General features: G+C 45.4%; 5 protein-coding genes across 5 annotated transcripts; 2 read left to right on the forward strand and 3 right to left on the reverse strand.

Annotated features, from left to right (window-relative positions):
- The first annotated feature begins 1,246 nt into the window (after positions 1-1,246).
- On the forward strand, positions 1,247-11,980 carry FZR1 (fizzy and cell division cycle 20 related 1). The gene is made up of 14 exons (XM_042478194.1): positions 1,247-1,332; positions 2,690-2,867; positions 3,651-3,776; positions 4,788-4,851; positions 5,006-5,133; positions 5,744-5,826; positions 6,007-6,190; positions 6,349-6,414; positions 6,899-7,001; positions 7,704-7,888; positions 8,126-8,359; positions 8,829-8,933; positions 9,222-9,314; positions 9,928-11,980. Exons 2-14 carry the CDS (start codon positions 2,799-2,801, stop codon positions 9,967-9,969), a joined length of 1,482 nt encoding a protein of 493 aa, XP_042334128.1. The 5' UTR covers positions 1,247-1,332; positions 2,690-2,798; the 3' UTR covers positions 9,970-11,980.
- A 1,801-nt stretch (positions 11,981-13,781) lies between these two features.
- Positions 13,782-19,753, forward strand: C7H19orf71 (chromosome 7 C19orf71 homolog). Its single transcript, XM_042478198.1, has 4 exons — positions 13,782-14,592; positions 14,994-15,223; positions 16,450-16,575; positions 17,256-19,753. The coding sequence occupies exons 1-4, from the start codon at positions 14,495-14,497 to the stop codon at positions 17,399-17,401; spliced, it is 600 nt and encodes a 199-aa protein (XP_042334132.1). The 5' UTR covers positions 13,782-14,494; the 3' UTR covers positions 17,402-19,753.
- On the reverse strand, positions 19,257-36,165 carry LOC121936223 (GRAM domain-containing protein 2A-like). The gene is made up of 13 exons (XM_042478195.1): positions 35,756-36,165; positions 28,760-28,888; positions 28,322-28,412; positions 27,772-27,841; positions 27,469-27,572; positions 26,068-26,166; positions 25,479-25,550; positions 24,501-24,569; positions 24,228-24,291; positions 23,727-23,798; positions 23,374-23,458; positions 22,480-22,587; positions 19,257-19,341 (listed from the first exon to the last, which is right to left on the reverse strand). Exons 1-13 carry the CDS (start codon positions 35,794-35,796, stop codon positions 19,326-19,328), a joined length of 1,020 nt encoding a protein of 339 aa, XP_042334129.1. The 5' UTR covers positions 35,797-36,165; the 3' UTR covers positions 19,257-19,325.
- A 5,114-nt stretch (positions 36,166-41,279) lies between these two features.
- On the reverse strand, positions 41,280-55,813 carry MFSD12 (major facilitator superfamily domain containing 12). The gene is made up of 10 exons (XM_042479713.1): positions 55,223-55,813; positions 49,004-49,214; positions 47,617-47,749; positions 45,830-46,027; positions 45,093-45,185; positions 44,192-44,284; positions 43,847-44,017; positions 43,123-43,217; positions 42,560-42,690; positions 41,280-41,749 (listed from the first exon to the last, which is right to left on the reverse strand). The coding sequence occupies exons 1-10, from the start codon at positions 55,584-55,586 to the stop codon at positions 41,661-41,663; spliced, it is 1,578 nt and encodes a 525-aa protein (XP_042335647.1). The 5' UTR covers positions 55,587-55,813; the 3' UTR covers positions 41,280-41,660.
- Positions 55,814-56,565: 752 nt separating this feature from the next.
- Positions 56,566-59,655, reverse strand: SMIM24 (small integral membrane protein 24). Its single transcript, XM_042479715.1, has 4 exons — positions 59,385-59,655; positions 58,340-58,472; positions 57,771-57,809; positions 56,566-57,035 (listed from the first exon to the last, which is right to left on the reverse strand). Exons 1-4 carry the CDS (start codon positions 59,449-59,451, stop codon positions 56,915-56,917), a joined length of 360 nt encoding a protein of 119 aa, XP_042335649.1. The 5' UTR covers positions 59,452-59,655; the 3' UTR covers positions 56,566-56,914.
- Positions 59,656-63,741: the final 4,086 nt, after the last annotated feature.

Consider the following 63,741-nt stretch of genomic DNA (forward strand, 5'->3'; position numbering starts at 1 on the left):
AACCACCTATCTTCCCACAGCCCAAAGTGACCTGCGTATTTATTTCTTATTTGTGTTTACGCATTACCCATGTTTATATAACAAGGTTGGGCTTCCAAGGAAGGAGGGAGGGGAGGCTAACAGAAGGAGACCATTAAATCCACATCCACAACTTTTGTCTTTTCCTGCATATTGTTGTTGTTGTTGTTAATGCTACATGATCCCATAGTGTACTGATTTTCCAGACTACCATGCCCATGTCTCTGAATAAATTATTATTATTATTATTATTATTTGAAGACATAGCTGTGTTAGTCTAGAAAATCAGTGCATGCCAAGGGATTTTGTACCACCCTTTGCATAATAATTTATTATATTATATTTTGTCATATTGATTGGTGTAGTGGTTTGATGGTTGGATAATGACTCTGGAGGCCAGGGTTCGAATCCCGTTGGGCCATGATGAAACCTACGGAATGAGTTTGGTAAAGTCACACTCTTTCAGCCTCCTCTGAATATATCTGGCCAAGAGATATATTGCCATGGTAGTTGCCACATATCGCATATGTGACTTTGGCTAAGTCCCTTTGGCCATATGTGACTTTGGCCAAATCACACTCTCTCAGCCTCAGACAAAGGCAATAGCAAACCTCTGAATATTATCTTTCCAAGAAAACCCCATGATAGTCACCCTATAAATGACATTGGCCAAGTCACACTCTCTCAGCCTCAGAGGAAGGCAATAATAGCAAACCACCTCTGATCAAATCTTTCCAAGAAAACCCTAGAATAGGGTCGCCATAAGTTGGAAACGGTTTGGAGGCACACAAGAACAACAGCAACATACATACATACATACATATATATATATATATATATGATTTTATTGTAGCACTTATTATTGCCATTCCTTTACAAGTAGAAGAACCACACATGAATTCCTTCCCTTCAAGCTTACAATTTAATTAAGACAGGGACACAATAGGAAAAAAAGATATTTTTTTCGTTTATTTAGGGATTTATTTATTAATTTCACTGTGTTTTGTCAGGTTTGTTTATTTGGCCCACACTCCCACACAGGCTTCGCCAGGTTCGACTAGGCCGCGTTGCTAGGGGCAACGGCCACGCTCCCCCTCCTCGCCCCCGCCCCCCCCCTCCGTGTTTTGTTGTATTGATTCGAACGGGGCGAATCAGAGAGCGAGGGCGGCCCCTCTCCCGTGATGCCCCGCGCGCACAGGGGGCGCTGCGGCTGAGGGAGTGGGCGGGGCGACGGGGTGGGAGTGGGCGTGGCCTGGCGGAGGAGGCTGGCAGAAGGAGAAGAAGGCCGCCGCCATCTTGGATGGCTCCAGACAGGTGAGAATAGAGGAGGCGCTTTCTTACCTTCCTTGCTCTTTTCCTTTTGGGTTTTCCCCCCCCATTTTGACTCAGGCGAAGGGCTTCTTGGGAAAAAGGGGTGGAGAAAACCCCTCTTTCCTTTTTTCTCTCTGACCAGGGGAGGACAAGGTGTTGTTGTTGCAGGGGATGATGGGAGCTGTCATTGGGATGCTAATAGGAATAGAAGAGGATGATGGGATACCCAGTTGGGAGGCCCTTCCTCCTCTCCAAAGGATTCTTCTCTCCTTCTCCTTAGTCTCTAAGGCTTAGAGGATCTGCCTTGGCTCAAGGGGAGAATGTATTGCAGGGGATGATGGGACCTGTTATTAGGATGCTTTTGGGACTGGAAGAGGATGATGGGATATCCAGTTGGGAGGCTTTTCCTCCTCTCCAAGGGATTCCTTTCTTCTTCTTAAAGGATCTGATTTGGTGCAAAGGGGGAATGTAGGCCTTTATTGTAGGGGATGATGGGACCTGTCATTAGGGTGCTCATGGGAATACAAGAGGATGATGGGATAATCAGTTAAGAGACCGTCCCCTTCCCCAAGAGACTCTTCTCTCCCTCTTCTTAAAGAATCCCATTTGAAAAATGTAGGCCTTTATTGTAGGGGATGATGGGACCTGTTATGAATAGAAGAGGGTGATGGGATGCCCAGTTGGGAGACCTTTCCTCCTCTCCAAGGGATTCTCCTCTCCCTCTTCTTAAAGAATCTGATTTGATGCAAGGGGAGAATGAAGGCTTTTATTGTAGGGGATGATGGGAGCTGTCATTGGGGTGCTGATAGGAATAAAAGGGGATGATGGGATGCCCAGTTGGGAGGCCTTTCCCAGGATATTCTTCTCTCCCTCGCTTCAAGGATCTGCTTTGGTGTCAGGGGAGGGTGGAGGAAGGTCAATTGAAAGGGATGATGGGGTCTGTCATTGGGGTGATCATAGGAATAAAAGAAGGTGATGGGATACCCAGTTGAGTTGAGACCTTCTCCTCTCTCAAAGGGATTCTTCTGCCTTCTTAGAGGATCTGTTTTGGTACAATGAAGGAGTGGGGGGTTATTATAGGGGATGATGGGACCTGTCATGGGCATACTTGCAGGAAAAAAGAGGGTGATGGGAGACACTCCCCTCTGTCTCTCCCTCCTCTCAGATCAGCTTTATTGTAAGGGAGAGGTGCTTTATTACAGGGCATGACGGGACCTGCAGTCGGGATGCTTAGAGTGTTTCCCACCTCGTTCCACTCCTGGTTCCTTCTGGTTGAGGGTCAAAGGGAGATAGAGGCCACGCAGCTGAAGTCTTTCCTAGGCAGATGCCCAGTTCTCAATTTTGTCTTCTTTCCTATTAGAAAGCCGATCGTATCCTGGTCTCTATGAACCAAAGAAAGGTTGTGAGGCTGTTGTGAAGTTGTGAGACGCCTTGGCTCTTCCCTCTGCCCCTCTCCCGACCCTCCCGCCATGGATCAAGACTACGAAAGGCGCCTTCTCCGCCAGATCAACATCCAGAATGAAAACATGATGCCTTCCGTACGTTACCCTTTTTCTTTGTCGCTGTGACCTCCTTGAAATCTTACGACGCTCTCTTTACCTGTTTTTAAAATGGAACCTCACACGGAAAGAAGGGACAAGAGGGCAGGCTTGGGGCGTGCATGTCTTTATATACAGTCGTCTCTCCACATTTGTGGCTTTGACTTTTGCACGTTAGATTACCTGTGGTTTTGATCAAAAGTCCTCTGCTGGAAATTGACCATAGAGTTGTGATGGAGGACCTAGAAGTTCCTAGAAAAAACACTTATCTAGGCATTTGCAGCCATTTGCGCATGATTCTGTGATCAACCTCTGACAGATGCTGACCACAGAGTTGCTTTGGAGGACTTGGAAATTCCTAGAGAGGTAAAAAGAATAGTGTTTTTTAACTTGCGGTTTTTCCACATTCACGGGGGTCTCTCACCGCTAACTCCAGTGAATGTGGGGGGACCACTGTAATCGTTTTTAAGGATGGCTAGAAGGAATGGACAGTCTTCTAGTTCCCTGTTCAAAAAAAGGAGGAACAGTAGAACAGATGGGATATAAATTATTATTATTATTATTATTATTATTATTGGGTCCATTTTTGGGGAGAAAGGCAGCGTAGAATAAATAAATAAGTAAATAAATAAATAAAATTAAAACAGCCTGAGCTGAAAAAGAGAGAGAGATAAACACAAGTCATACCTCAGTGGATGTAGAAATAATGACGTTTGACACCTCTTTAACTGCCATGGCTCCATCTTACAGAATCTTCCTTCTCTTCCCTGTTCCTAACTCCAGGTTGTGGACATGAGGAGGACTCTGACGCCTTCGAATTCCCCCGTCTCCTCCCCCAGTAAACACGGCGACAGGTTCATTCCCTCCCGAGCTGGGGCGAATTGGAGCATCAGCTTCCACCGAATAAATGTGAGCATTGCTTTGGGGGCCCTTGTTTCGTGGGAGAGTCCGGCTTGCACATATAATCCAAATATCCTGCTGCGTGCTGCTTTCTCATTCCCATTTGGTGCTTGCTGGTAGTGAGAACGGCTTGTTCTAATAAGCCAGAGTCAGAAGCCAGCAAGCCAGGGATCCTTACTCAGTTCAGAAGTAACGCTAAACAAACAATGGCTGGAAGGATCCTGGTTTGCTTAACCGTTGCCTCACAGTGCCTTCAGGCTTGAGGGAAAGTGCCAATAAAACTCTAGGGCAGTGTTTCCCAAACATTGGTTCTCCAGGTTTGGGACTTTAAAACTCCCAGAAACCAGTTGGACCAGTGATTAGGAATACTGGGAGCTGAAGTCTAAAACATCTGGAGGACCAAAATTTGAGAAACTGGGAAAACTGGAGAAATAGTTCCCAGCTTTTAATATTTGGACTTCAGCTCCCACAATCTCTGACCATTAGCCAGGTTGGCTGGGGCTTCTGGGAGCTGAAGTCCAAAATATCTGGAGGACTAGATATTGCAAACCATTGGCTTATAGTCCAGAGCTTGGAGGACTACACTACCTGATTTTCAGCTCCACCAGAAGCTTGTCGTATATTATTACAAGCACTATTGTGGGTGACCAGTTGTGAGATCATGTTCCTTCCTGTCATCTTTGGGGCTGCTTGAAAATGCTGTTTGTGGGTGGGGAACTCCACAGAACAGCATCTTAAAGCATTTTAGTGTCAAGTATGTTGAAAAATGGAGGTTATTTGACTGGGGAAGATAGCTTCCTTTGCAGAGAGGAGGATGTTTGCTAAGGCGAGCTCTTTTATGGTTGGAGACTTGACAATAAGTACCTACTGTAGAAAGTGGCCCAGAATGTTTTTATACTGGGTGGCAAAGGCAGAGAGATTCCCTTCAGCTGGTGAACTGAAAGCAGAGAAGGTGCTCAGAAGAATAACAGATGGGAATCTGAAAACCATGGCTTGCTAACCTTTTTATCTGCCCTCCAGGAAAACGAAAAGTCTCCGAGTCAAAACAGAAAAGCAAAAGATGCCACCTCTGACAATGGCAAAGGTAGCCATGAGTGCCTTTTCTCTTGTTTGCCTGCGTGTCTTATGTGTCCTAAGGGTAAATGTTGTTGAGTTGCGCCAGAGCCTCGGATGCATGTGTGAGATTTAATTGTAGCCTTTTAAATATTATTGTTAACAACACACACATGTCACTGCAGATGGCCTCGCGTATTCAGCCTTGCTGAAGAATGAACTGCTGGGAGCCGGTATAGAGAAAGTACAAGACCCCCAGACAGAAGACAGGCGGCTGCAACCCTCCACGCCTGAGAAGAAAAGCCTCTTTACGGTAGTATTTAATTTTGAGACTAATTTCCTTTCTGTACAACTATATCCCAGATGTACAGGAAACAAAATAAGAATTGAAGATGACACAACTCAAATATTTATTGTGCTGGGTCAAAGGCCTTTGTGTAGAAAATAACATCTTTAGACAGTAAATTTACCACCTGCTGAATGCTTTTCTGTCTCCCTTGTCTCCAACTTGAAAGAAGAAGACAATCTTCCCCACTCACTTTAGTTGTATCTGCACTGCAGAATTAATGCAGTTTCACACCGCTTTAACTGCCATGGCTCAATGCTGTGGATTTTTGAGATTTGTTGTTTTGTGAGATATTTAACCTTCTTTGTCAAAGAGCTCTGATGCCGCAATGACAAATCACAGCATTCCATAGAATGGAGCAATGGCAGTTAAAGTGGTGTTAAACTACATTAATTCCGCAGTGTGGCAGCAGCCCTAGTCTCATGATAAAGGGGGAACAAGCACCATGAGGGCCTTGTTGGAAGGTGCCATGAATTTTACCCCTGGCCTGGTGCAGGAAGAGTAGGAGGTTTAATCCATGATTTCTGAACTGTTGCTGACTTTGGGACCCGTTCTTTCCCCCATGTTATCTTTTCAGTATTCCCTCACCACAAAGCGCTCCAGCCCAGATGACGGAAACGAAGTCTCTCCGTATTCTCTCTCCCCTGTCAGCAACAAAAGGTGAACTATTTTCCAGTGGTTGGGTTGAGGGAAGATGGTTAATATGGGGTTCAAGGAACTATTTTCACCCCCCAAATTTAGGAACTAGGAGGCTATTTCTAATAAAGAACAGCTTCTTTCTCTCTCTGCAGCTCAGTCTCCTTTTCCCCCCTCTCTCCTCCCCGCATCCTATTCCAACAGCCAGAAATTGCTACGATCTCCTCGAAAACCAACAAGAAAGATTTCCAAGATCCCCTTTAAAGTCCTGGATGCTCCAGAACTCCAGGACGACTTCTACTTAAACCTGGTGGACTGGTCGTCTCTCAACGTTCTCAGTGTCGGTCTTGGGACCTGCGTCTACCTCTGGAGTGCCTGCACTAGCCAGGTAAAGCTGGGGGACTGCAGTGGGAAGAAAAAGAGTTTGGGGTTTTGGAGTATTTCAGAATTTCAGTTAAGGGAGACTCAACCTGTACTATTGTAAACTCATCTTTGTTGATTCCAATTCCTCTGATCTCTCTCTTTAAAACATTTTGTTCTCTCAAGGTGACCCGGCTGTGTGATCTCTCAGTGGAAGGTGATTCGGTCACTTCTGTGGGATGGTCAGAGCGGGTGAGCATACTGTTCTTTTGAGGAGCAAAGCTAGAAAACTCAGGGTAAAGTCATTAGTAGCCAAATCTGCTATTTTTATAACACAAGAGAGCCAGGGGCCCAGGGCTGTCCTAGCAGAGCAAAGATGCAAAATGGTGGGTGCCATCGAACAAAGTTTTGCGTCCTTCACTTGACAAGGACCAGACCAGCAATTCCACTGGGTGACTTTAGCCAAGTCATACTCTCTCAATCTCAGAGGAAGGCAACAGCAAACCCCCTCTGGAGTAATCTTGCCAACAAAATCCTTTGATAAGTTTGCCTTAGGGGTGCCAAAGAACAGGAACAATTTGAAAGCACACAAGAACAACAGGTTCGCTGAGAGTGAAAAAAGAAACATTTAATTCAGTGTTGATCCAGAGTTGAAACAGACCCCAAAGGGAAAGCTTCTTTCTGGGTTCTGCAGCTCTCACTCCCTTTTTGATTTGTGAACTCTGCTTTGCTACAGGGCAACTTGGTGGCAGTCGGGACCCACAAAGGTTTCGTACAGATATGGGATGCAGCGGCAGGAAAGAAGTTGTCTATGCTGGAAGGACACACAGCCCGAGTGGGTAAGGAAAATGGTGGCAGGTGGACCATGGGCTATTCACCATGAGACACTTCTGTATGAGAGAAGATGGTGAAGCTTAAACCATAGTTCGGGAGCCTTGACCCCACCAGATGTTTTAGCCTAAAACTCTTAGCAACAGCACCTATTAGTAATCTGGTGGGTGGCAAAGGTTCGTGTAAACTGTAACTATGAACAAATGTGGATCTGAATACTTCTTGAGTCACCTTTCACCATTAATGCAAATTTTCCTCCCACACAGTCATGAGAGTATTTGTAGTAAATGTGCAGGGGCTTAATGGTCAGTGTCTGTGCCATCCAGTCACATCATCTTTTAAACCACTGCCCACATCTGGTTCTCCCCAAACCCAGTAATACCCTCAAAAACCTCTGTTTTCCTCTCCAGTCTCTCTCAAAATGGAGACAGAAAGTGGGCTTGGTGGGTTTGTGTGTGGAGAGGGAGGCTGCTGCTCGTAATGAAGGGGCCTGAAGAAAATTGGCCTCTTTAACCACTAGTCTATCTTAGTGTGCAAGACAGGACCAGGTAGATGGACAAACAAAATAGCCTTTCTATCAATGCAGCATGGGGCTACAGTCCCATACAACAGGGGTATTTCTACACACGCACACATGCACCCCATGCTGCAGGTTGGCACCATGTGCCTGTCTTTCCTTTTTGCATCCTTCCTTGCTCCCAATTTCTCAGGTGCCTTGGCATGGAATGCGGACCAGCTATCCTCCGGCAGTCGGGACCGGATGATCCTGCAGCGAGACATCCGAACCCCTCCCTTGCAGTCGGAGCGGCGCCTCCAGGGTCACCGCCAGGAGGTCTGTGGTCTGAAGTGGTCCACGGATCACCAGCTCCTGGCATCTGGCGGGAACGACAACAAGGTAGAGTGGCCAATGTAGGTACTGGGAGATTCTTAGTCCAGAACATAAAATTTAAATTCCATTAGCAACACAAAAAGATACTTGAAATCCAGTTTGTCTCCATCCAGTGCAGCCTAGAATTGTAATGGTTTTGGTTTGGTTTGGTTTAGTTGCCATATCACAGAAAGATCTTCCCATGAGTCCACTGCTCCAGAAAGTTGGCACTTTTAATATGTTCCTTGCCTCTCTTTACCCCAGCTTCTCGTCTGGAACCATTCCAGCCTTAGCCCTGTCCAGCAGTACACAGAGCACCTTGCAGCTGTCAAAGCCATTGCCTGGTCCCCCCACCAGCATGGACTGCTGGCTTCTGGGGGTGGGACGGCAGACCGATGCATCCGTTTCTGGAACACACTCACTGGGCAGCCCCTGCAGTGCATCGACACTGGGTCACAAGTGTGCAACCTGGCATGGTCGAAGCACGCCAACGAACTGGTAAGGACTTCTGGATGGGGGTGTGTGGGCGAGGGAGGTAGCAAATGAGGCTCTCCTTCTTCAAGATAATAGGACAGAGGATACTGGGATGGCTTCTACTTGTCCCCACCACCATTGCCGAGCAGGAAGACCTCCTGTTCCTTCACCATCAAATCTGGAGGCCTTCTATATACCTTCTTTGTGTGAACCCACCACTGGACACCACCCACCCTTAAACAATCATTGCCACCATAGACAACATGTATGTGAACTAGAGCATTGCAATAATCCCTAGGTGGCATTCTCAGAGGCACAAGTGCATACAGGGTGAGTCTCCCAAAATCCGAAATATTCCACACTTTGTCCACCCGTAGGTTAGGTCTTGCATTTCGTCCACCAATTGCCAACCCCAACCTCACCCTCTCTGCCAAGCCTGTTTTCCTCCCTACTTCTTTTCTTAGCAATGACCTAAAGGGCCTTCTCTTGACAGGTGAGCACTCATGGATACTCACAGAACCAGATCCTCGTCTGGAAGTACCCGTCCTTGACTCAGGTGGCAAAGCTGACTGGACATTCCTACAGAGTCCTATACCTGGTGAGCATGGGCAGTGCAGTCCTTTCTGTCCTCTGCTTCCCCCCATCTTGTACACTGTGTGGGTCAGGGAGAAAGAATGAGAGAGAAAAGAAGCATATACAGGTGGCCCTCAGCTTTTGCAAGAGTCGGGGTACAGGGTCCCTGCGAAAATGGGGAAAATGGGAATATAGGCTCCACCATCCTCCGAAGCAGTCAGTATTCCATTGTCAAACAGCTCTTACCATCAGTAAGTTCTTCCTAATATTTAGGTGGAATCTCTTTTCCTGTTCACATCTTCCCTTTCTCCAGGCAATGTCACCTGACGGAGAGGCCATCGTCACAGGAGCAGGGGATGAGACACTGAGGTTTTGGAATGTCTTCAGCAAAACTCGCTCCACCAAGGTAATGCAAAGGGATACTCAGGCACCTTTGAGACCAACTGAATGGTGGAAGGAGTTTTTGGAATGTAGTAGAAGTTGAGTCTCCCTTATCCAAAACACTCCAAAATCCAAAATTGTCCACATGGGTGGCTGAAACAGTGACACCTCTGCTTTCTGATGGTTCCCAGTGTGCATAAACTTGGTTTCGTGGACAAAATGATTAAAAACACTGTGTATAAAATTACCGTTAGGCTGTATGTATAAGGAGGTATGGAACATTAATGAATATCATATTTAGATTTGGGCCACCAAGATATCTCATTACGTATAGGCAAATATTCCACAATCCGAAACTCTTCTGGTCTGAGGCATTTTGGATAAGAGAGATGCACACTATAGTTGGAATCCAGAGGGAGAACTTATCTCCAGCTGCTGGGCCAGGTCAATAAATAAAGAAATACAAACAAGATAGGTGAAATTGGTCAAAACCATTGAAAACCATTATGGAGATGCAGATTTGAATGATAACCATTACTCTCAAAACTGGAGGCATGCTCCATTATACAGTCAAATCATTAGCAAGGTGGGAAAGGTATAAGAGTAACTGATTCTTTTCTCTCTCTCTTCAATCCTAGGAGTCTGTTTCAGTCCTCAACCTCTTCACTAGGATACGGTAAAAAAAAAAAAGCAACAACAACACATACACGGAACAAACTGTGTTTTGGGGTCAAGAACCACTATCCGGCGTGCATGGAAACTGAGGCCGAGATTTGGGGAACAAGGGGTGGGTGGGGGGCGTTGTGTCCGTCACAGGACCTCCAGAGGATGCATATTAAATATCAGAGAGTGAATACTATTGGACTTTATTTGGGGGGGGGGGGTGCCGAACTATTTTCAGGACAAGGGGATTCAAGAGAGCAGGGTGTCTCGTATTACGAATGAATGTATGTGCGCGTGTGTGTGACAGCAAATGTGATGTATGCAGGCATCGATGTTGGACTGTCAAAAAAGAAAAACCACCTGAACTGGGGTTGCGATCAGAAGAATTGTATTTATTGTGGGACACTTGCCTGTACTTTGTAGGTTGAAGGATTGGGTTCAAACATTATAATTCCACTAAGGGATGAGGAAATGAAGATACACTCTGGGGAAGGATGGTCCACATATATGTGAATATGATGGAAAGAGTTAATTTCTCTTTGGCGCCAAGATCTCAAGCCAGCCATGCTTGCAAAGAGGGAAGGAGTCAATTCTTATTTAAACTCGCCTGCTCCAACCTAGCACCCTCTGGATGGGCTGTACTACACCTCCCATCTCCATGCTGGCTGAGGATGATGGGGGTTGTGGCTATAGCAGATCTAAAGCGCCAGATTGGGACAGGTGGAAGCCTTATTGGAAAGCAAGAGAGAAAAGAGGGAAATTGTTTGGATCTAAAGGACAAGGCACTCAGCATGTTGTTGTTTTTTAAACAAAATAATAATCCTGTGCTTGCTTTTGGTGGAAGGACGAAATCCTTTCCCCAAAAAGGAGAATGAATTTTGGTGGAAATTTCATATCAAAAAGCTCACGGCTGTAGTTTGGAAAAACAGGATTAGAAGGAATAAAAAATGGGAGGGGATGTTATAAGGTTTATAATGTTTATAGCCGTCTCCAAATCATGGCTGGAAATTCGGGGTTGGGAACTTGGAAGCAAAGGTTGATGGATTTTGTGGTGGGGGAGATAGGTTTTAAGAATCTGGACGGGGGGGAAGAGTAGGTTTGGCCATTGGCCTTGTGGGTGAATGGGTGGGCTCCTGTGCAGCATTGAGCCATTTAAAATTGCAGCCTGAATGTGCAAATCAGGTGCATTACTTTGGTTGCCTCTGTATCAGATCTTGCAGGTTTTCTTCCTGTCGCTGAAGAGCTTCAGTCCAATCCAATGTGTATTTTTAAAAAGTGTTTTAATCTGTGGAAATGGAGGTGCCCAGTGAAGAATATTACATGGGTGTGTGTGTGTATGTGTGTGAGAGAGAACCAAGCACTTTTATTTTGTGTTGTTTTTTAAAAGCTCAGTTCTTCGTCTTTCAGCAGCCTTTGGTGCCACCTGTTTTGGACACATGCAGACCTGATACATTCCCTTTTTGCTTGCAGCTTCTTTGTTCTTGGTACCATGTTCAGAGGCTTTGAGCAGGGGCAGACTGTGCGCCAGCATACGTTTGGATCAGCGCTAACCTCTCCCATGCTGGTACCTTCTGGGACACCTTGATTTATAACTCCCAGACTCTGGGAGGACACCCGCTTTGGTTAGGCTAGTGTAGAGCCACAAACTCCTGGCACTATAGACTGTGTACAATGAGTGGGCAAAGTATGGCCCATGGGAGCAATTGACCCTTGGGACTGTTTTTGTGTCCCCAAGGGTTAACTCTTTGACCCCAAAATGCCTTCTTGAAGGTATTTAGCCATGTTCTTGCTCCCTGAATCATTTTAAGCCAAGAGGAATCCACTTCTGGTCATTTCTTCTTACTCCAAAAAGGCCTCCTCTAGGGGTTGGGATCCCAGAAACATGATGAAAATACCCCTAGAGTACATTGAGGCCTCACCATCCACACAGCAACGTATATGTACATGTATATATGTATATTGCAGTGTGGGTATGGTGAAAACGTGCCCCTCTAGGGTTTCTGGGAGTCTAAATCACCCCCCCCCCCCCTTCCCCCCCTTTCCCCCCTCTCAGACATAAAAAGCCCCACGTAGTTCTGTGGTTGAATCCTTCTCTTGAACTTTCCATCTCTGCAGACAAGGGAGTGCATTGTCAGAAGAAGGCCGCTTCCATCACAGAGCGTTCCTGCAAAGGGCTTCTTCAGCTCCCACCAATTCCCCATTATATTGTTAAAAGATACCCGCACTATTCAGTCGTATGCCTTTTCTTTTTGGGACACAGTTGGGCATCTCCCTGAGCTGCGAGTGTACTGCCAGGGTTCAGCTCTAGGGTCAACCATGTTGCTCAGACCTGTAACAGATGCCCACAGACTGCCTTCTGTGCCAGCCTCCCATGGATGCATGTACTCTTTCTTTTCTCTTGTCTGTTTTTGACAAGGATGTGCCATCGGGAAATCATGTCCTCTGCACAAAAGAATTGATTCCCGCTTCTGCCTTCAGTGGAACAGTTGCTGAGATGGGATGTGTGTGTGTGTGTGTGTGTGTGATAGAAAGTGATGCGTGGCTGTCTCCAAATAAGTACTCTGTGTGTGTTTGGATGTGTGTGTTTTCGTTTCGGTCCTCTGATGGATGGCAAAGAGGTTGCCATCGTACAGCATATTGGCCCAGCTTTCTGTAAAATACGTTGCCTTGCGAGTGGGTAATGGTGGTGGGATGGATGTGGGTAAACCTTTGTGGGTTTGTGTTTTCAGTATGTGTTTCTTTCGGGCCAGACGTTCAAAGCAATTCCATAAATTTGCTTGCGTTGGGGTGGGGAGGGGAGGGAGGATTGCTCTTCTCCGGTGTTTTCTTGACGCAATACGCTTTGCAAGGGGCTGGAGGGAAGGGCGAGATGGCAGAGTGATACAGAAACCCTTGTTAACTTGATGTGTAAAGTGAAATGTATCTGGCATTAAAAAGGCCTTGTGAATTTGACATTGACTTTGGTGAGCGTGTGGTGTGTTCAGCGCTCGGATGTAAATGCTTTAACTATTTCCTTCTCGTATGTTAGGATTGAATACTGGGGTAAATGGCACAAAATTCTCACTGCTCCTCCTTATCCACGGATTTTTTTATCCACGGATTCAAGCATCCACGGGTTGAAAATATTCAAAAAATGTATAAATTCCAAATAGCAAACCTTGATTTTTCATTTTATATAAGGGATGCCATTTTGCTGTGCCATTGTATTTAATGGGACTTGAGCATCCATGGATTTTGTTATCCACAAGGGGTCCTGGAACCAAACTCCAGAGGATAACAAGGACCCACTGTACTTATTTTTTACTAGTAAAACTTACTCATTCTCACAGAAGAATCTGCTCTCCACTTTATCCTACCAACAGCCCTGTGAGGCTGGCAAAGAACGTCTCAGCCCCCATCCAGAGAGTCCTACAGATTTGTAGGACTTTTGACCCAGGAACCTTTGAATGTTGTGCAGTTGGTAGCCAAATCTTTTCAGCTAGTTATGAAAATGTGACTTGATTTTATCAGTCTATATTGTTGACTGCCACAACCTGCACATGCCATGTCCCAGTGACCTGATCTCCAGTGCTCTGGAAACACTTCACTAGGGGCATTGCCCATAATAGGGGTTTCATTTCCCTAAATGTGGATTCCCTGTAGTTGCAATATCCTAAGTCTGTCTTAGGATCTTGTAACAGTGAACATGACGGCAGCCTTGTGTGCCTTCAGGTCATATCATGGGGTTTTCTTGGCAAGATTTGTTCAGGAGGGATTTGCCTTTGCCTTCCTCTAAGGCTAAGAGAGTGGAACTTGCCCAAGGTCACCCAGTGGGTTTTCTTGGCCGTGCGAGGATTCGAACCCTGGTCTCCAGACCTGTAGCCCAACACTGCACCATGCTGGTTCATGATAGACAGACAGATAGAATAGTTTAGAGAGAGATGAGAGGATGGATGGATGGATGGATGAGACATAAAATAGATTAGAGACAAAACAAATTACTGTAGATAGATTAGGTAGGTAGGTAGATGAAAGACAGAATAGATTGACAGATTAGAGAAATGAGAGGGAGGATGGATGGATGGATGGATAATATAGATTAGATATACAGATTAGATAATAGAACATTGTACCTATCTTCAAGATGGCTTCCAAAATCCCATCAAACTACTTGTTAAGGGTGGCAGGTTTTCAAATTATAAATTTTTAAAATGATTTCTGCAAGCAATGAGCAGCTGGAGTGCACCCCCTTTCCATCCCTCCCTCCCTCCCTCCTTCCTTCCTTCCTTCCTTCCTTCTCCACTGTTTGCAGGTTTTTGGAGGGACCCAGGAGGAGTGCCTTCTCACTGCCTTCTGCAAAACCCCATCATCCCCAAGCCCTCAGCAGCCTGCCTCCCAGCCCAGCTGGCCTGCTTTGGGTTGCTAGGGGGATGGTTGCCAAGAGGTGTGTATGTCAAACAATGATGCCACAAGCCCATCTCCTCTTACTTACCTGCCAGCGGGAGGGTGAGTCTCTCTTTCTTCCCCAAGCTGGCCTTGGGTGGGAAGAACTACAGCCCCGCGATGGAGTTCCACGGGTTGAACTACCGGGATTTGGTGTTAAATCGGCCGTATGTCCCTCAGAGCATCTTAGAGACCGACTTCCCCACTCCACTTTACAGGTGAGTTGCTTTCCTTTGTTTTTATGCTGTGGGTTTATCCAAGGAAGACCTAGTTGTTGATCAGATCTAATTTCTGCAGAATTTTTTTCCAGAGGGTAGTTCCTTTCTCTTCTCCCTATTTTCTCAACTGACCTATTAAACCAAGTTTGAATTTTCTGGAGATCTTATCCCAAATTACTCCGGCTTGTATTCTACTTCAGCTGTCCAATTTGTTGTTTGTTTGTTTATTGGATTTATATCCTGCCTTTCTCCTGAAATGGGATTCAAGGCGGTTAAGTATAAACAGCAGGCCTGTGGTATCTGCTGGGGTTTGGTTGCAGGACTTCGTCAGGTATCAAGAACACTAACCACTACATCATATTGCCTCTTGGGTTGGTAACAGTTGTTTCCTTTTCCTGCAGTGATGAGTACATTTCACTGAGGGGCCCGCGAAATGCCCCCATCATAAAGGAGGCTGTTCGCTGGAAATGTACCCCCATGGGGAGGGATGCCATCCCTCAGACTTGGTATACGGGCCTGACCAACAGTCACAACCGCGATGCCTGGTACACTCTCACCAACGACATCGGCCGGGAGACTTACCACCGCTGGCAGAAGTCCCACGCTGAACGGGAGAAGACCTTACCACCTGGTAAGGTTAAATGCACCTTTGTTCAAAGCTCTGGCATTGATAAAGCCCTAGAGGGCTATTACACAACATCCCTTCGATATCTGAACACGGAGGTAACACAATGCCAGAACTATGCAGTCCAGTTGCAGAATACCAATATTAGGTGACACATGTCAACAACTGGATGTGATGTACAATGTGTGATGGGCAACTGCAATGACCAACCAGCTCTAGCAGTAAATAAATATTCCAGGGTTGTAATCTAGTGTAGCAGAAATGTTACAGCACCGCTAAGCAAACGGCACTGCTAAGCAAACACTACACAAGATGTCAATGACTGGGTGATAGCTGGTGCCACTATGCAATGGAGCTGCTACATAGAACAATATTACACAAGACATATCCATGGTTGGGTAATAATGCTATGGTGCCACTACATAGAATAACAGTATACCAGGCATGTACATAACGCTATGATAACGCTATGGCTTCATTGCGTAGAACAACATTACACATGGCATGTCCATGGCTGGGTGATAACGCTATGGCACCATTGCGTAGAACAACATTACACAAGACGTCAGTGACTGGGTGCTGGTGCACAATGGACAACTATGATGCACGACTGCATAGCACAATGTGCAACCAGCATGTGTGACTGCAGTATGCCATGTACAGCCGCAATGTGCGATCTTACTACTTCCGCAACCCTACTTACGTTGCTGTAAGTAGGATTTGCTGTGCTATGGCAAATGATTTGCTCCACATGCATTGTGTGACTTGTGCATGTGTGTGTCTCCAGGAGGTTGTCATCTAAGGATTCCTTGGGATCAGGTCATTGTGATGTTAGAAAATGCTAACCCATTCTTTTGGTGTGTTAAAAAACACACATATAAAATAAAATACAGGAATAGCAAAAAGAAAGGATGGGTGATTTCTGATTTGAAATCAGGAGGTTTTTCGTAGACCCCAAGTGAAACATGAGTCAACTGGGAGATGTGGTGGCCAACAAAGTCAATGCAGATAAAATTAATCAGATACCAAGATGGAGCATGGAGAGGTGACATGTTAGCCATGCCTTTAAGCAGATGTTGAATGGGCATCTTTCAGGCATGCTTTGGCATTAGATGGCCTTTGTGGTCCCTTCCAACTCCTATAAACAAAACTGAGGATGGTATTAGATTTTTTGGCTGCTGCAGAACCAAGTTGGCTCGCAGGCACGTCATCCTCTCACCTTTTCCCCACAGCTTATAGGCAGCGTTTACGAGACAGCAGCTGGTATGATCCAATTGTTCCTGCCCAGTACTCGGATCCGACTACACGATGGGGTGCCTTTCTGTGGAAGGACAAGTCAGTCCTTGGGAAAGAATATGGTAAGGAGCAAGGCTGATGGCAGGGGGAAGAGGAAGGAGGAAAGGAGGTGAAATGGGCTTTTGAGGATGGTGGGGATTGAACCAGGGATGCTGTTCCTGCACAGCAGACACTATGCTCTTGTTTTGGCCTTTCCAGTAAACTTCTAGCCCTCATGATTATGAATAAGAGGCCCAGTTTAAATAGGAGGATAGGAAGTAAGAGGCCAGTGTGGTGTAGTGGTTTGAATACTTTGGAAGGACTTTGGTTCAAATCCCCTCTCAGCCATGGAAGCCCACCTTGAGCAAGCCCCACTCTCTCAGCCTCAGAGGAAGGCAATGGCAAACCTCCTCTGAACAAATCTGGCCAAGAAAACCCTAGTATAGGGTTGCTTGAAGACACACAACAGCAACAGCAACCTACACTGGTGCCTTCTAGATGCAAGAGAGTTGGGCTGGTGTATGCCTTGAGTATTTGGCTAGGAATCTGGGAGACCAGGGCTCGAATCCCCGCTCAACCATGGAATCTGGGTGGTGTTGGGCAAGTCCCACTCTCTCAGCTTCAAAGGAAGGGAGCAGCAAACTACCTCTGAAGGCATCTGGCCACGAAAACCCTAGGGGAGGGTCACCATAAGTCACTTTGAGACAGAGATACCACGAAGCCCCTTGCGTCTAACGCTTCCTCCCTCTTCTTCCTTTTGCAGTTGTCAACCGCAACCGCTGTGCCGAAGAGTTGCATGGAAAGCCCGGCTACGTCCCTCACTTGTCTCTCCACACCCCTGAGTTCACCCGAAAGGACTATCGCACTTGGAGGATGTTTCGTCACCAACCGTCCACCAACAACCAGTAAAACCTCTTTCCGCTGCTTGGCATATGAGAATCCTCCTTCTCACTGCAAGGCGGGAGGAGTGAGTTTCCTCCAAGACATGGGGTCCATCCCTCTTGCCATACAGGGGCCCACCAAATATTTGGGGGCCCTGCGGCCGTCACATAGCCCTCTTGCCATGAAATGGGAGACGGGAAGAGAGAGCCAGCCTTTTTGGCTGTGTGTACATTGTCAGGTGGGACTCCCTGCCACTGGATGAAACCATGGCATTTGAATGTGGTTTAGTGTGTGTTTGTGTGCTAGAGACCTTCCTGGAGCAGAAGCAAGCCTCCTCTTAAACTTGCACCCTGGAAGGTTTAATAAAGAAAAGGTGCTACCTCCAAGGGAAAATAGCCAAATTTTGATCTGCCCCAAAATCGCCTTTATTTATTTATTTGTTTTTAAAACAACACATGGAGAAAGTAAAGAGGGAATCCCCCTCATTTCTCAACACCATTTGCTCCTTTCTTTGATAGATTTTCAGAGTGTTTCAGAACTAAGAAGCTGATCAGTATGTTTGCTCTCCCCAAGATGTACCCTTCCAATTTCTTCTTCTCAGACATCTCACATGAAGTCTGGAGGATCCAGCCCTCCCCGTTTATCCCTGACACCCCGGACTCAGCGGTAAACTACTTGTGAACAGTGGTGGCTTATGGTGCCCATGTCAGTGGAGCAATGATTCCAATGCCAGATTTTCATCTTGGTTTTAAGGGTGCTCTCCAAGGTGTTGAAATGGGAGAGCTCCATTGAGGATCCCTCTTGGGTTCTTGGAGAGCTCCATTGTGGGTCCTTCTTGAATTCTCATCTTGGAGAGTTCCATTGAAGGTCTCTCTCTTGAGCCAGAAACTTGGAGAGCTCCATTGAAGGTCTCTCTCTCTTAGACCAGTGCCTGGGAGAGCTCCATTGAGAGTCCCTCTTGGGTTGTCATCTTGAAGAGCTCCATTGAGGGTCTTTCTTGAGTCATTATCTTGGAGAGTTCCATTGAAGGTCCCTCTTGGGTCCTCACCTTAGAAAGCTCCATTGAAAGTCTCACCTTGGAGAACTCCTTTAAAGCCAGCACAAGCATGGGATGGATTTACAGCCCCACCAACATGAGATCCACTAGCCTCTGAATATGAAGCCCCAATTGTGGCATTACCTTTGTAAAAGAACACTGCCCCACATGCCATCCGAAATCTGGTCGCAGAGGTGCTTTACATATCATAATCACACCTTAAAAACATTTAATTATATATTAATACTTTCTGCAAGATGGTACATTTGATTTAAACACACAAACAGAGAAACACCGTTGGGACCAAAGAGCGCTTTTGCTCTTGAAATCCCTTTAAATATAGGGTGGAGGACCTTCTGAACTTCCAGGTCCTTTGTACTGCTTATACCTAGTGGTTAGGGTTGGAAACGTTGGCATAGCCTGTATTTAAAATACTTCTGCATTTTCTTTTAAAGACCGTTTATAAGCAAGAACAATTAGTATTATAAATATATATATCTTCGTGGTCTCTGCGAATCACACAAATGGGTTATACTGCACTTGGGCAGAGCTGTATAGCTCATTTGTGTGAATATATATATAGGCCCACTCTCCTTGCTTCCTCCATGGCTGTGCAGAAAAAATACACCTGATAAGTTGTCCCGACAAAAGAAGTCTACCTTGAAGGCAGGATATCCTGGACCCTTTTTGAATGACTCTGTATTCAATGTTCTTTAGAAGAAAAAGGAAATTCTTTTGTTTTTGCAAGGCTGCTTAACAAATATTGGCCTCTTGTAGTCCTTGAGAAGCTTTGTCACACAGAGTTTAGGGTCAGAGGGCCACAGGAACCTTCTCTCTTTCCAACTTCTGACCAGCAGAAAGGTGGACGGACGTGGGAGGACAGGCCGTGTCTCTGGATCAGTCCTGGATCCTACCTCAGGTTGCTTTATACCTGCCAGGAAAGAAAATTAGAAAGTTTTATGCCTAGAGATGGATGAGTGAAGGTCAGAGAGGGCTTACAAGTTGAGTTGGTGGGACCTGGTAGACTAAGGCAAAGGGAAATGTAGTGCTCTGAGCAACCTGTCTCCAAGCTCGGGCCTTGCAGTTGTGTTTAACTTGGAGTAATATTGGCTGGGGATTTGGGGAGTTGTAAGCCAACACATCTGGAAGGCTTCCAGGTGGACAAGTCAGGCATAAGGGCTGAGAATAGTAGAACCACTGTAAGCCTGACTTCCAAGTACATTTGTCCCTCCCTATTTGCTAGGGTTAGGGGCACAAGACCCCCGTGAATATGGAAAAACTGCAAATAACAAAAACACCATGTTTTTACCTGGGAGGACACCTCTCTAGGAATCTCTAGGTCCTCCAGTGCAACTCTGTGGTCAACGTCCAACAGACCCTGACCATAGAAATTGTGCTGGAGGAGCTACAAAGGCCTAATAGAGTATCCTCTCTAGGAATCTAGGTCTTTCAGTGCAACTTTTAGTTAAAGTTGACCATAGAGTCACACTGGGGTACCTAGATATTCTTAGAGAGAACATATTAATCAAATCCACAAATATCAAATCCGCAAACTGTACTTTCTTGCCTTGTTCTCATTGCCTATTATCCTGTTTTGACTCTTCATGCAATAAACAGACAACCTGGACTTTTGCAAGCTGAGGTTTGTTGGCATCACAACTGTGTGTCGTTGTGCTTTTATTTTTACTATGGTTGGTTTTTCAACATGCAAGGTCTACAAGGGAAGACCTTTCAATGTAGTTATCACTAGAGAGAGTCAGGGCGGTGCAATGGTTTGAGCGTTGGACTACGATTCTGGAGATCGGACATCGATTCCCCGCTCGCCCATGGAAACCCACTTGGGTGAGTCACACACTCTAGACCCTGCAAAACCCTGCGATTTTGGGTTGCTATAAGTCGGAAATGACTCAAAGGCACACGACAACTAACTGCTTTTGTACTTCCAACTCAGTTTGCAGCAATTCAAGGAAGCTGGGGAGGAAAGTGAGAGGAAGAGAGAAAAACCAGGAGATTTTCAAAGCAGCTGGGAAAGTGGGATGGCGAAGGATTACTGTGTGTGTGTGTGTGTGTGTGTGTGTGTGTGTGTGTGTATACACATGTATAAGTCTAGAAGTTTTAGTCAAAAATGCACCCCAAAAAACCAAGTCAACTTATCCACAGGTCAATGTGAGTATTGCACCTTAAGTCTTATTTAAAAAAGAACCATCTCCTGGAGAATGGAAAGAGCGTAATCTGACCTGAAAGTACTGACTCCCTTCTGCATTCTCATCCCTCTTGCCTTTAGTGTTCGTACAAACAGTTATTTTGCATCCTGGAATTTTATAAGCTATTTGGCATAGTTTTTCTTTGCTATATCCTTTGCTTCATCCTTTACATTCTTTGTTACAGGCCCCTAAATCTTATCCTCGACTTACCCATGAGTCATATTAAAATCCATACTTTTGGCCCCAAAACCTGCCCTCGACTTATGCATGAGGTTTGACTTATACTGGAGTATATATGGGTAAGCAAGTTTGTAAAGGGCAACTCCATACCTTGTAAATGGTATGGAGTTGCAGTCCCACAACATCTGGGCTTCCAAAGGTTAAACGCTACTGGTAAAAGGGCACAGCTGCAATAGTTTGGAAAGGCGGCATGAGGCCAGCAACAACAAGAAAGTATCAGGAGCATGTGTGTTAAGAGGCACATGAATGTGGCACATGTGCCAACAGATACGTTTGAAGAAAACACGCCAGTCTTGTTTGCGCAAGACCTGCCTCCGACATTCTTTTCTTATCCGTGAGAAACTATTTTCAGGACAGCAGTGCGCAGGCCATGCTCTGAATCAAAAGTCTCTTTTCCAATTCTGCCGGGCTAAGGATGATAGCAATGATACTTCTATTGACTTCTATCCCACTTTCCTCCCAAAATTGGGTCTCAAAGCACCTTGCGGTTAAAAAGCACGACACAATTGGAAACATAAAACACGTGAACATTAAAATGGAATGATACAATTCACGGTGTTAAAACTATGAGATTCATAGAGTTGGAAGCAAGCAGAAGGGTCATCCTATGGGATCATGGGATTTATAGTGTGTTGAGGCACCAGCGCTGTCTGACAGAGAAGACACAATAGCTCAAGAAACAACAAATCCCAAAGCATGGAGCCAGGTGTCGCACTGTGTTAATGCTGCGGTGCAGATGCTGTCTACATCTCAGGTTTTGGACAACAAACCTCAGGACCTGGAGTGACCATAAAGCGACAACCCTAGTATGGGATAACACCCCAGCTCTCTGGAAAAGACAGGGTTCAAGATACACATCCCTTCCTCCTCCACAGCAGATAAAATAAGAATGCCACCATATGCATGTCTGCTGACTTGGGAGAAGATCCCATAGATCACAAAGGTGATCACTGATCCCATTGATCACACCTGAGTAGACCCCATCCACAGGCATGCATAGGGCTCCTATGAAGTGGAGTAGCGGCAAGTGAGTTAAATCCTTGACCTAAAAGTAAGCACGTTGCGTCTGTATTTCCATCCATGTGAGACAGGGATGTTGGCACAGAGAGAGAGAGAGGACATGGGTGAAGATGTTTGGGGCGCACCGTGCCAAGCTGATATGGCATGCCAATAAAATTCTCATCCTTGCGCCACTTAACCTACCTATGGCATGAAAGCCAGGAGGAGAGTCAGATTCTTTTAAGCAGAGGTTGCACAAGGATGGAAGAAGCAGGCAAAGAGCATGAAGATGGCGTGGAAGGGGGCAGAAAGGATGGCAAGAATATTAAGAACAGCCTGAACAAATCCCAGAGAGGGTGGGTCTGGACTTTGAGAGAGCGGTGGGTCGAATGTGTTTGTCTTGCCCAAGAGCAACACCCCTGGCCTGAGATCGGAGAGGGAACTGAATCTGGCTTTGCATGCACTAATTCCACCAAAATGCTTGCATCTCTGTTATTTGTGTCTCCTGATGCTGGGGAAATGCCATGGGTTTGGTGGGTCTGCTCTAGCTGAGCTTCGAAGAGGGTTCAAGCTGTGGTTTGTCCATAAATGAGAAAAGCGGAGTGGGGTAAATCTGAATTACTCACCGATCGTGGAGATCGAGTTCAGGCCAGGCCCCCATGGAGGTGAGCTGTTCCTCCAGCTGGACGATACGGAGGCCGATGTATCCCGAGGACAGGAGCAAGACAACCACTCTGCAGTGTAAAGGAACACGTAAAATGTTTGTTTTCAAAATCCTAATGCTAGAAGAGACTGCCAAGGGTCATCCAGTTCAACCCCCTTCTGCCATGCAGGAAGTCCCTATCAAAACACTCCCTAGAGATGGCCATGTACAGAGGTGATGGGTAAGAAATAAATACACATGTCCCCCATATTCACTAGGGTTAGGGGCACAAGATCGCCATCAATATGAAAATAAACACGCAAATAGTAAAAACACCATGTGTTTTACCTGAGTGGACACCTCTCTAGGAATCTCTAGGTCCTCCAGCGCAACTCTATGGTCAACGTCTGACAGACACTGACCATAGAACTGCGCTGGAGGAGCTACAAATGCCTAGTAGAGTGTCCTCTCTAGGAATCTCTAGGTCTTTCAGTGAGACATTTAGTTAAAGTTGACCATAGAGTTGCACTGGAGGACCTAGATGTTCCTAGAGAGAACATATTAATCAAAGCTGCAAATAGCAAAGCCGCAAATATGGAGGGATGAGTGTATTGTCATTGCCTTCCATTCATCTCTATTCTATCCTATCCTATTCTAGTTTTGCTCCATTCCCTTCTATTCTGTTCCAGTCTCTTCTCTTCTCTTCTCTTTCTCACTCTTCCATTCTATCCATGTTTATTTCTATTCCTATTTAATTCTACGTCTCTTGGCTTGTTTTATTTTGAGTTTTGTGGCTTGGGTAGATTCGAACCCTGAATCCTCGGCAACCACCGCTGTTTGGGTATGTATATGTGTGTGTGTTTTGTGATGGACTCACAAGATGAGGTAGATGAGGATGACTGTGTTGAGGGGGTTTAAGGGTGACGTTGACCGCCGCGGCGTCTTGGCACTTTGCTCTCGTCCTGCAGGGAGAAAAGGAAAGTCCTTCAGGTATTGTGGGAAAGGCGGAAGATAGAGGTTAAAGCTTTGCTCTTGCGTGTCGTGAAGTCATTTCGGACTTATGGCAACCCTAAAGTGAGCTTATCCAGAGTTGTTGGGAAGGGGTTTCCCATTGCAGTTGTCTGAGGCTGAGAGAGTGTGACTTGCCCAATCTCACCCATGGGTTTCACGGCTGAGCCAGGAATCGAATCCTGGTCTCTGGGGGCATCGTCCATCCCTCAAACCACTCACCTCCACCGGTTGCCATCTCCTTTTGAGGGTCATTTGGCGCACAAAGTGGCGCCTCCATCCCGTCTGGCTCATCTGCAGAACGATATATGTATAAACCCCAATCAGCACCATTGAAGGAATGATAGTCTATAAGAGATTCTGCGGATGCACAGTTTGATGCCACTTTTGCTGCCATGGCTCAAAGCTATAGAATCCTGGAAATGGTAGTTTGGAGAGATATTTTGTCCTCTTTGTCTGGCGCCACAACAAACTACAGTTCCCAGACTTCCGTAGCATGGTGCTATGACTGTCAAAGTGGAGTCAAACTGGATTATTGCTGCAGTGCAGATGGTGCCATTTCTCTTACTTTATATACTTTACTATACCATATATACACTGTACTATACTTTTTACTAAAGCATACTTTATATACTTTACTATATATACTATATATACTTCACTACATATGTGTGTGTGTGGATCTCAGTCAAAGAAAAGATAAACATAATATCTAGCTCTCACCAGACTCCTCTGGAAGGATTTCATACTCTGGCGAATGGTGATTCGAATCCAACTCCTTGGACATCTGCAAGAAAGAGGAGGGTCAAGATGAGCGTAATGCTTTGCATGGCCATAGAAACCTATTGGATTACCTTGGGCGAGTCACATATTCCCAGCCGCTAAATGGAATGGGGAGGCTTTTTTTTTTTTGCAATCTGTTTCCCGATCCCAAAGATGTATGGGAAGGCAAAGACACACACCCATGTGTGTCTCACAACACACAAACAGACTTACCAAAGATATCTTCAGAAGGTTTTCAGTGCTGGCGTAAGGGGTGGAGAGGCTATGATTCCTGGCACCATCCTAAAAGGAAGAGAAAGAAACCTCAGCATCCAAGAAACTGGAGAACCCAAGATGTGAAGTCGAAGGCTTTCATTTCTGGCATCCATAGATTTTTGTGGGTTTGTGGCCATGTCCTAGAAGAGTTTATTCCTGGTGTTTCACCTGCATCTGTGATTGTGGCATCTTCAGAGAATGCTGGCATGGAAGTATATATGCCCCACTCTCTTCCATGCCAGCATTCTCTGAAGATGCCAGCCACAGATGCAGGTGAAACACCAGGAATAAACTTTTCCAGAACATGGCCACATAGCCACCCAAAACCCACAAAAAGCTATTGGGAGGAGATGTCGGAACGGAGACAGGTGGCCAAAATGAAAGCTTGGCCTCCTCCAAATAAAAAAATCCTGCCCCCTTCCAAATGCAATTTTCTTGCAATGCCCACCTTTCTAGCATTGAAAGGTTTTAAAAAGGCATCAAGCAAAAGGGCAGGCCAGGTTCCAAGTGCCAGCGTGGTGCAATGGTTCGAGCGTTGGACTCCGGAGACCAGCGTTCGATTCCTCGCTCGACCGTAGAGGTGACTTTTGGGGAAGCCACACTCTCTCAGCCGCATTGGAAGGCAAGGGCAAAACTCCTCCGAACAAACCTTGCCGCAGGATTATAATAATAATTATTTATATATCCCGCCTCTCCAGATGGATCAAGGCGGCTTACAATATGTATAAATACATATATCCCCTTTGGTTTGTAATCCATGACAAATCAACAGAGCTGGATGGTGTCCCTTTGTTGGACTCCAGTTCCCGGAATCCCCAGGTCATGGGGGGATTCTGGGCATTGTAGTCCCCCCCCCCAAAAAAAGGAACCTTTTTTGCGTTCTGGGAAATTAAAACAGCCAAAATTTTGTCCACATCCAAAGATGGACTTTGTTACCTGGAGGTGTTTGCAAATGGAACGGAGTAACCGATAGGCGCTTTCCCGCGACCGGAGAGACGAGAAAAGGAACTGGAGGAGAGAACAAAGGATATGAATTATATCATGGATGTATTATATATTAACCAGGAAGACACTGTCCTATATATATATATATATATATAGTCCCTCCCTATTTGCTAGGGTTAGGGGCACAAGTCCCCCCGAATATGGGAAAACCGCAAATAACAAAAAACACCCTGTTTTTACCTGAGCGGACACCTCTCTAGGAATCTCTAGGTCCTCCAGGGCAACTCTGTGGTCAATGTCTGACAGACACTGACCATAGAAACTGCGTCGGAGGAGCTACAAAGGCCTAGTAGAGTGTCCTCTCTAGGAATCTCTAGGTCTTTCAGTGCAACCTTTAGTTAAAGTTGACCATAGAGTTTGTGCTGGAGGACCTAGAGATTCCTAGAGAGAACATATCAATCAAATCCGAGAATAATCAAATCCGCAAATATCAAAGCCGCAAATATGGAGGGATGAGTGTAGACTAATGCTGGATCTTTCCTACCATCTTCTCTCCTCCCTGCCTTTCTTTTTCTCTCACCTTTTCTCCTTCCTCGGTTCGGATGCAGATGGCGTTGGGTACCAAGAGGGCCGTGTTGGCTTTCTTGAGGACGCTGATGGTTGGCACCGGGATGATGACCTGAACCAGAAAAACATAATGGTAACCCCCGCCCTCTGAATAAATTTTGCCAAGAAAACTTCATGCATTGTTGTCCCTAAGTTGGAAATGGCTGGACACTTATTTAATATATTGATTGTTTGATTAATAATACAGTGGACCCTTGTTATACGCTGGGGTTTGGTTCCAAGATCTCCCATGTATAACAAAATCCATGTATGCTCAATTCCCATTACATATAATGACATGGACAGTGATTCCGCTGGGGTTTGGTCCCAGGACTCCCCTGTGGATACCAAAATCCAGGGATGCACAAGTCCTATTAAACTGAATGGCATATTAAAATGGTGTCCCTTTTATCAAATGGCAAAATCAAGGGATACTTTTGGGACTGAAATTCATATTTTCAAGCCACTGACATTGCAATCCGTGGATGAGGAATCCACAGATACACGAGGTCAACTGAATTTATTACTGAGTCTCATTTGTAAATCCTATTAAAAATATATTATATTATATAAATAAATACATATTATATTACATTATATTATATTACATGGCATTGTCTTGTCTTTATTATTATTTCTCCGATGGTTGAATCCATGGATACAGACGGTCGACTGAATTTATTATTTAGTCTCATTTTGGCAGAAAGGTGGGATATAAACCCCATAAATAAATCAATAAATATTATATTACAGGATATTATTATATTGTGTTGTATTGTATTGAATTGTATCGTATTTCTCCAATGGTGGGATCCATGGATAAGAAATCTATGGATACAGATGGTCGACTGAATTTATTATTCAGTCTCATTTTGGGAGAAAGGCGGGATATAAATCCCGTAAATCAATCAATAAATATTATATTGTATTATATTACAGGATATTATTAATTGTGTTGTGTTGTATTGTATTGTATCTATTAGTATTTCTCCGATGGTGGGATCCGTGGATAAGGAATCCATGGATACAGATGGTCAATTGAATATATTATTCTGTCCCATTTTGGGAGAAAGGCGGGATATAAATCCCAGAATAAATTAAATAAATAAATGTTATATTACATTATATTAATTTATCTATTATCCTTTCTCCCACAATTCTGGAAAAGGGGAACATAGCAGAGCACAAAGCAATCCCTTTGTGAGACTACAACTCACAAAGCATTGCAGCATTGCAGTAAAAAGGAAGAGGAAGAGCCAAGCTCCAAGACAAGAGAAAGGGTTGAAAAACCGACGGATCTGTTCATCCTTTTGTTGCAGGGCTTTTCCCAAAAGAGATTCCCCCACTTCAACTTCAATAGGAAGGAGCAGTCTACCTTAACCTCGCGCCGGATCATACTGCAATAGAAGCAGACGTGATTTTGGGAGACGTAGAGGCGGCCGTGGTAAGGGACCTCTCTTTGCCAGGCGCATGAAAATGCTGCAGGAAAAGATGTAGAGGTTAATCAAAAAGATGGAGAAATGCAGCAACAAAGGCCAATACCATACACTAAAGGTTGTGTCCACACTGCCAAATTTATACCAGTTTGATCCCACATCCCAGTAAGCAAGGGGAGTGATTTTGCTTCAAAGGTTTACTGGACTAAATTTGACGATAAGAAGAAGAGTAAATCACTCACTTTCTAGCAACTCCTCTTCTTCAGGGAGATCTTTAAAAACCCGGCGGAAATTGATGGTATGTTTCATCAGCTGGGGAAAAGGAGAGATGGATTAGGCATCAATCAATCAGTCAATCAGTCGATCAATCAGTCAAATGAATCAGGCACTTAATTAATTCTTTTGAGATTTGACATAGAGATATTTCATATATTTGATATAATGTAGGGAAGCCAGCATGGCATAGTGGTTTGAGTTTTGGACTATGTATGGCTCTAGAGACCTGAGTTAGAATCACTGCTTGGCTACGGAAACCCATTGGGTGGCCTTGGACAATGTAATCATCATCATCATCATCATCATCATATAGTATATAGAACCGTATGTTTCATGGACGATGCAAAGTTCAAAAGCAAACAAACCGTGGTGCAAAGAGACCTTTTAGCATCATTAATCCTGATCAATGCTATTGATTACTTCCTTTCCCAGCTGCATTTAATATGGAGACCCCATACATTTCATTGATGTAAGTGTGCTTTTTTTAAACATAGGCCATCTCACTTCCAAACGTACATTGGAGATGCTGGGTTCCGAGTTCCGATGCTGGACAAAGCCGGCTTCTTTCTCTCCCTCTTTGCAAAAAGACGGATCGTACGTTTTAGATCTGGGGGGGAAAAGAGATAACCGGAAAAGAAATAGGATTTATATCCTGCAAGATGGATCATACATCTTAGATCCGGAAAGAAAGAGATAACCAGACAAGAAATAGGATTTATAACCTGCCTTCCTCCCCAAACAAGACTCAATAATAAATTCAAGTCAACCTTCTGTACCCATGGATTCCTTATACATGGATTCCACCATCATAGAAATACTAATAGACATCATACAATACAATACAATGCAATATAATATAATAATATCCCATAATATCCCAACATATTTATTTACTTGATTCAGGGATTTATATGCCACCTTCCTCTCCAAATGGCACTGAATAATAAGACTCACCGGGACAAAGGCGGATTGTGTCCGTTGCGAAACCCTTCCCCAACTGGCTCCTCCAAACTCTGGGATTTCTTGTGTTCCGACATTTTCCTTTTGCTCTTCTTCGGTTTCCCGGAGATCTCTGATCCGTTGCTGGAGAGGAACAAGGCTTGGTTATTAATTGTGTCACGGTGCCCTCCTTCACCCCATGCCTTCGGGCAAATGCCAGCCTTCCTTGAGATACCATCATCCTTGCAAGTACCTACCTGCCATCCCAATAAATAGCGGGAATTGTTGGCCAGAATCCTGTATACTTCACTAAGTAACTTCCCTTGTGAAACCCTACACACCTGACAAAAAGTCCTATCAATGGCAGAAAGGATTGCCTTCTGCCCAAGTGGCTCTGGAAGGAGATTATATGAATTTTACGAGACTTTTCAACCTTTCTGCCAAAGTATGCTGGTGCCTAACCAAACTACAGATCCCAGGACCCTGGGAGATGGAGCGGTGGCAGTAAAAGTGGCCTCAGATGGCATGATTTCTACATAGATGCACTCCAAGGTTCTTCGCCGGAAAGGTTCGAAAGGCAATGAAACAATCTTGCATCCAAGAAAACTGGGGCCTCATCCCCACTACCTTTTAAACTGGATCGCAAATCATTTTGAACCGGTTTAAATGACCCTGGTTCACACTTGAAACAAATCGCCGAAACAATTCGGAGAGGAGAAACCATGCACCAGAACCATTTAACCCACATCTTTTTGATGCTGATTTTCCCCATGTCTTTTTGGATAAATCGATTCCGCGCAAGTGTGAACCAGATGCGGATCGGAATTGATTTCAATTTGCCCTTCGGCCGGCTGGAGCGGGTCCATTTTGAATTGATTCGTTTGTCAATGTGAACCACAAGTGGGTTGATTTATTTTATTCTGCAGCAAGAAAATGTGATCGGGGCAAATGTGGTGTGAACCACGCTCCGCTGCTGAACCACTTCCGTCGATTTGGATCGCAAAGTGATTTATTTGTAAGTGGGAATACAGCCCCGGTGTTGCAAAAGAAGTAACACCCTTCTTTGCTTTCAAAGCAACCTCTTCCCGGTTTGCCATGAGCAAAGGTCGAAAGCACCTTGTGCCACATTGCGATGTGTGTTAGTAAGCAGCCCTGAAAGGCTGAACCAAATCTCCCTGCAATTAGCCGCTTCATCCGCAATCTTGCCCTCAATGCAAACCCCAAGATTGCTTTTGGTTGATGCAAGAAGAGGAAACCAGTCCTGGACCCATCAAATGTGCCTTTTCACCTACACTTGCAAGGGCTTTGCATAGCCACAGATCAAGGAGCCTCTGCTTTCAGGGGCAGTGGAGCCCCAAAGAACCCTTCTTGGGATCCAAAGCTCCAGTCGGTGAGGCTGGATCTACTGTGAAACCAATACTAATGTGGATGTGAGCATGGTTTAAATGTTCGCCTAGGATTCCAGAGTTCGATTCCCACCTCGGCCATGGAAACCCACTGGGTGGCCTTGTTCAAGTCACACTCTCTCAGCCTCAGGAGAAGGCAATGGCAAACCTTCTCCAAACAAATCTGGCCAAGAAGACTCCATGATAGGGTTGCCTTAGGGTCACCATAAATTGGAAATGTCTTGAAGGCACACAACAACAACATCACCAGATGCTTTGTGGATGAGTAGTTATTTGAAACCCTTCCCCATCCTTAATGCACTGCAGATGGCTTGGACTTCAAGGCCCATCTTCCTTGCTGAGGTCAGGGGATGATGGGGATTGTAGTCCAACACAACATCTGGATTGCAGAAGAGGACCTTGGAGGCAGCAAACATGCTCCTCCGAAACGAAAGCAATGTTTATCCACTCAAGCAACTGGGGAAGAGGCCGACGCGAAGGAGGCTGTGGGCGGACATTTTCCACGGGCAATTTTCCCCGGGAATGTGGAACCAACCCAACTGGCTCTCTTCATCCTCTGCATCCTGTTTTCCATCGCACCTCCTTTTAATAAACTCCTCCCAATTCCCAGCTTCCAACTTTTGTGTTCCTGGATGAGTGATTTCTCTTGCCAGCTTTCGCACCCAGGCCCTTTCGGGATTCTTCTGCCATATATAAATATATATATATTGCAGGTTGAGTCACCTTTATCCAAAATGCTTTAGACCATATGTGTCTTGGATATCCCACCCCCTCCAGACTTTGGAATAGTTGCATATACCTAAGGAGATGAGACCCAAACCTAAACTTGAAATGCATTTATGTCTCATACTCACACAGCCTGAAAGTCATTTTAGAGACAATATTTGTCATGGTTTTGTGCACGAAACAAAGTTTTTGCACACTGAAGCGTCAGAAAGCAAAAGTGTCGTTGTCTCAGCCACCCATGAAAGAAGTTTTGATTTTGGGGATTTGGGATAAGGCAGGGAAACTCAAGCCTGTACTCGAAACCGGTCTGTGCAATCTATACGGCCGAAGGGTTTTGACAACACAAACCTAAACTGTTCACAAATGTGACCTAATGCACATCAGAAGGAGCTGATGCGCATTTGAAGTGTATCAGAAGGCCCAATGCACATAAAAAGCCCATTCTTTAGGACTGCAACCCCCAGCATCCAGAAGCATCCAGAAGGCTGCTGGGCTATGTCATCCTTCTTCCCCCAATGATTTGGTTACATTTTTTAAAAACTGTAATTTTCATTATTTTCATGGGCTTCTTCTGGAAAAGGAACATTAAAAAGGCTATTCTTTTGGATTGCAGCCCCTAGCATCCCCAGGAGCCAGGCTGCTGGGCTTTGACATCCTCCCTCCCTGGTTTGCTTAAGTTTTTAATGCTCAAAACCTAGTTTGTCCTAACTCTACATCTAGTCTTTCATCAGTCAATAAAACTTTGTGTCATTTTATATTTTAAAATCCAGTGCCTGGGAACAGCTTTTCCTTTTTTGGATGGCAACTCCCAGCATCCCCAGAAGCTGGACTGGGGATGCTGGGCTATGGAGTCCCCCCCCCCCCAGGCATCCTAACCTTTCCAAAACCTTCTGAACCTCCCTAAAAATCCCCTTTTCTTCCTTTCTTTGGAGTTCCTTTCTTTGGAAGGAAGGGAAGATGAAGCGAGTTTTCCTACCTGCTTCTTTCTCCAGGGAAGCTCTCAGGTCTTTTCTGGGCCATCGAGGAGGCTCTGAAACGCACCAGAGGCTCCAAGCCCAGGATGATGGGTGTGACAGTCACTCTCCTCCCCTTTGCCCTTCCTTCCTAGGATGGGAACCGGTTTCACTAAGGAGGAAGGGAGCACGTCTGAACGCTCCTGACACGGGTCTTCTCCCCTGTGCCACAAACCTGGCTGGGCTTCTTTTGATCTGATCCCTTTTTGATGATCACAGATTGTATTCTTCCTATGGACTCAACTGGAGTGACTCTGGATTCAGGGGGAGCCCAAAGGCAAAGGCGCCCTCTGCTGGCTGGGTCTTGCATTGCCCTTCCAAGCTTTCCTCTGCCTGGCTCAGACTGCAAAACCCATCATCGTTGTTGGTTGGGGATGATGGGACAGGCAGTACATTGGGACCCTCCTTCTGACTCCTTCTGACCCAAAGGACACATTCCCTCCTTTTTTTCATCCCTTCCAAACAAAATAAAATTCATATGAAATTGCCTTTGTTGGGAGGAAATGTAGTTTGTACAGATGGGGAAGCTATAGGGATGCTGGACTACAGTCTCCATCATCCCCTGTGAGGGATGGGAATTGTAGTCCAGAGCCAAGACCAGGCCTCTTTCTTTCTTTCTTTCTTTCTTTCTTTTCCCTCTTTCCTTCCTTTCTCCCTTTAAATAGATATTTTATTAGTTTCAAAAGTTAAAATTAAATACACATTTAAACACCTTCCAGGAAGGAAGGAAGGAAGGAAGGAAGGAAGGGGATATATTTTAATAGAATGTTATTAGGATTTGTAAATATTATTTGTATATATATTAATAATTATATTATATTGTATATTATAAATATATTATATTAATATTTGTAAACATTAATATATTTTATTAGTTTCAAAAGTTAAAATTAAATATCAATTTAAACCCTTCCTTCCTTCCTTCCTTCCTTCCTTCCTTCCTTCAAATATATTTTAATAGTTTCAATAGTTAAAATTAAATACACATTTAAACACCTTCCAGGAAGGAAGGAAGGAAGGAAGGAAGGAAGGGGATATATTTTAATAGAATTTTATTAGGATTTGTAAATATTATTTGTATATATATTAATAATTATATTATATTGTATATTATAAATATATTATGTTAATATTTGTAAACATTAATATATTTTATTAGCTTCAAAAGTTAAAATTAAATATCAATTTAAACACTTCCTTCCTTCCTTCCTTCCTTGAAATATATTTTAATAGTTTCAATAGTTAAAATTAAATACACATTTAAATGCTTCCTTCCAATGTATATTTTATTAGTTTCTAAAGTTAAAATTAAATACCCATTTAAACACCTTCCTTCCAATATATATATATTATTAGTTTTTAATCAGAGAATGACTGGCAGGTAGATGTACATCAAAGCATCCCACAGGAAAAGCGATTGGTTTCTTCTGTGCCCTGTGTCTTTTATTTCATTTTTGTCTGCTCCAGTTTTTCCGCAGCAACCGGGATATTTTGGCTCCTTGCCTTTTCTGCAGATAAAAATCTATTTCTGGCATTCTGGGGGAATAGAGAAAGGGAGGGAAATAAACCACCATGGAACAGAGATGCAAAACTTCAACATTTCCCCCCTTAAAAGGGTGGCAAGTTGGTGGTTCCCATGTCAGTGGGAGAAGGAGTCCGGTCCGGGTTTTGGGAAGCCTCACTGAAGCTCTCCAAGGTGCTGAACCCATTTTGCAGGAACTCAGCATTTTGGAGAGCTGCTTCAAAGCCTGGACTAAAACCTGTTTCTAACCTGCAGTGAAAAAACAATCCGGTTTGGCACTTCTTTGACGGCCCTGGATCCATGATATGGAAGCCTGGGATTTGGAGTTTGTTGTGGCAGCAGGGCTTTTGGCCAGGGGGTTTGGGGCTATGAAAAAAAGGAAAGAAAAAGGAAGGGGGGGGGGGAGGGGGGAGGAGAAAAAAAGAAAGAGGAAGGAAAGAAAATTAAAAAAGGAAGGAAGGAAAAGAAGGAAGGAAGGAAGATTAAAAGAGAGAGAGAAAGAAAAAAGAAAGAAAGAAAGAAAGAAAGAAAGAAAGAGGGAGGGAGGGAGGGAAATCAAAAAGAGAAAGAAAGAAGGAAAGGGAGGGAGGGAGGGATCAAGGAAGGAAGGAAGGAGAAAAAGAGAAAGAGGTAGAGGAAGAGAAAGAGAAAGAGGAAGCAAAGGAAGGAAGCAAGGAAGAAAAGAGAAAGAAAGAAAAAGGAAGGAAGAAAGGAAGGAAGGAAAAGGAAAGGAGATTAAAGAAAGAAAGACAGACAGACAGACAGAAAGTCCTCATCCTCAAAGTATGGAAAGTTCCTTTTGGGTGCAGGCTCTAATCCCCAGCATCCTTCAGTAGCTGGTTGTGGATTCTGGGCGTTGTAATGCTAAACAGGGCCCTTTCTAAGCTCCCCTGCCCCTTGTCAGCTACTTCTGCAGGAGAGGACATTGGGCTAAACAATGACAAGGCATCCCTCTCTATTCTCCTTCTTTTTTATTTCTTTATTTCTCCCTTGGGTTTACTTTGCTCTCTGGACCAATATCCAGCGAGTTAAAAACATGCGCGTGCCTGCTATAAAAAAGGGGTTTTATAACTCTGGAGGACCTTGATGTAGGTGCATAAAAGAAAAGTGACGTCCGCAAGCGTTTGATAATGGTGCTGTTTCTTAAGGTCAAGGATCAAACAACACGACTGACCAGGGGACTGAGTTCTAATCGTACCAAGAAGATTCAATCCAGGCAGTATTCTCAATTGAATGCAGAAAGTGTTCATTTGTTCCTTGGTCTCTTGACTTACTGCAATATTTTCCTTCTCTCGCTTCTCATTTTGATATTATGCCTTCCCTGTTCCTACTTAATTCTTCCAACAACAACAACAACAACAACAACAACAACAACCCTGCCAGGTGGGCCAAGTGTAGAAGAGCAGTTGACTTGGCCATGAAAACCACTGGCTGGCATTGGGTGAGTCACACACACTCAGCCTCCCCAAAACCCCATGATAGGTTTGCTTTAGGGTCGTCATAAGCTGGAAACAACTTGAAGACACACAACGACAACAACAACAAACCCTGAACAAGCCTAAAGGCACCAGATCCTTTTCTAATCTTGGAAGCTAAGCAGGGTCAGCCACAGTTAGTTCTTGGGTGGGAGACCAAAAATGCATCCCAGGTGCTGGAGGCTCTATTTCAGAGGAAGGAACTGGAAAAACCACCCCTGGGTCTTCCTTGACTAAGAAATACATGGGGTTGCCATAAGTCGACAAGCGAAGGCACATATATACACCAAGGCACTAAATCCTGTCTGATCTTAAATGCTCAGCAGGGTCAACCCTAGATAGTGCTTGGATGGGAGACGATCAATGAATCCCAGATGCTGGAGGCTCTATTTTAGAGGAAGGAACTGGCCAAACTGTCCCCGAGTCTTCCGCGCCTTAGAAAACCCTACAAAATCCACAGGGCCCCCATAAGGCAATTTGGAGAGACATGGGCACACAAATATCCTAAGCTAGGCACCAGATCCTGGAAGCTGAGCAGGGTAAGCCCTGGTTATAAATTGGATGGCAAACCACTGACAAAACCCAGGTGCCGCAGGCTCTATTTCAGAGGAAGGAACTGGCCAAACCACCCCTGAGTCTTCCTTGCCTAAGAAAACCCTACAAAATTCACTGTGACATGAAGGCACACTGATGCACAGATATCTGAAAACAGTGTCAAACCCACTGCAACACGCCATGTGAAGGAAGCACCACTAATGTGCAACCCTCTAAAAATGCAACAATAAGGGCCAAAATATAGCAACGTTTACCCTTCAAGGAGGGTTACAGTCATTGCAAAGAGGACCCTCCAAGGGTCCAAAATGACTTACAGGCCCAAGGCGTCGTCTCTGAGGATTTTGTCGTGGTCCATTTTGGAGAAAACAGCCTTCGCCGGTTGGTGAGATCCTTGGCTGTGGCCTCCTTTTCCTTCCCGGCCGTGGTTTTTATCAACTGGTGGATGGGTGGGAAAAGTCCAAAGATCAACCCTGTGGAGGTTGCACCTGGCCAAGGGACACCAGGAAAGGGATCTTTGGAGAGCCAGAGAGCAAACAAGGTTGCTCCTTCCCTTGACCGAAGTTGCCTGGAGACTCACATCCTTCACAGTTTCTACAGTGACAGCAGGTGATTTTTATCCCCCTGCAATCTCTCCTCCTTTCTCTGTTTCCAGCGAGGTGGTTAAAACAAATAATAGACTCTGAAAAATCTCCAACAACCACCTCCTCGGCGTTACCAATGGCGACTCGGATGCGCTTCCCCAGGCCGCGGAAGAAGGCATGCGTGCCTGCATGAGTGCTTGAAAATGCACCTCTTTCCTCGGCAGACAAGGCAGCTACAAAATACAGGGTTACAAAGATCCCATTGTAGAGCTGATCCCCAAACTTTGGTCCCCCAGATGTTTTGGATTTCAGGGCCCAGAATCCCAGACCATTGGCTTCTGGGAGTTGAAATCCAAAACAGCTGGAGGACCAAAGTTTGGGAACCACTTTTGCACCTAGTCCATTTACTCCAGCTAAGCGTGCTTCCCAAACTCTGGCCTTCCAGGTGTTTTGGACTTCAGCTTCCAGAATCCCAGACCAAGATGGCTGAGGCATCTGGGAGATGGAGACCAAAACACCTGGAGGACCAAGGTTTGGGAATCACCATTCAGACCTAGACCATTGACTCCAGCTAGCAGTGACTCCCAAACTCTGGTCTTCCAGGTGTTTTGGACTTCCATTCCCAGAATCCCAGATGATTGGCCAAGATGGCTGAGCCTTCTGGGAGCTGAGGTCCAAATCACCTGGATGTGTTTTGTAATAAATGAACAAAATATGTTTATCCTCCTTTAGGGGAAGAATTGAGAGACATTGCCATGTTAATCTGGAATATCAGTACGCAAAGGGATCTTGCAGCACCTTTGAAACTAACCGAGCGAAAGATATCTTTCCTGGACTATGGAACAAGATATTTGTGAGATAGACTGACTGTCAAAGAGATTTGGTGCCGCAGCAAACTACAAATCCCAGAATATCATAGCATGGAGCTTTGGCAGGTAAAGCGGTGTCAAACTGGATTAATTCTGTAGATGCAACCCTAAGAGGGAAAGGGGGAAAATAGTACCGGTATGTTCAGGTAAATCCCAATTGATCCTCTGCCGTCCCATTTTGCTGGCTGATTTTAAAATGTCCTGGTTTCTGTCTCCACCTCTCTCCTTTGCCCTTTTACGCCAGCAAGTAACAATGTTTTTATTAAGGCAGATCTTTAGAGTTTAATGATGGAGCAGAAACATTTCCATGAACCGGTGTGCTGCATTTTTAACTAAGAAATTAATGGGGGAGTCCATTTTGTGTTCCTTGCCTTCTTCACCCATGCGGTGCGGTCTTTCATTTGAGGGGTGTTGCCTTCATTTTACAACTAGCCTTATCTGTCTACCGAGCATGAGGAGGTGATTTCGAGGTGAAGGCTTTGGCCATAATTAATGCCAGGCTGGAGAATGATTAAACCACTTCCCTGATGCTCACATTTCACGCCACTTTTGCAGTACGGGGCTAGCGACACCTGAATCCGGATCCCACTTTCTGCATAAGACCAACAATGACCTGAACCCATCTCTCAAAGTCTCCAGTTATCATGGGTCGCCTCCAGGCAAGGGTGCAAATCCTCCAGTTTTGGGAAGCTTGGCTCTAGGCAAGAAGAAAGAGCCAGGTGGAAATTTCGAACCTTGACAGCAATACACCAGTTTTTGTTCCAATGTGCAAAGATTCACTGAGCTTGCAAAGACTCTATGGGGGACCTATGGATCGATTAGGGTCCAGAACACACTGCAGAAAGAATCCAGTTTGAGACTGCTTTAACTGCCCTGGCTCAGTGCTAGGGAATCCTGGGAATTGTAGTTTATGGTGGCACCAGAGCTCTCTGACAGTAGGCTAAATGTCTCACAAAACTACAGTCCCCAGCATTCCCCAACAAGAGCCCCATTTGTTGGGATTTCCCCCTCCTTTTCCAAACAGGAAAATAGGTTATCTCTCATGCATGTGGGTGGGTGTTTGTATGACAACTCGTGAACAATTACGATTAGTAATCAATGCGTAATGCTTCATTGCATCACCGGGGGCTGTCCCTAGGCCTCAGGTTGTGGGCTCCGAAAATCCAGGAACGATCCGGAACTCGCAACCTTGCAGACCGTCAAGAGTGGTCTGCGATTGTGGTTCGATAGAATTAAAGCCATCGCCCGACATTTATTTACCGCCGTGGGGTGATACCGATCGAACCAATTGCAAGCAAAGGCAGGGCAATAAAAGCTTTATTTACTTTATAGGCCAGCACACACCCCAAAGTTATTCTTTGTCACACTTTGTGTGGCTTTGTGGGGAATTTAACACAACACGATCACTGTTAGAGATGATGTCTTTGCCAAGAGTGGGATCCATGCAGCCCTCCACTTCTTTGGAGACTGCTAATCCCAGCATGCTGGCTACAGCTACTGGGACTTGCAGTCCTAAAGCACATGGATCCACAGGGTGTAAAACCTGTGTCTACAGTGTTAACCATTTTGTGGATATTCAGCGGGATCCATCCCAGTTAAATCTGTTCTGTAATTCATCAAAATTTCAAGATGTCAAAAGGGAGCAACTCTATGCTCAACTTTAATTAAAAGTTGCACCAAAAGATCTAGAGATTCCTAGAGAGACTACTCTACTAGGCCTTTGTTGCTCCTCCAGTGCAACTCTATGGTCAGTGTCTGTCGGACGTTGACCACAGAGTTGCCCTGGAGGACCTAGAGATTCCTAGAGAGGACACTCTACTAGGCCTTTGTTGCTCCTCCAGTGCAACTCTATGGTCAGTGTCTGTCGGACGTTGACCACAGAGTTGCCCTGGAGGACCTGGAGATTCCTAGAGAGGTGTCCTCTCAGTAAAAACATGGTGTTTTTGTTATTTACAGTTTCCCCACATTCACGGGGGTCTTGGGAAGGACAAGTGTGTATATATAATGAGATATCTTGGAGATGCGATCCAAATCCAAACACAAAATCCATTTATGTTTTGTATACATAGCACATATGCACACAGCCTGAAGGTAATTTCATACACAAGATTTCTAACCGCTTTGTGCATGAAACTAGAGTGTGTTTCAGGTGGAGAACGATTAGACATCTTGTTAAAAATCAAATTACTGTGTCATGCTGGCTCTGTCTTGTAGAATACCATTTGACACTACTTTAAGTGCCTGGGCTAGTCACACCTTCTCAGCCTCAGAGGAAGGCAATGGCAAACCCGCTCTGAATAAATCTGACCAAGAAAACCCCGCGATAGGTTTGCCTTAAGAAATGGCTCAAAGGCAAACAATAATAAATGCTAGACTCCTAGACCATCACACCATCACACCCCGCTGGCTCAGAATTATTATTATTATTAAAGCCTCATTACCACTTATAAATAAATAGGTTTGCAATCCAAATCAACAGCAGAGTGTGGTTCCCGCTACATTTGCCCTGATCTCATTTTTTCCCTGTAAAATATCCCACTTGTGGTCCGCATTCATGAATGAATCAATTCAAAATGGACCCGCTCCAGCCGGCCGAAGGGCAAATTGAAATCAATTCCGATCCGCATCTGGTTCACACTTGTGTGGAATTGATTTATCCAAAAAGACATGGGGAAAAAATCAGCGTCAAAAAGACGTGGGTTCAATGGGTCTAGGGCATGGTTTCCCCTCTCCGAATTGTTTCAGCGATTCGTTTCAAGTGTGAACCAGGGCCATTTAAACCAGTTCAAAATGATTTGCGATCCAGTTTAAAAGGTAGTGGGAATGAGGCCCCAGTTTTCTTGGATGCACGATTGTTTCATTGCCTTTCAAACCTTTCCGGCAAAGAACCTTGGAGTGCATCTATGTAGAAATCATGCCATCTGAGGCCACTTTTACTGCCACCGCTCCATCTCCAAGGATCCTGGGATCTGTAGTTTGGTTAGGCACCAGCATACTTTGGCAGAAAGGTTGAAAAGTCTCATAAAATTATTATAATCTCCTTCCAGAGCCACTTGGGCAGAAGGCAATCCTTTCCGCCATTGATAGGACTTTTTGTCAGGTCTGTAGGGTTTCTCAAGGGAAGTTACTTAGTGAAGTATACAGGATTCTGGCCAACAATTCCCGCTATTTATTGGGATGGCAGGTAGGTACTTGCAAGGATGATGGTATCTCAAGGAAGGCTGGCATTTGCCCGAAGGCATGGGGTGAAGGAGGGCACCGTGACACAATTAATAACCAAGCCTTGTTGCTCGAGCCTATTATTATTATTATTATTTCAAGGATTTATCTCTCGCCTTTCTCTCACAATGGGATTTTGCATGTCGGGACACTTTGCAAAATCCAGACAGACTGCCAGTTCCATTTGGAGACGGAAAACTAAATTGGCCTGGCTTCAGATCACCCCTTCCTTGGTTTCCATTATACCTTTACAGCCCTTAAGCCTAATAACCCTCTTATGTTGACTTTGACAAAGTGCTTCTTGGATGATTATTGCTGCTATTTCCCCTTTTTATGGAGGAAGGATTCAACCCACATGACTTGGAGTTGCTCATATGTACGAAAAGACAGCGAACGCCTGTCAGGTGAGAGTTAAGGTCGGGGATCACGCGACCGATTATGTCAGCGGGAAACGGAAGTGGAAGATCCGATAATGGAAAGGAAAACGGTGCACTTGGTTAGAAAAATCCCCAAAGGACAAACTCTTCCGTCTTAGTCATCTGTACTGCTATGTTTCGTAATTTCATTTTCGGGAGAGGATCGACTTCCCAGAGAGAGGCATTGGGTACCCATGCAAAGACCACCTGGCTTTAGACACACGTTGTCGATGTTGCGTGCCTTAAAATCATTCCCAACTTACAAGTAAATACGGGGAAACTATTTTATATGTAATAACGGCAGCAAGGATTTTAATTGCAAAAAATAATTAAGATATTAGAAAGACAACTAGATTTAATAACAGGATGGTGGAAGTCATCGTAACCCGAAGAATCACAGAATCGGATGTGGACAAGATATAAATGTAGATCTGAAGAACTTGAAGAGGACGAGGAGAAGATTATTTTGGATGTGCGAAGGGTGGGAATTAGGATGGGATGGAGCACTGTTTTTCTGTATTAGGTTTGGAATAAAAAATTATTATTAAAAAACACAACAACTATGATACGATAGAGTTGCGCACTTGCGCACACAACCCATTTCTTCCTCCTTTCAGACAAACAGGGGCAAACATCAACCAAGGAAGAGAGAGGGAGTTTAGGAGAGCCTCCGGATCAAAGAATGTGGCTTCTTCCATTAAATGTATCCAGGATCCACCACTACGACAACAATAACCACACTCCCCCATTTTTCTTAAGAGAGTTTATTTATTTTAAATTAAAAAAATGAAAGCAGCACACAGATTTAATTTATCCCTTTTACTCAGCACTGGGTTAAAAAAAAAAAAACAACCCACAAAACTGTCAGGGTGGAAAGGAAGATGTTGGGCAGAGAAGAGGAAAAGGAGAGGAATGTAGTCCTTCATGAGGTCAAGTGTTTTTTAGATGTGCAAAGGAAGGGCCACATGGGCGATGGAAGAGACATGCAGCCCAATGTTAGTGACATTGTGCAAAGTATGCTCGGAGGGAGACGAAACATCCCCAGTGTCCAAAGTCCAAAGAAATTCCAGTTTCCAGGTCTTTAGTTTCCCTTTTCATCCAGTTTCAGTTCCCTCCTTCCTGAGGACTAGTGTCTTAGTTAACGCCACTTGAATGCTCACTTTCTGCAGGTTGCTGGACCTCTTCTGCTCCGGATCCTGCCAGCCCCGTAACGGAGATGCCGTCTGCCGGAGAAACGAAAGGAAGAGTTGTGGGCCGAGGGAATTGAACCCCTCCCCGCAATGCAACGGAAAAGGGGATTACAAGAAAAAACGGCAACAAAAAACCACCATCGTCATCATCGGTTTCACGGGATTTACTGACTTGAGTTTTGCAAAAATGGCACACGGATTTTGTTCGAATGCCCGGGGACCCAAGAGACCTCCAGACATGGTTGAAGGCTCCCAACCTTTGCTCCCCAAGATCATTTGCACTTCAGTTCCCATCATTCCTGTACATTGGTCAAGTTGTTTGGGGCTTCTGAGAGCAGATGTCCAAAACAATTGGAGGAACAAAGGTTAGGAACTATGGCCCTAGTGGTTCCCATGCTTTGGTCCTCCACATGATTTGGATTCAGTTTCCATAATTTACTGACCGTTGGCCAAGTTGTCTGGAGCCTTCTGGATTCTGAGGTCCAAAAGAATCAGGAGGACTAAGGTTGGGTGGGCATTCTGAAGCCAAACAAGTTTTTGAGCCCTCCAAAATAGCCAAAGTGGGCACATGAAGCCTGCAGGGTTCAGTTGCCCTACCTTGCTTTAGAAAAATTATTTTTTTAAAAATGGACTACACTTCCCAGAATCCCCCAGCCAGCATCATCTAAGAAAGTCCAGCAGGAGATGTCCAAAAGAGGGGGGTATTGATTTCCAAGATGTGGTCAATTGGCAGACTTGGTAGAGTGGCCCTGATTCTCCATTTCTGATATCTCTCCGGTTCCCTCCCTGCCAGCCTTCTCAACTGGTTCCTCCCAGGTTTCCATTATAGCAAATTCGACTCACGGAATCGGATGTGAATGGGCCAAATCAGGAGGCAGCAGAGGATGAGCGTGGCCACGGCGGCCACTCCGCCCGTCACGGTCACCATCACCCAGTGGTAGAAGTTGGCACAGCCAGAGCAACAGAGTTGAGTCCTGGATTTCAAAGTGGGGAAACAAAGGGGAGGGGAGGAGGAAACCAAACTTAACTTAATTGCAAGTCCACGGATTCTGCGTCCATGGATCCTGCATCCAGAGGTTCAGCCACTCATGGCTTGAAAATATGTTAAAAATACAGTCATTTCCCCATTTGTGTGGACTTCCAATCCATGTCGATTATGCGCAAGGGGTAAATGGCTGAACATAAAATGGGGTACATGCCCATGGCGCATGCCCCAGGGGTGCGCCACCATTCAAGCCAATGGGGCTTTAATATTGGCAGATTTCCATTTTTGCAGGGAGGGTCCGGAATAGATCCCAGCAAAAATGGAAGGGCGACTCTGTGTGTGTGTGTGTGTGTGTATGTGTATGATTTGTAAATGCAAGACTATACATGGCATTTCAACAAGAGGTAACTCTCGGACTTACGGGCAAGGATGGAGGTTCTGGATAATCATCACCGCCACCCCGTTGGAGACTTTGTCCGTGAAGCTCATGGCCCCATAGACGAAGGCACCGCTGTGCTGTGTTTTGGGGGGAAAGGAGAGACATTTTTGCTTTGGAAACACAAATAGCAGAGATAGGCAGGCTCCTAAGCTTCATCTAGAGATGAAATGCAGAAGAGGCTAGCCTCAAAAGACAGAGAGAAAACGCAAAACCTTCAAAATGGAAAGAAGAGACAAGGCTCAGAATGGAGAAAAGAAACGAGCCTCCTGAGAAAAAGAGGCAAGTCTCCAAAGGGAGAGACAAGGGAAGCCTTAAAAAGGAGAGAAAAGCAGAAGAGGCAAGCCTCAAAAGAGGGGAGGGGCGCAAAGAGAGATAAAAGGCAAGCCTCAGCATAGAAAGAAGAGGAAAGTCAGACTATAGAGAAAAACAGTCTCAAAACAAAGTCTCAAAACAGAAAACAAAAAAACAAAACAGCAAACCTCAAAACACATAGAGGAAAAGGCAAGCCTCAAAATAGAGAAAAGCAGAAGAGGCAAGCCTCAAATGAAGAAACAAGAGACAAGTTCCAAAAGAGAGGGACAAGGCAAGCTTCAGAATAGAAAGAAGAGGCAAGGCTTGAGATAGAGAGAAAAACAGGTTAAGTCTCAAAACAGTAAGAAAAGAAGAACGGAGCGCTGGATAAATAAATAAATACATACATACATACCGTGTTAGTGCCGATGAGATCCGCCGTCATGGAGAGGGATGTCACCAAAATGGTGGCCGACCCAGCCCCAAGAAGGATGGCTGCGCCGTAGATCTCCACGCCGATCTGGTCGACCAGAGTTAGCCACGACGCAAATGCCAAAATAATGAGCAGCCCGAGGAAGTAGGTGAGCTAAGAGAAAAAGAGGAAAACAAGAAATTGAGATGGCCCTTTGAAGATTCAAGTCAAGATCGGATGGATGAGGGTGTTAAGCGGAGGTGTTGGGTGTCTTTGAGTCATTTCTGGCGTATGGTGACCCCATCATGGGGTTTTCTTTGTAGGACCATTGGCGGTTAGGCGACTCACATTCCTGCCGAACCGCCGGTTCACAGTTTTCATCAAAAAGGAGGAAAGGAAGCCACTGATGTACATCACCAAAGGAATTGTGGCAATGAATTTCTGCAGAAAGGGAAGAGAGAGAGACAAGGAAAGCAAGTCATACATATGTACACAGTAGTGTATTGGAATCAGGGTTTGCAGGTTGAAGCCCCAGGACTCTTTCATTATATGGACTTTGACAACATTCCTTTAGTCAAAGGTGGGAATTGAGATGAGTCTTTACAAATTTCATATCTATAGGGGTTTCCTCCCAACCAAAAAACAGGGGCTTCTTGGTGGTTGCTCCTAGGTTGTGTAATTCCTTCCTTCAGGAGGTTCGGTTAAGACAGGGAGCATATAACTCCCATATTGCTGGAAACTTATAGGTGCAAAATGCTGCAGCCAGTTATGGGGTGCACATAACTCCCATATTGCAACCAACTCACTGGTTATGAGTTCATTTCCAGGAAGAATTCAACATCCTGTTTATGGCCTTTATAGACTTACACTATACACCCTGAACTTTGTTCCTCCCAGTATTTTGGACGTCACATCCCAAAGGTGCGGGTTCCTATTTCAAAAGATGTTGGACTTTGGGTTGGTCTGGTTCCTAACACTGGTCTTCTGTTCATTTGGGACTTCAGGTCCCAGAAGCCCCAGCCAACTTGGCCAACTGTTAGCAATTGTGGGAGCTGAAGTCTAAAACATTCGGAGGTCTAAAGTTTAGGAAGCACTGGTATAGACTATCTGAATGACCTGGGGCCATTCATGCTTTCCAAAACCTGGACTGGATTCAGCATCCCACAGACATGGGAGATGCCACCAGAGTCCCATAACAAAAGCCAGAAATGTCAGCATCACCAACTCAGCCACCGTAGTTCACACTCACCTTTGGGAGCAGCAGCGAGTTGGTGAGGTACATGGCAATGTAGGTTTGTGAGAGGTTCACAATGAGCCGGGTGGTCATGTAAAGCATCGCCACCTAGAAAGAGAGAGGTTGTTGGGGTAACATAACCAGACACACAGACAGACACCATCCGTCATCCTGTAAGTGACACACGCAAGATTAGGGTCCACCTGCGTATGCCGCGAACCTTAAATGATCAGGCAACAGTGATGTGCAATTTTAGTTTTTAGTAGGTACATGTTGACAGAGATGCGGTGGCTTAGTGGTTAAGACACCAATTCTCATGATCAGAAGATCGGCAGTCCGAGGCCAAAGTGCCACATGATGCCGTGAGCTCCTGTCACTAGTCCCAGCGTCTACCAACCTAGCAGTTTAAAAGCATGCAAATGCAAGGAGATAAATAGGTACCACTTCTCAGTGGGAAGGTAGCAGCGTTTGGTGCAGTCATGCTGGCCACATGGCCACCACAGCAGTCCTCAGACAACACTGGCTCTTGGGCTTAGAAACGGAGATGAGCCCTGCTTCCTACTGACAGTTACTACTAGACACTCATGTCAAGGGATGATCTTTACCTTTAGGTACATGTTCAGAATCTCTTATCCGAAATGTTGAGGAGTAGAAGTGTCTTGTATTTAGGATTCCCCCCCCCCCTGATTTTTAGGAGGGTTGGAGTAAATGGCCCCATTGGATCTCAACTCTTGATCTATTTATCGACTCACCTGGTAGAAAGCAGGCTCCAACAGCCAATCTTTCCAGAGCAGGAGCGGGCGGATGGGTCCCTTTTGGTCCGGAGGCAAGAGTGGAGTGTGTTCTTCAGGGTCAGGGAGTCTGGCGATCGGTCGGGGTTTCTCTTTGGTACCGATATGGAAGAGAAAGGAAAATATGGCGCCCACGCCCACAACGATAAGAGAGAGGTTCTGGGATGGAAAAGTAGAGGAAGAAGAAGAAAAGGGGGGAAATTATGCCTTGTAATGCCAAGGGGAGATTTTAGTTATGAGCCTTCTTATGAGAGAAGGAGGGAAGGAGAGACAACGCAAGACAGCAGCCGATAGCAAATTTGTTGCATATTTTTGTACAAAATTCTGATATGGTTGCTTTGCGCAGAAAAACAGCGTTTACATCTCGATAGATCTAAATCATGACTAATTTTCATCAAGAAAGAAGCAACTCGAAATACAGCGCAGCCGTGTCATACGCGGGCACGCCTTACGCGGCTTGAGCATACGTGCTCAAGCTGCAGGGCACGCGTGGGGCGGAAGGGGCGGCACGTCCCTTTCAATTGAATGGGCGCGTGCGCCCGTTGCGCCCCACCGCGCACGAGCCCCATTGTTTACAATGGGGCTTGAGCATAGGCGGAATTCGCCTTACACAGAGGGATCCGGAACGGATCCCCACGTAAGGCAAGGACGCACTGTATTCACATTTTCCCTCCTGCTGCAAGAAAGCCTTCCAAAACCATGCCATTTTCAAAGGCCGCACACACTTTGGGAGCCACATTTATGCTCCAAATTTGCACAGGGTTGTTTTCCATTCGGTGCAAAATATATGACTCCTGTGTAGCATTATTATTTTCCTGCACAGGTTGCCTGTTCAGAAAATGCTACTGTCCTGCGCAGAACAACCGCACCTGAATTTTGTGCAAAAATGCTGTTTTCTTGCAAAAGAACCACGTCCAAATTTGGGGCAGAAACGTTTTCTGTGCAGAGGATTATGAATCCTGAACAGAAAAGGTGGTTCTCTGTGCAATGCAACCATGTGTTATTTTTGCAAAGAATAAGTCCCTAACTCTGACGATTCTCATCCGTCCAGGATTCTTCTCAGGGCTTTTCCATGCTCAAAAAAATATGTTTTTCATCCATTACTCTCATATTGTTTGAATATTTTTTCCATCCCTGTTGATCTGCTAGATGTTTTCGGTCCAGAAGCTTCTGCCAGACTACCAAATAGTCAGGGATTGTGGGAAGCATAGTCTACCTCACCCAAAATCGCTTGGTAATTTTTCCTACCAACATCAGCCACAGAGCTGCCAAATGTTGGGGTTGTTTCCACATCATGTGGCAGTGAGTTCCAGGGGTCAATTGCTTAAAATCCTAAGGGGAAAATCATAGAGTTGGAAGAGACCACAAGGGCCCTCCAGTCCAACCCCATTCTGCCATGCAGGAACTCTCAATCAAAGTACTCCCAACAGATAGTCATCCAGCCTCTGTTTAAAGACCTCCAAGGAGGGAGACTCCACTACAATCTCTGAGGAAGGAGTGTGTTCCACTGTCAGACAGCCCTTACTCTCAGGAGGTTCTTCCTAATATTGAGGTGGAATCTCTTTTCCTGGAGCTTGCATCCATTGCTCCAGGTCCTAGTCTCTGGAGCAGCAGAAACAAGCTTGCTCCCTCCTCAATATGACACCCCTTCAAATATTTAAACAGGACTATCATATCACCAGAGAGGTGCAAAGAGCCACTCTTTCCTCCCTTTCCATAATCTCTCTCCATCATGCATCCTTACTTACCCGAAATACAGGGATGTCATGGCGTCCAAGGTGCGCGATGTGGTCCGGCCGCCCCGTGTGTTTCGCCTCAAAGTGGAGGAGAAGCCAAGCCACTCCATATACTGTGATGTTGGCCATGACAGTGAATGCATATCTAAAAACGGGGCAAGGAGAGCTTTGTGGGAAAGCAATAACTACTCTCGGTTTGCAAAGTTTATCTTGATATCTGTTAAGAGATCCTGAAAGCCCAATGCACCACGTTCCAAAAACAAACTACTAAACTTTAAAAGGAAATTCTAGTTTTCTTCCCAACTTGAGAAGCACTCAGTGCCTCTGGCTCTCATTTTGGGTACAAAAGGCCAAGGAAAACCACGGCAAATGTTTCTTGGCCAAAAATGGCAAACTTTGGTTATTGGGAAAGATAGGGACATTTCTAACAAGGAAACGCTGCCCTCTTGTGGCATGTTAAAACTATTCAGACTCAACAATGTTGTTGTTGTTATTGTGTGGCTTCAAGTCGTTTCCGAATTACGGCAACCCTAAGGCCTAGCTTCGTCCACAGGGTTTTCTTGGCAAGTTCCTTCAGAGGGGGTTTGCCATTGCCATCCTCTGAGGCTGAGAGAGTGTCACTTGCCCAAGGTCACCCAGTGGGTTTCCTTGATGCCTGTGGGTGCCGGTATTGATAACATGGCTGAGCGCCTCATTCTGACCTCAGCAGTGGCACTGGGTGACGAAAAGGGACAGCTTGAGGAGGCACCTGCTGTCGTTTGCCAAAAGAGTCAAAAACACGCAACAAAAGAGAGCAGGTAACTAGGGGAATTTGAGAAGGTGTTAACATGGCTGGGTGCCTCGTTCTGGTTTTAGTAGCGCCATCAATGGGGACCATGTGGAAAGGCACCCACTGTCATTTGCTGCAAGTGCCAAAAAACAGTAGCAAAAGACAGCAGGTAATGGGGAAATTTGGGGACAGAATACTCCTGGGGCACCCACACTTGAGAAGGCGTTAACATGGCTGGGTGCCTCAGCAATGGCACCAGGCAACAAATGGCATGGGAAGGCACCTGCCATCATCCGCCGTGACAGCTAAAACCCTGCATCAAAAGAGAACAGGCAACAGGGGGAATTTGGGGAGAATTTAGGGACAGAATAGTATGGGGCACCTGCTCTAGACGAGGCATTAACATGGCTGTGTGCCTTGTTCTGATTTCAGCAGCAGCACCACATTGACAAATGGGGACCGCATGGGAAGGCATCCACCATTGTTTACCATGAGAGCCAAAAACCCACAGCAATAGAGAGTGGATAATGGGGGAATCTGGGGCCAGAATACTCTGGGGACACCCACCATAGATAAGGTGTAAGGATTGGCACTTGTCCACTTATCCACCCACCCAGCCCTTGGATGCACCTGAAAGCGGTGAGCTCTACTTTCTCATGGTCGGTGGAGACCAGCTCAGGGATGAGAGAGAGATGAGAGATCTGGGTGGCCGCCCATCCAAACTGGAAGATGACGATGAAGGGGATGAAGTAAACCAGGGCTGCCCATTCGGGGGTATTCTCTGTGCATCCTATGCAAGGGTTGAAAATGAACGGGAAGGAGAGCAAGACGCAGATGGTCCCTGTAGTGCAGGTCAAAGGGAAGGAAAATGAGAGAAATTATTTATTTTTTGGACTTATATCCCGCCTTTTCCCCCAAATGGGATCCAAGCTGCCATGCAAATACTTGGAAGATGCTCTAATACGATGGCCACATAATAATAGTAATAATAATTAATTAGGGTCCCACCTAAAGCAACTGGCATGCTGGCATGTTTGCAAGGCTTGCCAAAAAGTCAACCTTCGTTCTGAATTTATGGTTTTGAACCAGGCCTTTGTGAGGAGGGGACCTTTGTTTCCTTTGGACTACAACTCCCATAATCCCTTACCATTGTCCCCACTGACCTATGGAACTGTAGGCCCAAACCCCCAGAAGACCCAGCATTCCACACTGGTTTTAAAAGTCATCATTTGTGTCTCCCACACCAAAACAAGAAATAAGAAAGGTGCTGGGTTCGGACAGACAGTAACAATTATGCAAAGCCAACAAATTCCCCTGAATTTAGGAGGAAATGAAAAGTCAGAGAATTAACAGAGAAGGACAAGCAAAAATGATGCCCACAACATGCCAACCAGATGGTAGTTTCGGGTGCATCAAAAGGGAAGGGAAGCTGTGGGTCGATGTTTGGGTTGATGGAGCAAGAACAAAGGGCAAAGATGTGTACACAATGCACAACTCAGAGCCTTTTGACCAATATGGGGCTCAAAATATAACTTAAAACAGGCTTCATAAGACTAATCGAATCACAGAGTCTTTGAGTTGGGACCCCAAAGGGCCATATAATCCAACCCGCAGCACAAACTCCATCCAACCTCTGCTTAAAGACCTCCAAAGATGGAGAGTCCACCACCCTCCAAAGCAGCAGCGTATCCCAAAATGTTCTTCCTAATGTTTATGTGGATGGCTGGCTAAAGAATCCATAGATATGGAGGGCGGACTGTAAAAAAGCAGGGGATTCGGGACCGCTGATCAACCATCCTGAAAGTGTCACAAGAACAGCTAAACCATGCTGTCAAAATAGCAAAACTTGGGGACTTGGCAAAGGTCACACAGTCACTAAAATCGTCAGCCATGAGACAGAAAAGCGCCAAGGAAATGATCAACCGATAAAGTTAACAAAAAGTCCTCTACATCTAGATGAAAACTACTGTTAAGACGGCAGTTAATGGTTTCTGACCTCATCGCTGGTACATAAGGAACCATCTGACCTGAACTGACTGCAGCCCACAAATACGTGTCCTAATTCTGAAGCCTCGTCAAACCCTAGAGATGGAAGGGGTCCCTGGAGGTCACCTAGTCCAACCCAGTGCCGGATCTCCAGCTATACCAGCCTTCAGCTTCTTTTTGGAGATGTACAGAGCAAATATTTATTTGTTTCATTTCTATGCCACCTTTCTCCCCGGAGGGACCCAAGGCGGCTCACAGACAAACAGAAAAAAAGACCCCCAACATCTATCTAAGGAATTGGTTCCATCATCCAACTGCTCTGACTCTTAAGACGGTTTTGCCTGTGGTTGTTTTGTGAAGAAAAGATTATTTTCTTCCTTACAAAGAAAAAGAGGTGTTTTCTGCATAAAAAATACTGAATGCATTTATTTTAATTTTTTGCCCAGGAAGAATCCCAAATGCAAACCATCTTTGCAGACAACACAGTTTGGGAAGACTTTCTTGAAGCAGAAAGAAAATAAGCATGGAAGACACATCCCTATAGGTGGAGTGTGCAGATTCCCCAGTGTACAACTCCCATCAGCCCTACCCATAAGGATCATGGGAGTTGTAATCTAGCAACATCCGAAGAGCCACTCCTGGGTTAAAAAGATAAGTGTCGTATCTCAAACCACAGAACAGGGCTGGGAACTTGGTGGCTCTCCAGAAGTTATCAGACTGGAAAGCGCCCAGATTTCTCCCCATTGCCTATGCTGGCCTTAGGTTGATGGGATATGCAGTCTTGCAAAATCTGGTGCATGGGCCAGAATCAGGCAACACTCCTGGGACCCCCCATTGGATTGCAATTCCCATCGTCCCCAGGCAGCACCACTAAGGGTAAAGAATGCTGCTAGGGACTCCCATTCAGTTGCAATTCCCACTGTCCCTAGGCCAATGGTAAAGGATGCTGGGTGCTACAGTCCATGTAAGACCCACCCTTGTTTTAGAAGATTGCATGCGATGAGGGGATCTCTCCAACCTTGTCCAGTCCAGCTTCCCATAAATGCAAATAAAATAAAACAAGGCACAGATATATGTCACTTTGGCTGAAATCTCTTCCATTTTTGCCTGTCCTCTCAATCTCCAAGTGAGTCTCTTTTTTGCATGATTAAGTTACTCATAATCTGGGGGGGAAAGAGGAAGAAGAACGGAAAAGATTGGAACTCTTTTTTAACCCAAATCTTTGCTTGTGCAAAAGCTTTCCTGCCTCTTTCTCCAGAAAAAGGAACTCGCTGGTGGGAAAAAAACTGAGTGAAGCCAGGCATCCCAAGGCCTTAGGTGAATGGGATTTGCAGTCACAAAAATTCCTGAGCATGGCTCAAAATCAGGTGACCCTAGGATTTTATGTTTAAGATTATCTCATTTTACGCTACCATCTTCCTCTCTCATGTCCTCCTTTATCAGGGACTGACACTCATCCTAAAACTGACATGTTTGTGTTCTCTATCTTCTTGAGCGGTTGCCCTTGATGCAACCCTCTTTGGGATGTTGCTTGGCTTTGCTCTGTTCAGTGCCAGAGGCTTTGAAGGCGTTGTGTGCAAAGCGAGAGGCGGGGAAATCGATTGTAGAGTGCAAGAAAATCATAGGTAACCCCAAAGGTCATCCAGTCCAATCCCATTCTGCCAGTCTAACCCCATTGGAACTGTCCTTATTCTTTCCATTTTCACTGTTATTTGTGAGGCCCCAGCAATCTAGGACTGAGAAGACTAAAGGCCTACAAATCCCAAGATCTCATAGCACTTAAATTGGGGTCAAAACTGAATTATTTAGACAGCGTGGTCTGTGGATCGACTCTATTTGAGCGGCTGCGTTTTACTTGGAATCCAAGTGGACCCCAGCTGTAAATCTTGTGATATTGTTTCCTGCACCTCTTCCTCCAAAAATCTCCTAGGAATGTAATGAAATTTTTGAATTTTAAAATGTACAAAAGATGAAAAACAGAAATGACCAAAGGAGATAACCCAGAGGGGGGGGGGGAATAAGAAAGAGAGACAGAAGGCTGAGCTCAGACACAGTATTTGGGATTTTGCAGATTGAATAGCAAGCGGCGTTTTGCAATGAAGCCTGTCTGCCAAGCGTGCAACTTTGGCTTTTCAAAAACAGACGCTTAAATGTGGGCCGGTCGGATATCAGAAATGGACTTGAGGATTTGCAATGAAGATGATGTCCTTGGTATGAAGCCAAGAGATAATAGCTGTCAAATCTCCAATTCCATTTTTTTAAATGCAAACAAGACTGAGGATTGATTTTTTCCCTGCAAGACCCTGGTTGGAAATAGTCCATTTTACCTGCACAAACTCTCAGCCTAGTCTGCCTTCTACGGTTACGAAAATTGACGCAAGATTGATCTAAGAGGTGGCCATACGACGACATCCAAAATCCACAAAGCAGCCATATTGGGCCAACTCAAACACACAAAATCCATGTTGTAAGCTTTCAAAGCTCCAGTGGCTGCTTCCTCAGGCAAAGGGGTTAAAAGGCACACAGGAGACAACCTGGATCTCAAAGGAAGTATCTTTTACTGTTGCTTGTGATTGTTGTTGTGTGCCTTCAAGTCATTTCTGACTTAAGGTGCCCCTATCATGGGGTTTTCTTGGCACGTTTCTTCAGAGGGGGTTTGCCATGGCTATCCTCTGAGGCTGAGAGAGTGTGACTTGCCCAGGGTCACTTATTTATTTTTACTTAGTGGGTTTCCATGACCGAGCCGGGATCCAAACCCTAGTCTCCAGAATCCAAAATCAAACCACTGCACCACGCTGGACCCTGAAGCAATTTAAATTTTATCTCCTTGACTTTAAGACTCTTTGGCTGCATCCGCACTGCAGAAATAATCCAGTTTGACACCACTTGAACTGCTATGGCACAAGGCTATGGGATTCCAGAGTTTGTAGTTTTGTGAGATATTTAGCTTTCTCTGTCCGGTGCCGCAACAAACAGTTCTCCAAATTCGATAGCATGGAGCCAGGGCAGTCAAAGCAGTGTCACACTGGATTATTCCTGCAGTGCGGACGCAGCCAGGCGTACCCAGTGACCTTTTGTTCAGGAAGTCAGCCATCCCTAGCTTCCCTGACTCATCGCAAAGGCATAAGAGAGAGAGCGGTCACGTTACTTTTTGGACAAACAAGGGAAAAAACAAATGCAGCCGGCAAAGGTTCAGTGGCCACCGAAGCAGCCAACAGAGGAACCAACCAGAAAAGTTTGACTTTTGACACACAGGAGCACATCTTGCCACGAAAATCCTATCCAATGTGACTATAAAGGCCAGGGTTCGAGTCCCGACTTGGCCATGAAACCCACTAGGGCAAGATCCCACTTTCTCAGCCTCTGGGCAAACCGTTCTCTGAACTGATCTTGCCAAGAAAACCCCATGATAGCTTCGCCTTAGGGTCGCCCAAGTTGGAAACGGCTTGAAGTCATACAACCACAAAAAGGTTGCCGTAAATCACAGCTGGGTCCTTACACATAACAGTGGATGGTTGCTGTTGCCTTTGTTGTTGTAGGCCTTCAAACCCTTTCCGACTTGCAGCGGTTCTAAAGCAAACCTATCCGGGGGTTTCCTTGGCAAGGTTTGTTCAGAGGAGGCTTGCCCTGGCCACCTTACCCTTGAGGCCGAGAGAGTGTGCCTTGCCCATTTTTCAGACCTATTTAACTTGCACTCAGTTGCAAAAAGAGGATGCAATGCCAGATGTTTATTTGTCGAAAAGGCCACAAAGGAAAAGTGTTTCCAGGAGGCCCACAACACTGACACATTGCAAACAAAATCTCAATTAAAATGTAGCAAAAACAAAAAACAAAAAACATTGCTAACAAAAATATGAATTAAAATGTAAGCAAAGGAGAAACCACTTTGTGGCTGAAGAGCAGGGTAACAACATCCTAAATAGATAATGATACTTAAATACAGAGTTGCCTTAGGGTCCCCATAAGTCAAAAAATGACTGGGAGGCACACAAAAACAACAGCAGCAGCAGCAAGCAGCAACCTGCCTCTGAAGAAGTGTAAGTTCAAAGCTAGGGAAACCCATGCTTCCAGTTTCTTTCTTTCAGTTAGTCTCAAAAGCGGTTCCCAAACTTTGTTCCTCCAGATGTTTTTGGACTGCAGCTCCCAGAATCTCTGAATGTTGGCCAAGCTGGCTGGGCCTTCTGGAGTGGAGTCCCAAACACCTCTGGAAGACCAAAGTTTGGGAACCACTGTGCTACAAAATTGCTTTGCAGACTGAACAATCATCATCACCATCATCAATAACAATAATGATGATGATGGTAATAATAATAATAATAATAATCATCATCATCATCATCATCAACCTCTCCTCCCCATGCTTTGGGGCAGAGAAGGCCTTTCCCCTTCTCTGCCCCAAAGCATGGTGCCCCACCCAAACTACAGATCCCAGCATCCCACAGGAGGGAGCCATGATGCCAGTTAAAGTGGTATCAACCGGTATCCTTCCCACCTTGTGGACGCACCCTTTCTCTCAGCCTGCCTTCCCCAGAGTGTGTGTGTGGTGTACTGCAACACTCATTATCCCCAAACTACAAATCCCAGGAGGCGATAGGAGAGAAGCCTGATGTGCATGTGTGTGTCAACCAGCATCTTTCCCACCCTGTCCCTGCATGCATCTCCCTTCCTAGGGCTGTGTGTGTGTGTGTGGACTGCAACATCCATCATCCCCAAACTCCAAATCTCAGGAGGTCACAGGAGGGGGATCCACTCAATGGGGTGTGTGTGGGTGTCCACCAGCCTCCTTCCCACTCTCCCTTGCCCAGGGGTTCTCTCTCTGTTGTGGACTGCAACACCCATCATCCCCCATCCCAAGCTCCTTACCGGCCAAGTGCCAAGCCTTCCTCCTGCCGTAGGTCCCGCAGCTTGGGCCTCGGTCTGCCTCGTAGCCCACCAGGGGAGTGCAAAGCCCATCCGCCACCTGCCCTGCCAGCAAGAGCAGCCCCGCGTGGCCAGTGCTGTAGCCCAGGACCGAGTGGGAAAAGACCAGCAAGTAGGTGAACCAGAGAGAGGCGCAGAGGTCGTTGAGGAAGTGGCCCACGGCGTAGCTCAGCCTGCCCAGGAGGGGCAGAGGCTCCAGGGGTTCCAGGGGCTCTCCCATCGGGGGCCAAAGGGGTCCCCCTGCCCCCTGGGTAGACCCAGACCTTGGAGACCCTTCTGTGCGTAAAGACGCACCAGCAGAGCGCATCAGGCAGCAGCAGCTGCTGCTGCAAAGAGACCAAGAGGGGAGACTGGCCTGGCTTTTGGGGGGGAGCCCTGCCCAGCCATGGGGCCAGGGAGGGGCTGGCTGGCCTCAGGGAACCCCCCACCCACAGGGCAGCCAAGGCAGGGAAGGGCAAGCACAGGCAAGAGAGACAGAGAGGAAGAGAATCCTCCTTGGAGGAGGAGAGTTGCCCACTGGCTTTCACTCCTCCTCCCTCTGGCTCTTTTGGCTCCTCCCTCCCTCCCTCCTTCTCTCCTCCTTCTTTTGCAATCATTAGAATCATAGAAGTTCAGCCTCTCCACCCTGCCATGCAGGAACTCACAATCCAAGCACCCCGCTCTGTGACAGATTCCCATCCAGCCTCTGGTTAAAGGCCTCCAAAGAAGGAGTGACTACTATCAGGAAGCTCCTCCTAATGTTGAGGTGGAATCCCTTTTCCCTGAAGTTTGCATCCATTGCTCCATTGGGTCCTGTTCTCTGGAGCAGCAGAAAACAAGCTTGCTTGTGCCATCTTCAGTAGGACTGCCCTTCAAGTATTTCAACAGGGCAATATCACCTCTAGAGCATCAGAAAACAAGTTTGCCCTATCCTCAATGGGACTCCCCTTCAAGTATTTAAACAGGGCTCAAAGTTACTCAGTGGACACACACACACACACGTGTGTGTGTGTGTGCGCGTGCGCATTTTCTTTAACTCAGTTCTGACTTATGGCAACCCAAAGGAAACCCTATCCTGGGGTTTTCTTGGCAAGTTTCTCTTGAGGCTGAGAGACTGTGACTTGCCCAAGGTTACCCAGTGGGTTTTGTGGCCAAACTGGGAATCAAACCCTGGTCTCCAGAGTTGTCATCCCACACACACACACACACAGAAAGGCACCCTCCTTTCTGTTCTTACGCTCTTCCTTTCCTTCCAATATATTTTTTTCTTAACAAAAGGAAAACATCTTATGATGGGGGCTCTTTTATTGGATAACTCTTCAACCTTCAACCATATAAAATCACCCCAATATCGGGCTCTCCATGCCAAAATCAGCAAATTTGGATTTTTGGAAAAATCACACATAGATTTACACATCTTTCGTTCCTTTCCTCACCACTCCAGACCCAAAGACAAAAAATGTCATTGATTACACAGGGTCAAAATTAGACCTTGGCAGGCGAAAACCATTTCGGAGTTTCAAGGCAAGTACTTTTAGCAAGGAATAGTCTTTCCCGGGGGATTTTTCTTCCAGAGTTGCTCCTGCAAAGACTGGGCTGAATGGGAAAATCCAAGGGTGGGCTCGCTTTTCCTCTTCCAGACTCTTCGCCCTTTCCTCACATGCTGGTCAGGTTTTTGTCGTCCACTTTGGCTTCAGAGGATGGGCCTTCTTCCACTTTGGATGGGCCCTCTTCATCTAGATCCACAGCAATGTTGTCATAAATGTTGGGTTTAGTTCTGGTGGTGGGGAAAGGAGGAGGAAAAGCGAGAAAGAAAAAGATGACAAGTGTTCATAACTAGGCCACATTTGGGTAGCTGCAAAGCTGATGAATGTTGGGTTGGGGGTCCCCGAAACATCATTTGGAGCTGAACACTGACATATTACTGCTATGGGCTGAATCTCCTTTATTCCAAAATGCTTGGGACCAGAAGTATTTTGCATTTTGGATTTATTTATTTGTTTGGATTTTTTGAATATCTTTATTTGCATATATGTACATAATGTGATATCTTGTCGCTGGGACCCACGCCTAAACACAACATTCCTTTATGTTTCATGTACACCTTATGCACCTCGCCTGAAGGTAATTTTATACACATTTTCAACTATTTTGTGCATGAAATCAAAATGGTGGACACCGAACCATCAGAAAGGAAAGGCATCACTATCTCAGCCGTTCATTTTTCGATTTTGGAGTATTTTGGATTCTGGATAAGGGAGACTCGGCCTCTATTTCTATTTTGCTTATGGATCCCAACTAACATGGCAATGTCTTTGAATGTTTTTGATCCAAAACACACTTAGAAATAAACCGATTTGAGCCCACTTTCACTGCCTTGGCTCGGTGCTAGGGAATCCTGGGAACTGTAGTTTTGTGAGACATTCAGCCTTGTCTGTCAGAGAACTCTGGTACAACAATAAACTACAATTCCCAACATAAAAAATAGCACCTCCAATATCCTAATAGTTACCTGAGTTCAATGTCTTTATCCGCATTTGGTTCGTCCTTCCTGAAAGAGAAGCAAAATGTTCACAAAAGGATTGGAGGAGGAAAAAAACAACAGGGTGCCGAAAATATAGTAAATTTGGCAATTTATTTGGTAATTTACCAAAATATGGTAAACTCCCCACTGTGGCCCCTAAAGGACATTTGAGAACCAAACATTAGATTTTTGGTTACGTCTACACTGCAGAATTAACATAGTTTGATACTGCTTTAACTGCCGTGGCTCAATGTTATGGGATTCTGGCATTGGTCATTTTGGGGGACAGTCAGCCTTCTCTGTCAGAGTACTACAAACTATAAATCCCAGGATTCCACAGGATGGAGCCGTGGCAGTTAAAGCAGTGTCAAACTGGATTAATTCTTCAGTGTGGATGCAGCCTGTGCATGTGGTCCACTGAGGTCTCTTTGTGGGCACCAATGCAGTCTAGCCCCCCAATTTGAGCTGCTTTGAATCCCATTTTGGGAGAAAAGTGGGATATAAATCAATCAATCAATCAATCAATCAATCAATCAGGATCAAGAAAAGAAACTTACGTCTTATTGGAGAAGAAGATCCTATTGACCAGCGATGCCACGAACATCAGTCCAAGGAAGCCAACCACAGCGGCCAGACCCACCAGCCAGGGCTGGAGCTTGTTTGAACCCTCAGTGGTTCCGGTTACCTCTCCTGCAGGGTCCAAGGAGACAGGGATTGGCATCCTATACAAGATTCTAGGCAAGCCACATTCTCTCAGCCTCAAGGGAAGGCAATGGCAAACCTCATCTGAGCAATTCTTGCCAAGAAAACCCCACGATAGGGTTTTCGTAAGTCGGAAACGACTTGAAGACACAACAACAAGAAGGACCAGGGAGAGGCCTAAATACCCCAAAGGCACTGGATCCTGTCTGATCTTGGAAGCTAAGTAGGGTCAGCCCTGGTTAGGACTTGGAGGGGGCCACCAATGAAGAGCTGGTGCTGGAGACTCCATTTTAGAGGAAAGAACTGGCCAAAACGCCTCTGAGTCTCCTTGCTGAAGACAAACTCTATGAGATTCATGGGCTTGCCATAAGTTGATAGGTGACTTGGAGGCACATACAAAGAATGCACTCCTGTCCAATCTTGGAACCTAAGCAGGGTTAGCCCTGGTTAGGACTTGAATGGGAGGCCACCAATGAAGAGTCGGTGCTGCAGGCTCTATTTCAGAGGAAGGGACTGGCCAAACCACCTCTGAGTCTTCCTTGCTGAAGAAAACTCACCATAAGTAGACAGGAGACTTGAAGGCACATGGACACAATACACTCCTGTTTGATCTCAGAAGCTAAGCAGGGTGAGCCCTGGATAGTACTTGGATGGGAGACCCACCAATGAAAACAAACATACAGACACGGACTGAAAACTACAGCACACCTAAGGCTCTCTTTGAATGATGTAGTTATGTTGAAAGAAGCTATACTATATCCTTCGACTGTCTCAAATTGCCAAGGACAGTCCCAGTTAATCCTCTGCCGTTTGTGCCCAGTATGGGTTAGCCAGCAACATTTTTGGGCATCCCTCTGCACTAACATGGGCACTGCTTGCCTCCCAAAAACCATACCATACCTTGCCCGTACGAGCCGGGAGTGAGTGCAAATCCTACCAGCAGAATCACATACAAAGACAACGCCATGACGCTTTCCGACTTTGGCAAAACGGCAAATGGCTGTCCTCTTCTAGACGATTTCTGCTTTCCGTTCCCTTCTCAGCTGAGAAAGACAGATTTATTTTCTTTATAACCCTCGCCTCTGGACTTGGATTCAAAGGGCACCAGATAACGTTGTGCCGATCTGGTTCTCCCAGGTCTAGATATTTATAGCGCCATGCAATGGGTGGCATGAAGATTGTGCCCACCTCGGGGGAAAAAATGCCTGAATATGAATGCCACCCACAGCACCTGAAATATGAATGCCACCCACGGCAACCTGGTTGGTTTAATTCTGAAGAGATGAAAAGAAGGAAGGAATAAAGTTGGGGACATTGGAGCTGTTTTTTAAGGCCAGCGGGACATTGGGCTCAACATCCCCAGAGATGTCATTATTGACTTTGATCGCATGTTTATGCAAAACCATGAAAATGCAGCACAGGTTGCATTCAAATAGCATCATTATCCTCTTCTCATCATTCATGGGAAGATGCCACCCCGAGTGCCACGAAAGCCACAGCAACATAAAGCTGGTTTGCTACCCTTCTCGGATACTATTAGGAGCAAATAACAAAGACTTGGAAATTTTAAGCGACTCAAGGAAGTGTGTGCAAACATGAAGAAGCTAAACATGAAGAAGAGAAAAATAATGGCCAAGTGAAACCGAAAAAGCTAATACTGAATTTGAACTGGGGATGGCACATCGATACAGAATGCAAACTTCATATTGCCAGGCAAAGCTAAACTGTCCTAATTTTATTCATTATAACATGCCTTTATTCAACATACAACAGCGACCCAGTTAGCATTATTGCATGACTTTTTTTCTCTCCAGATGATGGAGACGAGACTAAGCAATTATTTTTAATAAACATTATTATTATTATTATTATTATTATTACTATTGCAAGAAACCATATATAGAAAAACATCTGAGCTGCCAGTAGATTCCGCTTTATGTTGGGTGCCGATGATGGGCGTTGTAGTCCAATAGATCTAGGATGTTCCCCAATCCTGCCTCTGGCAATGTAGCACTGAAAGCAATACCTTTCGTCATCCTAGTCTGAAGTGTAATGTCTTTTTCTTGCTTATTTTACACTAACTCTTTTGACCTCTTTTTATTTTTGGAGTTGAAAAACTGAAAAAATTCTGTATCTGTTGAAAAATTCTGTATCTGTAGTTTCTAATATTAATAAGAACATATCTGTCTGATGGGGAGATGTCCAAGACCTAGTAGACTGGAGGTTGTTACAGTTTTAGGTTCTTGTGCTATTTCTCTGCTATTCTAAGTGAATCAAAGCAATAATAATAGAATAATTGAGGAAGGGTCATTCCTACCATGCAGGAATATACCACTGAAGCAACCCTGAAAGATGCCCATCCAACCTCCACCCAAAGACCCCCAAAGATGAAAAGTCCACCACCCTTGGAGGCAATCTGTCCCATGCTTCAACAGCTCTTATGGCAAATAGGTTCTCCCTAATGTTTAGATGGAATCTGTAACAACAACAACACAACAACAACAGCCACAGGTCTAGTCTAGCTCCACGTTTGAGAAAAATATCCATATTATAGGTTTGGCTTTGGTTCCTTTTGGATATCTTGGGCCCGTCCCTCCAAACTGCCTGCTTCTTTTCTGGCTCTTCTCCTCTGACCTCCTCAATGAGGACAAGCATCCTTCCTAAGCAATACACCGGACATGCAACAAGGAAAGTTGATGATGTTAATCCAGTTGGTTACAAGGAGTTGTCCAGTCCTTTTTCTATCATCAAAAGGGTGGAAGGGACCATTAAAGGCCATATAGTCCAGCCTTCTGCCATGCAGGAATACATAGCTCAACCATTCCCACATTATGACCATCTGTTTCAAGTCCTCCAAAGATGGAGGTGGCTGATATTGCTTCTAGCAGTAAGAGGAAAGTTAATGTTGCTAATCCAGTTGGCTACAAGGAGTTGTCCAATCCTTTCTCTACCATCGTAAGGATGGAAAGGGGCCACTAAAGGCCATCTAATCCAGACATCCACCATGCAGGAACGCATAGCTCAAACATTCCCACATTATGGCTATCACAAGAAACCAACAGAATATGATCAGGAATGTCTCATTCCAAGAGCATCCAGGCTGGAAATGGAAGGATGGAGACCAGAAACCGGAGGAGACGCTGAGCAGATGCCAATGCCAGGCAGGGCATGAGGAAGGTGCCCTTCGCCATTCTCCGCCACCAATGCGAAAAGGCTCTCTCCCTGCCAATCCAAGGGATTATCAGTGGTTCCCAGCTCACTTATTTCTGGATCTTCTTCCAATCGTTTCTTTTCCTCCAGTTTGGGTCCAAAAGCCCAGTCTGAAATTGAAAATCAAATCGAATGTCAGTCAAATCCACTGAGTGACTTCGGGCAAGTCCCACTCTCTGAGCCTCAGAGGAAGGCAAGGTCAAGCCTCCTCTGAATAAATCTGTCCATGAAAACCCCAGGAAGGGTCACCATAAGTCAGGATGCACTTGAAGGCACTAGGGGACAGCGTGGTGTAATGGTCTGAGCACCGGACAAGGAAATGGGAACTGTTCCGAGTTGTAGAATCTTAGAAGCGTAGAGCTGGAAGAGACCCCCAAGGGGCCATCCAGTCCAACCCCATTCTGCCATGCAGGAACTCACAATCAAAGCACCCCTGATAGATAGTCATCCAGCCTCTTTTTAAAGACCTCCAAGGAAGGAGACTCCAACACACTCCAACAGTCAAACAGCCCTTGCTGTCATAAGTTTCCATGAGGTTTCCTGGGCAAGCTTAAGCTTCCTCCGAGGGGAAGTTTGCCATTGGCATCCCGCGGCTGAGAGAGTCCAAGGTCACCCAATGAGTTTCATGGCTGAGGTGGGAATCAAACCTTGGTCTCCACGCCACATTGGAATTGGGAGACCAAGGTTCAAATCCCTGATAAGCCGTGGAAACCCACTGGGTGATCTTGGGCGAGTCACACTCTCTCAGCCAGTGGCAAACTCCACAGAAAACCTTTGGAGAGAGTTGCCCCAGAAGGCAGTAACCACAAACCAACTTGAGGGAAATCACAATAAAAAAGATATTCCACTCACCGGCAAAGTCGTGTAGGAGGTCATCAATGAGATGTCCCACAATGGCGTAGGCCACCCCTACCACAATGATGACGGCCATCACCAGGTACAAGACGTAACGCGGCAGACGGATGGAATCCAAGGACGGGGGCTTGTACTCCGCAAAGAAGGTGGCCTCCGAGGACTCGTCCTCCGAGGACTGCGTCAAGTGTCGGGGTGTCCACCACGGCTCACCATCCGCCATCTTTTGCTGGTCGAGCAAGAGTCTAGCTGCTAGACTCTTCAGCAATTGCTAGACAGCCAGGAAGGGGGAGGACAAAAATGGAAGGCATTACTTAGGGGTTGTAAGGTGTCTTCAAGTCAATCAGTCAACTATCAATCAATCAACTAGCAAGCAACAATCAATCAATAATTATACTAGCATATCATGTCAAATGGTTTAGCACTTTTTTGCAAAAGACAAAAATACCCAACAGCCAACCCATTTGTACCTTAAGGTTTATTGTTTCTGGACTTTAAAGTAGGTAGAAACTCACCTGGATATGGCACAGTGCTGGATTGCAGTGTTGTTGTGTGTCTTCAAGTTGTTTCCAACTTATTGCAATCCTAAGACAAACCTATTGTGGGGTTTTCTCGGAAAGGTCCCCGAAAAACTCAAGTAGGGTCTGAAGTCACGGCACCCGGAGATGTGACTGGTGGAAATCTGATATGTCAAAAAATTGGAGGAGATTGAATGAAAGGAAAGAAATAAAATAATAAAAACTTGGGTCCTTTGCTTAAGAAGGACAGCCGCCCAACGTGAATGAAACCGCTGCTCTGTGTTCATTCACTTGCTGAGCTGATCTCTAAATCAGACAAACAGATGGCTGGGAATCCATCGAGGCGGACGAGATTTGGGTTGGTATTGAATGGGAGGAGGAAAAGGAGGGAGAAAAGAGAAGGCACTATTTTAGGCAGCCTATAAATACCCTAAAGGCACCAGGTCCTGTCTGTTCTTGCATGCTCAGCAGGGTCAGCCCTGGTTTGCACTTGGATGGGAGAGTGCCAATGGATAGCGGGTGCTAGAGGCTCTATTTCAGAGGAAGGAACTGGCCAAACCACCTCTTGCTTAAGAAAAACCCTATGAAATTCATAGGGTGGCCATAAGTCAACAGGCCACTTGAAGGCACAGATACACACACAGTGCCTAAATGCAATGAAGGCACCAGATCCTGCC

This window comes from Sceloporus undulatus, chromosome 7, assembly GCF_019175285.1.
Source record: "Sceloporus undulatus isolate JIND9_A2432 ecotype Alabama chromosome 7, SceUnd_v1.1, whole genome shotgun sequence".
Taxonomy (NCBI): domain Eukaryota; kingdom Metazoa; phylum Chordata; class Lepidosauria; order Squamata; family Phrynosomatidae; genus Sceloporus; species Sceloporus undulatus.

Coding starts and splice junctions, on each gene's coding strand:
- FZR1 (XM_042478194.1), top strand. CDS start 2,799: ATGGATCAAGACTACGAAAGGCGCCTTCTCCGCCAGATCAACATCCAG. Junction 5,827..6,006: donor TCCCCTGTCAGCAACAAAAG/GTGAACTATTTT, acceptor CTATTCCAACAG/CCAGAAATTGCTACGATCTC. Junction 7,889..8,125: donor CTGGCGGGAACGACAACAAG/GTAGAGTGGCCA, acceptor TCTTTACCCCAG/CTTCTCGTCTGGAACCATTC.
- C7H19orf71 (XM_042478198.1), top strand. CDS start 14,495: ATGGAGTTCCACGGGTTGAACTACCGGGATTTGGTGTTAAATCGGCCG. Junction 14,593..14,993: donor TTCCCCACTCCACTTTACAG/GTGAGTTGCTTT, acceptor CTTTTCCTGCAG/TGATGAGTACATTTCACTGA. Junction 16,576..17,255: donor AGTCCTTGGGAAAGAATATG/GTAAGGAGCAAG, acceptor TTCCTTTTGCAG/TTGTCAACCGCAACCGCTGT.
- LOC121936223 (XM_042478195.1), bottom strand. CDS start 35,796: ATGGACCACGACAAAATCCTCAGAGACGACGCCTTGGGCCT. Junction 27,842..28,321: donor CGGAACCCAGCATCTCCAAT/GTACGTTTGGAA, acceptor CCTTTTCCCCAG/CTGATGAAACATACCATCAA. Junction 24,570..25,478: donor CCATTTGCAAACACCTCCAG/GTAACAAAGTCC, acceptor TCTTCCTTTTAG/GATGGTGCCAGGAATCATAG.
- MFSD12 (XM_042479713.1), bottom strand. CDS start 55,586: ATGCGCTCTGCTGGTGCGTCTTTACGCACAGAAGGGTCTCCAAGGTCT. Junction 45,186..45,829: donor TGGAGCCTGCTTTCTACCAG/GTGAGTCGATAA, acceptor CTCTCTTTCTAG/GTGGCGATGCTTTACATGAC. Junction 44,018..44,191: donor ACCGGCGGTTCGGCAGGAAT/GTGAGTCGCCTA, acceptor TTTTTCTCTTAG/CTCACCTACTTCCTCGGGCT.
- SMIM24 (XM_042479715.1), bottom strand. CDS start 59,451: ATGGCGTTGTCTTTGTATGTGATTCTGCTGGTAGGATTTGCACTCACT. Junction 58,473..59,384: donor TCCCGGCTCGTACGGGCAAG/GTATGGTATGGT, acceptor TGGACCCTGCAG/GAGAGGTAACCGGAACCACT. Junction 57,810..58,339: donor ATCTTCTTCTCCAATAAGAC/GTAAGTTTCTTT, acceptor CTTCTCTTTCAG/GAAGGACGAACCAAATGCGG.